Here is a 72,089-nt window from a genome sequence, read left to right on the forward strand (position 1 = left end):
ACATCAATTTTATTAATCTTTTCAAAGAATCAAGCTTTTTTTTAATTTTTAAATTAATTTATTTATTTTATTTGGAAGCTAATTACTTTAATCTTGTAGTGGTTTTTACCATACATTGACATGAATCAGCCATAAGTGTACATGTGTCTCCCATCCTTAACCCCCCTCCCACCTCCCTCCCCATCCCATCCCTCAGGGTCGTCCCAGTGCACCAGCCCTGAGCACCCTGTCTCATGCATTGAACCTGCACTGGTGATCTATTTCATATATGGTAATATACATGTTTCAGTGTTATTCTCTCAAATCATCCCACCGTCACCTTCTCCCACAGAGTCCCAAAGTCTGTTCTTTACATCTGTGTCTCTTTGGCTGTCTTGCATATAGGATCATCGTTACTATCTTTCTAAATTCAATATATATAAGTTAATATACTGTATTGTTATTTTTCTTTATGGCTTACTTCTCTGTATAATAGGTTCCAGTTTCATCCACCTCATTAGAACTGATTCAAATGCATTCTTTTTATTAGCTGAGTAATATTCCATTGTGTATATGTACCACAGTCAAGCTTTAATTTTATTGATTTTTCTCTTCTTTGTGTTCTTCATTGTTTTCCTGCTTATATATATATATATATATATATATATATATATAATTTTTTTGTATACTCTACTTTTAACTTGCTCTTATTTTATAGTTTAAGGTATCAGCTTAGATTGCTGACTTTGCATCTTTATATTAAATGTTTTATAATCCTTTTGTAATAAGTACTTATGTAATATGAGCTTTTTTTTTTTCCCCCTTGAGCATTGCTTCAGTTACTTCATACAAATTTTGATATCATGTATTTGAAAATTCCAAATATTAAAAAAAGTATAGATATGCCCTGTTGTTTTTAATTTAATACCATATTCGTCAAAAAATATACATTTGACTTTAATACTTTGTTTTTATTGTATTTTTTGAGATTTTTGAATAACCTTTTCTATGGTCTAATCAGATGAATCCTTCAGGTGCAACTGAAAAGAATGTATTTTCTATTGGGTGTAGAATAGAAATGTTTGTTATTCACACTCATTGATATTGTTATTCATATCATCAATATCTTCACTGTTACACTTGTTGGCTTCTAATTAATGCCAGCATATCATGCAATATCATTTAAGCCAGACTCCAATTATTTTCTCTCCCATAAAAATTGGTCATAAGAACTTCCAGAAGGCTTGGATATAAGGAAAAAACAGGATCAACTGAAGTGTGAATATTCTGTTTATGCAGTTTCCTTGAGTTCAGGAGATGCTCTGAATAGGTATATATTCCAGGTGAACATTGAATGCTACTGTGTATAATCTATGGTTTGAATTACTCTCATAAAACTCAGCTAATAATGAGTTCTCAGTTCTTAATGTTTCCCAGTAATCAGATGTTGAAGCCAAGAACTGTGTCTCAGAAGGAGAATTACGTTCCCAAAATGGCTTGACTTTCCTACAGAATTCTGAGACTTTGTTGTGACTTTTCCTAACATAACCAGTCACAGTCTCCATAGAGCATTGGATTGTCATTCCATCTGTTGGATCATAGAGGCAAAAATGAATTGCTTACTCCTCTGCCATCTATCTAGAAAAATGATATGCATGAACCTAGTAAAGAACAGACTTGTGGACACAGTGGGGGAAACTGAACTGAGAAAGTAGCACTGACATATATACACCATCATGTGTAAAATAGGGAGTTAGGGGGAAGTGGCTGAATAACACAGGGACCCCAACCTTGCACTCTGTGATGACCTAGGGAGAATGCTAGAGGGAATGTGATGGAGGGAAGGGAGGAAGGCTCAAGAGGGAAGGAATATCTATCTATATACGTATGTATGTGTTAGTTGCTCAGTTGTGTGCAACTCTTTGCAGTCCCAAAGACTGTAGCCTGCCTGGCTTCTCTGTCCATGGAATTCTCCAGGCAAGAGTGGGTTTCCATTCCCTTCTCCAGGGATTCTTCCCAACCCAGGGATCGAACCTGGGTCTCCTGCATTGCAGGCAGATTCTTTGCCATCTGAGCTATCTGGGAAACATATATATATATATATATATATATATATATATATATATATATATGTCTGATTAGTGTTGTTGTATGGCAGAAACCAACACAAAAGAGTAAAGCAATTTTCCACCAATTAAAAAATATTTTTTTAATTGCTTAAATTTCAGCCTGTATCATCTGGAAAGTCTTCTCTTCTAGACTCCAGTAAAAGCTGACAAATCTTTAGCTTATTTAGTAAATATGATACCAAGCTTTGTGGTCTTCAATAAAGTAGAAACTTGTATTTCATTTGATATATTGTAGACCCTTTCACAACCTCCTGCCCCAAACACTTCAATGAGGTGACAGACCTCTGTATTTTCCAGGAATTTATCCTTCATTCTCTATATCTCACTAAAGCATCTAGAATGTTTACACTGCCTTCTTTCCAGGTCCAATTAATATGATGTCACTAGTATAGTGTGATGTCCCTGGAATTGTGAGATGATTCACGTTCTTATTTATTAAATGGTAACAAGGATTCAGAATTGATACAGTTTTGACGTAAAATGCTGCAACATCCTGCTGTTCCTTCCAGGTAAGAGCAAATTGCTTCTAGAGTTCTCCACTTCTTAGTTAAAAGAAAATCATTTGTAAAAGGTGTGAAAGCTCTGATTCTGTACTCCCATAAAGACATCAGCAGTTGGAGTGTGACTGTCTGATTAAGCTCATTACATCCACTGTCATTCTCTGGTACTCATAAGTTTTTCACATTGGCTAAAAGAAACATTAAAGGGAGATATGATAGGAGTTATCTTTTATCATCTCCCCTTTTCTGGGCATTGTAAGGCCTGTGAAGGCAGAGAATTTTATTTTATTCATTGCTGTATTGATTATACTTAGTCTCCTACTTGGCACTTGAACAAATATTTGTTATATTAATTAATATTTATATGTAAATTGAAAGGTCTATGAAGGGATTGCAAGGGGTGCAGTTAAAGATATAAATAAGGGATTTATATCTTTACAAATTGAAGGCATTTTTATGGAGAGGATTTTGGAATTCATGTGTAAGTAGCAGGGAATTATTGAATGAGCTTTAAAGTAATGATTTATATTTTAGAAATATGATTCAAATGTTAAATGGAAGATGGTCTAGAAGGTGAAGTCTGAAGATAGGGAGGCCTAGGGAGTAGGACAAGTTAGAGATAGTCACTAGGTCTTCATGATAGTCTCATCAACCATTGCTTTGTAATGAGTTAGCTTGATACCCATCTAAGATAAAAATTCTTAATAAGAATAGAAATCAATTTTTAACCTTCTTAAAAGTATCTGAAAAAATACAGCAAATATTATACTTAATGATGAAGCATCAAAGTATTTCCATTAAGGGAGGAGCAAATATCTGACAAGGATGCCTACTGAGAAAGCAAAGAAGAAATTCTGACAGCTACCAGCTGTGTACTGACCTGATGCTCATGACAAGGCTACTCTTTTTATTCCTTAATACAAACAACTTCATAGAACATCCACATCTGCCAAGGTCACTCTGTGAATGACTGTAGTAGAGAGGGCAAAACCAAGACTATTACCTAATCATTTCTGAGCTTAGGAAAATAGAAGAACACTGTGCAGATCTCAAAAACAGGCAAGTATCTCCCTCTGCTATTTCTATGGTCATTTAGAGCTTTAACTCCTTCCATCCCAACTACATTCTAGATAAAGATGAAGGTACAAAATCATAGAATCCAGAGCAAAATGCACTTGTCTATTCCTCTTCAAAATGATGTGATAGAAGCCTCAATCCTTTAACAATTCCATCATAATAATCTCTTGCTGAGACACCTCAGTGTTTTCTATGGCATTCCATCTCCCTTGCAACAAGTAAGCCAAAATCTGATTCTGCTATTTCTTTTGGTCTTTGACTGGTAAGCACCTATACTCCTTTATGGCAATTATTAAAAAATGGAGAGAAAAACAGATTCTCTTAAAAGGAGAAGCAATATCCTCAAGGCAGATCTAGGTTTCACTTAAAGGGAGAAGGTTGTATATATGAACCACATCTTTATCCATTCCTCTTTTGACGGACATTCAGGTTGCTTCCATGTCTTGGCTATTGTAAATAGTGCTGCAATGAACATTGGGGTGCATGTATCTTTTTGAATTATGATTTTCTCTAGATATGTATAACTGACTCATTTTGCTGTACACCTAAAACTAACATAAGATTGTAAATCAACTATACTTCAACTTATTAAAAAAAAAACACACCTACTGTTAAATATCCCCATGAATGTTCAATTTTTTTTCCATTGATTTTTCTCAGTTCTAGAATTTCCACTTGATATTTGTAATACTCAATTTTTTCTCATACATATATATATGTATATATATATATATATATATATATTAATCTTTTAGAGCATGTTGAAAATAATTATTGAAGTTTGTGTCCAGTATCTTAAAAAGGGCTGAGGGGGAGAAAGCAAAGGGAACATTTGGAAAAACAGCTGAGGATCCAAGCCACTGCTTACAGCTGTGTTGATTGTATTCTGTCAAAGGGATTATGCATAGCGTGCAGGGGAGTCTAAAATCCAGACTGGGCTCCTCTAGCCAAACTGTGTGCTCTCAGGCTGGCTGGGAGGAGTACCTTTAAAAAAGTGCATGGCTGCATAATGTGACTTGGCTATGACTTTCTTGAGGTCATGTAAGAGTTTGCTGTAGACACAGCATGAGTTCCAGAGGGAGAATGTACAGAATTCTATGAGGATGAGAATCTGGGGGATGAGAGTGTATCTGGACATCTTGGGCTTCATATAGTAAGTGAGCTAATCAGGGATAAAGTACATGAGATTTGTGACATGATCAACCCTGTCTCAAGTAGAATGTAGCAATAAGACTTTGAGATTTGAGGCTGGGGCACCTCCTGCCAGAGGCATGCAGAGCAATGGTGCCCAGTTCACTCCATCTAACAGCAAGGTGGATGCCAGGCAGGGGGCAGTCTTCCCTAGATCTCCTACCTGTGGGTCTCTCTCCTAACTCTGCAACAGGAAACACTCTGTGGTGCCCACTCAATTCTTGCCAACTGAGTCATAGAGGCCAGGAAGGGGCTGTCTCACCTGGAGTACAGGAAGTTCCTCTTTTCTTTGTACAATTTCTTCTGCTGGTAGTGTTGTGGCTGGGGGAAGCTCATAGAAAAGGATGTGTTCTTTCCTGCTTTCACTACATATACTCTTTCTCTTTCTTTCTCCTAGGAATATTCTCCTACCTGGTTGATAAGTAACTGACCTCCTTTCAAACACAATTCAGAAATTAACTCTTTGGTGAAGGCTTCACTGACTCCTGAATTGAACTTGATTCCAGTGGTGTAATGGTGTAAGAAGGACCTCTGTCCTTGCCTGCTTTGAAGAAAGAATTCAGCAAAGAGACCAAGACTATGAAATAGAGACAGCATTTATTAGAAGCAAAGTGTGTGTGGAAGATCACATGGGTGAACTCAGGGTGAGTTGTGTGCAGGAGAGGTGGCTTAAGTTCCTTATATGGGGGCAATTTTCCAGGTTGTCTCCGGCCAATCCTTTCACTTGTGCCTATGCTTAGTCTGTCTCAAAGGGCAGCAGGAAATCAATTACAGCTGTTCAACCGGGAACCTATCTATCTCTTACCTCAAACTGACTTCTCTTTTCAACTCCTACTATTTTTATTACAGCACCACTCTCAAATTAATACCATTTATTTGTTAACCTATTTCTTTCTTTTTAAGCCTACATAATATCTTTTATTCTTTTGTCTCTATCACATAGCACAATTCCTAACACATAAAGGTATTTAATTATACTGAATCAAATACTGAATTGATTTGAAAGTAAACTAATGTGATATAATAGAGTGAATATGGCATCTGAAGGTAGAAACCCCAGCTTCCAGATCCACCTGTGCTGACTACATTTATTTATACAAATTAATACACTATATTCTTAACCTCTGTACCTTTTCATTTCCTAAAGTGTAAACTAAAGGTATTGGTTGAATCTCTAACATCACTTTCAACATCACTACAGTGATTCAGATTGATATTCCTTATGCTTGACCTTTTTAACTGAGTTTTCATCAGTTTATGAAGAGCAGTGAGCATTCCTAGCCACAGAAAGTTAATGTGATCACTGGAAATAAGGCTTTTGCTCAAGCACTAAGAGCTAACTAGGATATCTGGCCTTGAACACTTGAACACTTCCCAAAGGTATCAGATCTCTCACACTGACCTAAAAATAAACAGCAGTGTAATTTATAAAGCTTTTATCTATATAGAATTCATGCAATGAGCTTGGAGTCATTGCATTGTTAGGGCAGTTTGGAACTTGTGATTAACTGGAATGATTTAAAAGCTTATACACATACAATTAAACCATGCCATTAAAGAATAATCTCCTTCCCACATATTGTATAAAAAAACTGACTGCCAGGAACCAGTTATCAAAACAATATGATTTCAGATGAATTACATAAGCAATTCAGTATGTATTGCTACATAAGCAATACAGTAGTTCTAGCATTATGAAGATGATGTTTACAAATTATTGAATTGCCTTTGAACTGTTTCCACAAATAGCTACATTAACTCATAATATGAAGACTCATTATCAAAATTATGCTATTTTCTCCAGCTGTTTTTGTAAAAGATAGCTGAGTTTTTGATGCTAGTAGGTGGATAGTATAATTTAGTGCAAAATAATCTATAAATACAAATAATATTTAGTGTTATCAACCAGTGTGGATTTATCTCTTGTACATCACGGTGGTGAGGGCAAGGAATATGTCATTCCAAGGGGGTGTATGCTGAGTTATGTTGATTATATAGTCTTAGATCATGGTCATTGTATTGGTTAATGTGCTCTGAAGACTGACAAGGGCAGTTCAGGTCATGATCTCCGGTAAGTTATTATTGCAATTCTGTGTGAACATGTATAAAGAATCAAAACATTGTGGAATTTTCCCAGCTGAAAAAAATTGCTATAACTACATTCAAATGACTATCAAGGTTTTTAAAATTACTTTCTGTTAAAAAAAAATAAATTGCCTTTGAGTGAAGAATGTTATTTGTGTCAATACTAGGTCTCAGATATACTCAGTTTGAGATTTGAAAAGTGATTATTATTCTCCATATAACAGAAAACATGTCCACTCTTATTTTTGGTGTAAGGCCAATACAACTGCCAAAACCTTAAAAATATTTTAGTACTGAGATATTTCCAGGAAAGCAGAGGACTCATTCTTAGTGATAGTCTGTTTACCAAGACCATGTTCCTGTATGAAACATGGAAAGCACTTCCCCTTAGTTACAGGAACATTTGTATTACTAGTAGAATACAGCATCAAGTGGTCAACATCACCTCAGGTATTCTTGACTCTGATGCCGTAATGCATTAGTGTCCCACTGCTGCTGTAACAGGTTTCCCAAAATGCAGTGCCTTAAACAACACAAATTCTATTCTTGCAGTTGTGGAAGTCAGAAGCCCAAGATGAGTCTGGCTGAGCAACAGTCAGGCTGTCATCTGGCTGCACTCCTTTTTATTTTTATTTTTTTTTAATTTATTTATTTTAATTAGAGGCTAATTACTTTACAATATTGTATTGGTTTTGCCATACATCAACATGAATCCACCACGGGTGTACACGTGTTCCCAATCCTAAACCTCCCTCCCACCTCCCTCCCCGTACCATTCCTCTGGGTCATCCCAGTGCTCCAGCCCCAAGAATCCTGTTCAGTTCAGTTCAGTTGCTCAGTTGTGTCCGACTCTTTGCGACCCCATGAATCACAGCACGCCAGGCCTCCCTGTCCATCACCAACTCCCGGAGTTCACTCATACTCACATTCATCGAGTCAGCGACGCCATCCAGCCATCTCATCCTCTGTCGTCTGCTTCTCCTCCTGCCCCCAATCCCTCCCAGCATCACAGTCTTTTCCAATGAGTCAACTCTTTGCATGAGGTGGCCAAAGTACTGGAGTTTCAGCTTTAGCATCATTCCTTCCAAAGAAATCTCAGGGCTGATCTCCTTCAGCATCCTGTATCCTGCATCAAACCTGGACTGGATTGCCTGACTTCAGGCTCTACTACAAAGCCACGGTCATCAAGACAGTATGGTACTGGCACAAAGACAGAAATATAGATCAATGGAACAAAATAGAAAGCCCAGAGATAAACCCACACACCTATGGACACCTTATCTTTGACAAAGGAGGCAAGAATATACAATGGAGAAAAGATAAACTCTTTAACAAGTGGTGCTGGGAAAACTGGTCAACTACTTGTAAAAGAATGAAACTGGAACATTTTCTAACACCACACACAAAAATAAACTCAAAGTGGATTAAAGATCTGCACTCCTTTTGAAGGCTCCAGAGAATTGGTTTCATTTGCCTTCTCCACCTCCCAGGGCTTGCCGCATTCCTGGGCTCTGTCTTCAGAGCACATCAATCCAGCCTCTGCCATCAGCATCCCTCCTCCTTTCTCTGATTTTCACACTTACTTTTCTCTTATAAGAACCCTATGGTTATATTTGGCCATTTAGATAATTCTCCAGCATAATCTCCCCACCTCAGTGTCCTTAACCACATTTTCAAAGTCCCTTTTACCATGAGAAGTACTCAATGCAAGGATTCTGGGGATAAGACATGAGATCATTGAGGTGCACTTTTCTTTTATTTCTTTCTTTTTTTTTTTGACACAGAGTTCTTTGTATTCTGTCTGATAAAATCTATGGTTTCCTTCCCAGGATAACATATTTTAAGGGCATAAGGTAAAATTTGTAACTACACAATGGAAAAAATTGTACTAAAATGCAATAATCAAAATATTTAAAAAATAACTGTGTTCTATAGTAATATGTGTTCCTTTTAAGTTATTGCATCATTATTTTAATGTCTAATAATAACTAATACTTTCAAAGTAATAATGGACATAATATTTGCAACCACTGTTGTGTAATATGAAAATATCTGACTTCTATTATACTACTAATAGTGTGGTTATTATTTTTTCCCTGTACACTAATAATTGTAGGAAATATAAAGCTTCAATTGGAAGTTAAGGCAAAAAATGTAATTTTTATTTCTACCCATGATCTTGGGGGGGACTGCAAGTTAAGAACCCCTATACACAAAGGTCCATCTAGTCAAGGCTATGGTTTTTCCAGTGGTCAAGTATGGATGTGAGAGTTGGACTGTGAAGAAAGCTGAGCATCAAAGAATTGATGCTTTTGAACTGTGGTGTTGGAGAAGACTCTTGAGAGTCCCTTGGACTGCAAGGAGATCCAACCAGTCCATCCTAAAGGAGATCAGTCCTAGGTATTCTTTGGAAGGAATGATGCTAAAGCTGAAATTCCAGTACTTTGGCCACCTCATGCGAAGAGTTGACTCATTGCAAAAGACTCTGATGCTGGGAGGGATTGGGGGCAGGAGGAAAAGGGGATGACAGAGGATGAGATGGCTGGATGGCATCACCGACTCAATGGACATGAGTTTCAGTGAACTGCGGGAGTTGGTGATGGACAAGGAGGCCTGGCATGCTGTGATTCATGGCATTGCAAACAGTAGGACATGAATGTGCGACTGAACTGAACTGAACTGAAATATGTATATCTGACTAACTAGGAAAAATTGAAATGTCATTTTAAAATTTTATTTTATTGCTGTCCAGCTGATTTACAATGTTTTATTAATTTCTGTTGTATAGCAATGTGATTCAGTTATATATATGTATATGTATTATGCACAATATTATACACATACACACACACACACATATATATATATATATTCTTTTCTCATATTCCTTTGCATTATGGTTAATATTTCCAGCATTTGCTGTCTCAGAAATTTAAGCCAAAATGTTAAGCCTTATCTTAATATGTGGACATTTGAGAATTGAATTTGTAATGCTTTTAAAAGTTCTTTATAGCCTCACTTTAAAATAATCAGCATGATCCACTTAGTTGTGGAGCCTGCTTGCAATTTCTAATCATGAATTATTTTATAATAATCATGCTTATATTTTGACTATCTAATGAGCACATCTTTCAGGTTAGTAGGAAACTGTAGGCCAAGTGCAGCTGTTTAACCAAGAAAGCAGATTCACAGGCAGAAGAGGTCACACAGGGATGAATTTTGCAGTGTCAAATCCCTCTAGACATTAGTATAGCTTTTGTGTACATGGCAAATGATTTGAGAAAAAGAAATGTTCTGCAGTAGTAATAAGAATAAGAAGTTGCAGCCCTGAAACATTTCATATTAATGTGTAAGTCCATACTTACATGGTCCCCACTTCATTCCTCCAATTATCAGGGAGTCAGCACTTTCATTTTTCATGATTTCAAGTTCTATAATTTTGAGTGTATCTGTTTGTGTTGTGTTGTGTATGTGTGTGCCTGTACAATTTACATAAAACAGAAAATTGTCATGATGGACAAGTTTGAGAACATTTGAAAAATTCTAATAAGATCAGCTATATCAATGTTTTACTTTTTCTTGACTGAAATCTTTTTCTATACATTTTTCTTTTTATTTATTTTTGATGAGTTACAGCTTTAAATTATTGTAGAATAGCTGAGGCATTCAGGATCCCAGCTGCTGTGAAAGTCCTTATGAAACAGGAGATAATATGTTCCTTTGATCAGAGAATGAGATAAATCTGAGTTCCTACAGTCATAAGTGACATTTGCTAAGTGGAATGTTATGGTTAGAATCAAGGAAGTGAGCACAACTTGAGAAATGTCTTTTTATTATTATTATTTGCCACTAAATATTAAAAACTTTGGCAGTGATCTGCCAAAGATATCAAATGTGATTGCATATAATAAAATATAAAATTTGGGTAATATGATTTTGTGAAGGAAGTGGCAACTCACTGCAGTATTCTTGCCTGGAGAATCCCATGGACAAAGGAGCCTGGGAGTCTATGGGGTTGCGTGAGTTGGACACAACTGAGCAACTAAGCACACACACACACAATATGATTTGAAGAGTCAGAAAGTTACAGACCTAAAAAAATTACAGACCTGACAGTATATTTATTATTTGCTGCATTTAGTGTTCATTTTCCAAATATTCATTATGGTGGGCCTAGGTAAGGAAAAGATGAATGCTCCACAATTCTTCTCCAAAATCATAGTTTGGTAAAGAAGGTTGCAAATGAACCAACCAAAACCATGATATCAACCAACCAAAACCATGAAGGGGCAAAATAGATACACATATAAAGTGTTTTGGAAGCAGAGAGTGAAGCACAATTTTAATTTTAAAGTATTTACAAAACCTTTCAAGATAGAATTACATTTCATTGAAGCATATAGCAAGATTGGAATTCTGACTCTATCACTTACTGAGTTCATGAAAGACGCTTGATTTTTTGAATCTCAGATATAATAAGATATCACTTATGTGTGGACAGTGATACAAATGAACTTATTCACAACACAGAAACAGACTCACAGACTTAGAGAGTGAATTTATGGTTACCAAAGGAGAAGTAGGAGAGGGATAAATGAGGAGTTTGGGATTAACAGACACACACTACTACATACAAAATAGATACACAGTGTGGCCCTACTGTATAGTACAAGGAGCTATATTCAATATTTTGTAATAAGCTGTAAGGGAAAATGATCTGAAAAATAATATATACATATATCTATGAATTTAGATTATTTATATCTGAATCACTTTGTTATAAACCTGAAACTAACACAACATTGTAAATCAACTACACTTCAATTAAAAAATGCTTGACTTTTAAAAAAAATTGATTTATAGTCTTTTTTAGGAATTCACCAGTGAACAGGAGATTCAAACAGTGGGTACATTCTTTTCCTTTCAGAAGTTGTGATGGTGAAATAAAATGGTTAGGAAGTTAGGCAGCTTGATTCTGAGTCTTACTTCTTTACTTTAGTGCTGGTTGACCTTGGTCTGTTTATTTAATTTCTCTTGAGTTAAGCTAAACAAAAGTTAAACCAGATGATTATCTGTGTGGCCCCTCTTACATACCATTTTATGATTATAACTCAGCAACAGTTTTAGTAGTTGTGCTTGGGGCCTGCTTCAGATGGAAATTTAAAAAAAGTTTGAGTATTTTCTTTTGACCCAGTTGCTGGAGTTGCTACCAAGAGATTTTCACACTGGGGCAATCACAAAAACCTTGCAAAATGCTATGAGGTCTAATGAAATACTGCTTCCTTTTCTTTAAAGTAGAGTCCTACCTTAAATTGAGATGTTCTATTAAGTCCTGTACTTTTGGTTGGAATTAGGGTATTCTAAATTGTGAAGATAGGATTTGGTTAACTAAAGGTTGTAATAGTTCCTGTCTGGATCAACCAGGCAATCTATTAAACACTCTTAACTTAATGCAGGGGGAGAAAGGAATGCTTGATTTAACTTAGAAACTCTGGGAATGCTTCATCCCACACCCAGTAACACACTAAGAAGGAAATTCTCTTAGAATTAAATTTTAGCCAGAGGTTTACTAAAAAAGTTTCTCAGTCTCTTATGATGTTTAATCAAAGAAGAAGATAGGTGACTTCCATATAAGCTGGGAAAATAGTGCATGCATGTTTGTTCAACTCCTTTACCTGAACTTTAAATGCAAATTAAAAAATCCCACATGTAAATAAAGTAAAACAAAAACTGAACAAAAGTAAACAAAACCAAAAAAAAAAAAAAAAAAAGAAGAAAAAGAAAAGAAAAGACAACTGGAAAATAAACCTTTTCTACACTGAAATTAATGAACAACTGCAATTTCATATGTACATCTTTAAAAAAAAAGTCTGCCTCTATTATATAAATAATAATTATTAATACTTATAGAATTATAATTGTTATTATACAAAATAATAAGGACCAAACTGGAATACAGCTTTGAGATATGACGTAGATCTCTAATTCTGAGTCCAGAGTAACCAGCTGGAAATGAGGAAGTTCAGAAAGAGCTGATTGAGAGGCATACTGGAAGCTATCTGGGTAGTGGGTGTGGGTGTTGCTTGGCAATGGAGAAACTCTGCTTCACCCCTATTTCCTCAGTGTAGAGCAGGGGTGGTTTATGTCATGCAGGAGAGCACTTCACATCTCACCCTTGAGTTGTCTGCCTGTCCTGCTGAAGTCTATGCCAACCACATTTGGGAAATACTCCTCACTAAACCCACCAGCAATGAACTCTAAGCATGTGGCTTTACTAAATCAGTTGGACAATTTCTCATCCATCTGTGGTTTAACTTCATCTTTTTAATGCTGACCCTGCTGCTTGCTATGAACTTTTTGCAGTAAATCATATCTGCCCCACCTTCAATCTCTACTCATAAGCAACTTTCATCATCCTTTCTTGAACCACTGATTTTTAGGACCCTCAAATACTTTTCCCTCCTAAGAAATCTTTTTGAAGCTTTATTCTTTTACGACATCTCATGTTCTCCCTCATGACGCAATTATTTCTGTTTATAATGCAAGTTCCTTAAGATAGAAATCATGCTGGCTTTGTCTTTATTTATTTCCCATATCTCCTAGTACAGTTCTTCTCATAAAGTAATCATTCTCTGAATGCTGGTCAATCTACTTTTTTTTTTTTTTTTTTGAGAATCAGATGAATATGAAAGCCTTTAACTCCTAAAAGATTTTTTTCTTTTTTTCTCAGAACAGAGCAAATCTCAGCTGAGTACAACGTTATCTTTCAAGATCTTGGAATTCATCATTGTGAAGCAAATGAGTTCCCCATTTCTCTTTGACTTTGCCAGACCTCTGACGTGATAAATACCACCCTTAACCTTGAAAATCTGTTTACAGCTCAGGTGGCTTGAAAATTCTCTCTCAAATATTCAATCATCTCACATAAATTGTCTTGCCTTTTCTAAGTATATTCCCTATGTGTCATTACATCATTTGTCCAAGATTATGGGCAGAATTATTCTGTGTTTTCTCTTGCTGAAGTCCGTATTTTTTAGAGAGACTTATTTTTCCTTTAATCTCCTTTCTCATATACTATTTTATGCACACAAGTGTGTGTGTAACATATATGTAATTCAAAAGTGTGGTGATTAGAGGAACAGCCATGAGAACATGCACACTTTACAGATCTCCAAGCCCTTCTCCCCATTTCTCTACCTTGTTCCTATTGGCTAGATTTTGTGTTTCTCATTCTCCAGCTTTTTTGCTTAAATTTTAAATTATGTAAAACTTGTAAGAATAGTGCAAAGAACCCCTATATGCTTATATATACTTATATTTATGTACATATTTACATATATACACATATGTTGTAGAGGAGTAAGTTGCAGATATCATTATCTTCCTTTATCTCTACATATTTCAGTGTGATTCCCTAAGAATAGATATTACTTTTTTGTACAACCATAGGACAGTTTCCAGCTTCAGTAAATGTATCATTGACATAATACTCTTACCTAATTTATTGTTCATATGTTCAAATTCTTATCTTGGTTTGTGAGTCTTTATTCATGTTATTAATAACATATCATATAATTATAGTATACAAAATAATGGATAATAAAAGTTTTCATTATTTTTAGTGTAATCTCCTACTACCTCAGTGATTTCTAAATTGCTTCATGTATATTTGGGACTTTACAAATTGGAAAATAAATGTAGTTTAATGGATGGGACACAGGGCTGAGAGCCACAAGAACCAGTGGCAATCACTCAACTTTCAGAATTTCTTCAGTTATTTTGCGACTGAATGTTCAGTCTGGGTGTTTTCCACTTAAAGCCAGTAAAGAGGGAAGGTTGATGGAAAGGAAAGTTTGCTTTATTTTGGATGCCAGCAACCAAGATGAGGGGAGGGTGGACTCCAGTCCAAAGGCTGACTCCCCCAACACCCGACCCCCTAGCTGACAACCACTGGACAAGAACTTTTATAGACAGAGGGAGGAAGCCGCATGTAGAAACCTCTGACAGTCCTCTGACAGTCACCTTGAAATTTGTCATATGTTGGGCTAACCAGCATCATCTTGATTGTGTTAAGTACAATTATCTTCAGTTCTAGGGTAAGTCTATTCCCATTTCCTTGAGGCCAGTTCTCAGAATTGCAGCATCTTATGTCATGGCTGCAGTCTGGTCACATATAGTTAACTCCCTTCACCTGGTAGAGGTTTCAGTACCTATAAGACAGTCCGCAGGATATGGCTGAGAATATTATCTGTAACCCTAGAGAAGGAAATAAAAGTCCTTAACTATGCTTATTGACTCAGAGAAGGCAATGGCACCCCACTCCAGTACCCTTGCCTGGAAAATTCCATGGACGGAGGAGCCTGTTAGGCTGCAGTCCATGGGGTTGCTAGGAGTTGGACATGACTGAGCGACTTCACTTTCACTTTTCACTTTCATGCATTGGAGAAGGAAATGGCACCCCACTCCAGTGTTCTTGCCTGGAGAATCCCAGGGACGGGGGAGCCTGGTGGGCTGCCGTCTATGGGGTCGCACAGAGTCGGACACGACTGAAGTGATTTAGCAGCAGCAGCAGCATGCTTATTGACTAAGCTATTATTATTTAATCTTGGTAGATTATTTTCCTTTGTTTCTGTATTTTCTCACTTCTCTGATTAAACTTATTTTTTTGGCTATTTTTTTTTTTTTTTTAATAGACAAAAGGCAGGCAGAAAACATGGAGTAAGGGTGTCAAGCGAAGGACCATGAAGTCCTGCTCCATTTCAATTTGCTTTCTTGATTTTCAAGTCTGCTTTGTGAAATAAGGCTTATGATTTAAAATTTTTGGTCCCTGGCTTCCTTTTAAGAACTTTTTTTGTGAACCATAGTTTTCTGGGATTTATACTAGCATAGCAATCTTCTGACTTAAGAATTTTTTCCACATGTGATGAATGAAGAAAAAGAAGGTCAGAGAGGTCTCTCTACATTTCAAGTCATACAGTCCAGAAATATTAGAGCAAGCATCTGAACTCAGATATGCTAACTTTTAAGTGTTGCTTTTGTTTGTTTTTATTGCTTATCACATCTAAACAAGGTGTGTCTTATGAGCACTGAAGCTCCACAGTTTGGTTTTGTGTGATGTTAGTTCTGACCCTGATTATCTCCATTCCTCCCCTCCCACGTTTAATCTTCTCACCTTCCCTACACCTACAATGCTCCTTCCTGCCACAGTGGTTGTACTCAGGATTCCCTACCACACCACTTTATCCACAGTCACATCTCACCTACCTTCACGGTCATCTCTGCCCACTTCTTTCTCTGACTACTTCATGATGTGTTGCTTTCCTAAATTCCTTTCACATCTACTACTTTTATGATTATTTTTGTTCTTTATTATGTTTTCTCCTTAGAGTTTAAAATGTCTCCATTCAGAAAAATGTTTCCTAGCACATCTGCAAGTAATTAAAAAGGCAAGAATTATATCATATATGTCTTTTTATCACACTCTATCATTATTTGATGCTGGACACGAATTGAAAGCTTAGTTTCGACTGACTAAGTTTCTTTTTACAGTTGATCTGCAGATTATTCAAACAGAAACATGACACCAGCATATATTAATATAATTTCCAAATTTTGGCCTTCATTTATTTTTATCCAGTACAATTTTATGCAATAATTTGTTCACTTACAGTTATCTGTCCAAAACTATAGTCATTATTGTTGATAGTCTGCCTGTCTATCTGCTTTCTTTATTCTTGAGAGAGGTCAGCTTCTCTCAAGAATAATGACTGATGCTACCCATTAAGCACCTATAATATGCTAAACATTATTACAATTTAATCTCATAAAATAAATTGGGGTTAATTTATTTGTATACATCATCTCCAATCCCCAAATGACTTATCAAGACAGCCACTATTTATATGGAAGCCAAATATTAAGGCTCTGAAGGATTTGTCAAAAGCTGCCCCAGTGGAGACAAAAGTTACTATTGTAAGCTAGTGGGGTGTGATTTCAAAGACTCTGAAATTTTCTCCATACCATACTTTCTTCATCTTTATTTCATGGAATTTAAAACTATATTATATAATCATATACTGACATATACATTTAATATGTACAAATATATATTAAACAATCAACAGGGTTTTTTTTTTTTTCTGATATAGCATAGAAGAAGTCAGTAGTTGAGGTTCAGTATTTTGCTTCTTTTGCTGTACTGTCTATATTATTTCTATTATACATTTTGATGATGTTTAAAATCAGTGGGAAAATGAGCTAGATAGGAAAGAACATAACACAGGCACTTTGAAAGAAAATCATGTCTGTCATTCATTGAAATAATATTAGCATGCCCAAATTATTGTATTCTTATAATAATAGTTCTTTCATCTAACGCAATATAAAAATCTTGTCATTTTTTTAAAAACAGATACTAATGCCAAAATTTCTCAAATATTAGATGACAGATGATTATTTCATACTGTACATACATATTTATGAATCTAGCTTATTTTGTATTTTGTAACATTAAAAATATTGGTTAACAATCCAGATAGAAGTTGAAGTCAACAGATAAAAAAGTCAAGAAAATATGTACTCTCCATAAAAAGTACCAGAGCCAACAAGCTACAGATAGATTTAATTATTTTTAGGAAACTTCCCAGAAATAATTTATCCTGGGTCATGCTTGTGAGATAATTCATTGATTAAATCAACAAGCCAGGGAGACATGAATCCTGAAAACTGAAGATAAAGTTTAATCTTAGAAAGGCTAACCTGATCATGAAAGAATGTTAAAATGACAAAAATGTTAGTAACTGATAAGGAAGCTCAGAAATGCAATGAAGAGAGTGGAAATTGGACAAGAGAAAGGGGCTGTGATCTTAGACATTTAGCCCTGGTTGGTTGGATATAACCAAAATACAGAAAATCTCTAAAATATAGAAAATCAATTTAGGAGAGAACCAAAGCTTGGAGAAAGTGCCTTTGGAACATCTGTGGGTTATAATAATAAACTCAGTAAACATTTTTATATAACATCTACTTTCCAGAATCATCAGGAAAGGACTGACCTCTTCAGAAAATTGTCTCTGATTATGAGGTCAGGATAATATTAGCTTTCCCTCCATTTGAAATAAGTAAATTGGAATTCGGTATATAAATCATGTTGTGGTCAGAGGATCTGCACACAGTAATATGATTCAGAATCTTGGAGCAAGCACTTAAAATTGACTTTAGACAGAAAGTGCAGGGACAAGACCTGCTTGACATGGGTCCTATCTCACCCTTCCACCAGAGCTATTGTTGTTCAGTCTCTAAGTCATGTCCAACTCTTAGCAACCCTATGGACAGCAGTATGCCAGGTTCCTCTCTCCTCCACTATCTCCTGGTTGTTGTTTTTGTTCAGTTGCTCAGTTGTATCTGACTCTTTGCAACCCCATGGACTGCAGCATGCCAGGCTTTCCTTTCCTTCACCATCTCCTGGAGTTTGCTTAAACGCACATCTGTTGAATCAGTATGCCATTCAATCATCTCATTCTCTGTCATCCCCTGCTCCTCCTGCCTTCAATCTTTCCCAGCATCAGGGTCTTTTCTAAAGATGCAGCTCTTTGCATCAGGTGGCCAAGTATTGGAGCTTTGGCATCAAACATCCAATGAATATTCAGAATTGATTTCTTTTATGATTGAATGGTTTATTCTCCTTGCAGTCCAAGGGACTCTTAAGAGTCTTCTCCAACATCACAGTTCAAAAGCATCAATTCTTTGGTGCTCAGCCTTCTTTATCATCAAACTCTCACATCAATACATGACTACTGGAAAAACCATAGCTTTGGCTACATGGAACTTTGTTGGCAAACTAATGTCTGCTTTTTAATATACTGTCCAGGCCTGTCATAGCTTTTCTTCCAAGGAGCAAGCATCTTTTAATTTCATGGCTGAAGTCATCATCTGCAGTGATCTTAAAGCCCAAGAAAGTAAAATCTGTCACTGTTTCCATTGTTTCCCATCTATTTGCCATGAAATGATTGGGCCAGATGCTGTGATCTTAGGGTTTTTTGAATGTTGAGTTTTAAGCCAGTTTTTTTCACTCTCCTCTTTCACCATCAGCAAAAGGCTTTTTAGTTACTTTTTGCTTTCTTCCATAAAGGTGGTGTCATCTGCATGTGTGAGATTATTGATTTTTCTCCCAGCAATCTTGATTTCAGCTGTGCTTCATCCAGCCTGACATTTCCCTTGATGTACTCTGCATATAAGTTAAATAAGCAGGGTGACAATATACAGTCTTACCGTAATCCTTTCCCAATTTGGAACCAGTCCATTATTCCATGTCTGGTTCTAACTATTGCTTCTTGACCTGCATCCAAATTTCTCAGGAGGCAGGTAAGGTGTTCTGGTATTCCCATCTCTTTAAGAATTTTCCACTATTTGTTGTGATCCACACAGTCAAAGGCTTTGGCATAGTTAATGAATCAAAGTAAATGTTTTTCTGAAACTCTCTTCCTTTTTCTATGATCCAGCAGATTTGGGCAATTTGATCTCTCATTCCTCTTCCTTTTCTAAATCCAGTTTGAACATCTGGAAGTTCTCAGTTCAAGTACTATTAAAGCTTAGCTTGGAGAATTTTGAGCATTATCTTGCTAGCATGTGGGATAAGTGCAATTGTGTGGTAGTTTGAACATTTTTTGGCATTGCCTTTCTTTGAGATTAGAATGAAAACTGACCTTTTCCAGTCCTGTGGCCACTGCTGACTTTTCCAGATTTGCTGGCATATTGAGTGCAGCACTTCCACAGCATCATCTTTTAGGATTTGAAATAACTCAACTGTAATTCTATCAGCTCCACTAGCTCCACTAGTTCATAGTGATATTTCCTAAGGCCCACTTGATTTTGCACTGCAAAATTTTTGGCTCTAGGTAAGTGATCACATCATCATGGTTATCTGGGTCATTAAGACTTTATTTGTATGGTTCTTCTGTGTACTCTTGCTACCTCTTCTTAATATCTTCTGCTTTTATTAGGTCCATATCATTTCTGTCCTTTATTGTGTCCATCTTTGAATGAAACGTTCCCTTGGTATCTCTGATTTCCTTGAAGAGATCTCTAGTCATTCCCATTCTATTGTTTTCCTCTATTTCTTTGCACTGATCACTTAGGAAGGCTTTCTTATCTCTCCTTGCTACTCTTTGAAATTCTGCATTCAGATGGATATATCTGACCTTTTCTCCTTTGCCTTTTGCTTCTCTTCTTTTCTCAGCTTTTTGTAAGGCCTCCTCAGACAACCATTTTGACTTTTTGCATTTCTTTTTCTCAGGGATGGTTTTGATCACTGCCTCCTATACTGTGTTACAAATCTCCATTCATATTTTTCAGATACTCTGTCTATCAGGTCTCATCCCTTAAATCTATTTCTCACTTCCACTGTATAATCGTAAGGGATTTGATTTAGGTCAAACCTGAGTCATTTAGTGGTTTTCCCTACTTTATTCAACTTAAGTCTGAATTTGGCAATAAGGAGTTCATGATCTGAGCCACAGTCAGCTCCCAGTCTTGTTTTTGCTGACTGTATAGAGCTTCTCCATCTTTGGCTGCAAAGAATATAATCAATCTGATTTAGGCATTGACCATCTAGTAATGTCCATGTGTAGAGACTTCTCTTGTGTTTTTGGGAGAGGGTGTTTGCTATGACCAGTGTGTTCTCTTGGCAAAACTCTGTTACCCTTTGCTTTGCTTCATTTTGTACTCCAAGGTCAAGCTTGCCTATTTCTCCAGGTGTCTCTTGACCCCATACTCTTGCACTCCAGTCCCCTATGATGAAAAGGACATTCTTTTTCAGTGTTGGTTCTAGAAGGTCATGTAGGTCTTCATAGAACTGTCCAACTTCAGCTTCTTTGGCATTTGTTGTTAGGGTGTAGACTTGGATTACTATGATAGTGAATGGTTGCCTTGGAAATTAACAGAGATCATTCTGTTGTTCTTGAGATTCCACTCAAGTGCTGCATCTTGGACTCTTCCATTGACTATGAAGGCTACTCCATTTCGTCTATGGGATTCTTGCTCACAGTAGTAGCAACATCTGAATTAAATTCACCCATTCTGGTCAATTTTAGTTCACTGATTCCTAAAATACTGATGTTCAGTCTTGCCATCTTCTGTTTGACCACTTCCAATTTACCTTAATTCATAGACCTAACATTCCAGGTTCCTATGCAATATTGTTATTTACAGCATTGGACTTTGCTTTCACCACCAGACGCATTCACACCTGGGCATTGTTTCTGTTTTAACTCAGCCTCTTCATTCCTTCTGGAGCTATTTCTCTTAAAGCTATTTCTTTTTGGGCACCAACCGACCTGGGGAGTTCATCTTTCAGTGTCATATCTTTTAATGTTTTCAAACTCTTCATGGGGTTCTCAAGGCAAGAATTCTCTTCTCCAGTGGACCATGTTTTGTCAAAATTCTCACCATGACCTGCCCATCTTGGGGTGCCCTACATGGTATGACTCATATTTCCATTGAGTTCGACAAGGCTGTGATCCATGTGGTCAGTTTGATTAGTTTTCTGTGATTGTGGTTTTCATTCTGTCTGCTCTCTGCTTATTTAACTTATATGCAGAGTACATCATGAGAAATGCTGGACTGAATGAATCAGAAGTTGGAATGAAGATTCCCAGGAGAAATATCAATAACTTCAGATATGCAGATGACACCACCCTTATGGCAGAAAGTGAAGAAGAACTAAAAAGCCTCCTGATGAAAGTAAAAGAAGAAAGTGAAAAAGTTGGTTTAAAATTAAACATTCAGAAAACTAAGATCATGGCATCTGGTCCTATCACTTAATGGCAAATAGATGAGGAAACGGTGGAAACAGTGACAGACTTTATTTTTTGGGGCTCCAAAATCACTGCAGTTGGTGACTGCAGCCATGAAATTAAAAGATGCCTGCTCCTTGGAAGTGAAGTTATGACCAACCTAGACAGCATATTAAAAAGCAGAGACACTGGATGCTTGGGGCTGGTGCACTGGGATGACCCAGAGGGATGGTACAGGGAGGGAGGAGGGAGGAGGGTTCAGGATGGGGAACACATGTATACCTGTGGCGGATTCATGTTGATATATGGCAAAACCAATACATTGTAAAGTTAAAAAAATAAAATTAAAAAAAAAGAAAAAAAAAAAAAAAAAGCAGAGACATTACTTTGCAACAAAGGTCAGTCTAGTCAAAGCTATGGATTTTCCAGTAGTCATGTATGAATGTGAGAGTTGGGCTATAAAGAAATGAATCTGTTGGTATATTGAAATGCAGTTGATTTTTGCTTTTTCATTCTGTAGTCATCCAGTTTTGTAAACTCTCTTAATAACCCAAATGTACAGATTTTTATTGAATTTCTATATAAACAACTTTATCATCCTTTGCATTTAAAAAAAGAAAGAAAGCTGAGTGCTAAAGAATTGGCACTTTTGAACAGTGGTTTTGGAGAAGACTCTTGAGAGTCCCTTGGACTACAAGGAGATCCAACCAGTCCATCCTAAAAGAAATCAGTCCTGAATATTCATTGGAAGGACTAATGCTGAAGCTGAAACTCCAATACTTTGATCTCCTGGTGTGGAAAACTGACTCATTTGAAAAGACCCTGATGCTGGGAAAGATTGAAGGCAGGAGGAGAGGGGGACGACAGAGGATGAGATGGTTGGATGGCATCACCGGCATGATGGACATGAGTTTGAGTAAACTCTGGGAGTTGGTGATGGACAGGGAAGCCTGGCGTATTCTAACCCATGGGATTGCAAAGACTTGGACACGACTGAGCAACTGAACTGAACTGAACTGAACTGCCCTCTGATGGATGAGGATATGAGTCTTGTGGAAGCTTCCTGATGGGAGGGACTGCCTGTGGGGTAAACTGGGTCTTGCTCTGGTGGGTGTGGCCATGTTCAGTTCATCTTTAATCCATTTTTCTGCTTATACTTGTGGCTGTGTTCTCTCCCTTTTGTTGGGCCTGAGGTCAAACTGTGGTAGTGGTATAATGGTGATAATGATAATTCCTTCAAAAGGACTTATGCCAGCAAGCTGCATCTCCCAGGACTGTTGTATTCAGTGTCCCTCACTGTCAACCTAGGCCTCTGCCAGAGATGCCTCAACACTCACAGGCAAGTCTGGCCCAGTCTTTTGTGGAGTCACTGCTCATTTCTCCTGGGTCCTGGTGCACACAAGGTTTTGTTTGATCCCTCCAAGAGTCTGTTTCCAAGTCCTGTGCAAGTTCTGTGATGAAATCCCGCTGGCCTTCAAAGTCAAATTCCCTGGGGCTTCTCAGTCCCTTTGCCAGACCCCCAGGTTGGGAAATCTTGTGGGGATCTTTTGCAAAAGTGTGAGAACTTCTTTGGTGTATCTTTGGTATGACTATGTCCTGGAGTTTGCTCAAATTCATGTCCATTGAGTCATTAGATAGCAGTGATCCTATCTAATCATCTCATCCTCTGCTGCCCCCTTTTCCTTTTGCCTTCAATCTTTCCCAGCATCAGGGTCTTTTCCAATAAGCTAGCTCTTCACATCAGGTAGACAAACTTGTGAAGCTTCAGTTTCAGCATCAGTCCTTCCAATGAATATTCAGGATTGTTTCCCTTAGGATTGATTGATCTGATCTCCTGGATTGCAAGGAATTCAAACCAGAGCTGAGATCCACACTAAAGACCTGAGTAACTAAGAGTGGAGTTTTGAGTATGTTTATCTTGTCTGTGACTTGGAAAATTGTCTGACTCTAAAGGAAAATTCATATATATATTTATATATTGTCCCTTTATACAGAAAGTGGAAAGCAAAGCCCTCAAAGTGTATAATTTTATGACTGTAGGAAGAGAAGGAATGATTCTAAATTGATTTCAATGAAATATTATCTAGAAGCATTTAGTATTACTGGTTTAGATCATACAGATACAGGGTAGTTACATAATATATATCATAAAAATGTTTTAAAAATTGTGATGAATGGATATTAAAGCACAGGCAGTTTTGTTCAAACACTCCTTATGATTCACTACAGGAAATTCTAATTTAAATATCCCCTAAAAGATTCTTCACTGACAAAGGAGTAATTTATTGGTGCTAATTTTTACCTTTCTTTGATGAATAGCTTTCTTAAGTTACTCACATTTGCCATTTTCAACTACACATCTTTATGAGAAACTAGCTATGTGTAGGTAACACATTTGGGAGCTTTCATTTGTGTTGAGACATATTTGGCTCATAATGTAGGGACTAAATTTTGCTGGATTTATAGTGATGTTGTTATATTTTGGGGTAAACTGGTGTGAAAGATAATGTTGGTCTCAGCTAAAAATAGAGGAAGATACAGAAGCATCTGCTTGCCAGTTTTAATAGTTATAAATATAAATTGCCTTTGCTCATCAAAAAGAAACAATGATTAGGAAGTCTCCTCTTTAGGGAACTTTTTAGGTTGTTTATAATTGCCTTGAAGTTCTACTTTTTCCATATTTAAATTCACTGTTCCTTATTTTCCCCATATAATTGGTGGAATAACCCAAGAAAAGAGCTACTCAGGTATGAAATCTGTAGCAACAAACTTAGTTAAGAAGTGGTCTGAAAAATAGGGAAATTCATATCGTGTAACTCAATTTCATCTGGTTCTTTTTTTCTTTTTATTTGTTTTTTTTTTAAATTAATTTACTTATTTTAATTGAAAGATAGTTACTTTACAATATTGTGATGGTTTTTTGCCATTATCTGGTTCTTAGTTTGGGAATTCCTGGAAATTCAGGTTTATTTTAAAGTATGATACATCCAAAAGTCCTAAAACAGACTCTGGATTATCCTAAATTCAAGGGAAATACTAGAATAGACCTAGACTTTTCACTAAGTCAGATTCAGAACCAGATTTCTTGACTCCATTAAAAATGAATGGGATCTTCCTGATTTTTCTTCAAGAGAAGTATGTGGAAAAAAGACAAAACCACAGCTTTGGCAGCTGTTAACAATTCCTTATAACCACCATTCATGTTTAAAATCTGATGGACATTTGCTATGTTATTAGAAGTAGTATCAGGATAGACTAATATTTTGAATGAAAATTTAAAAGGATAGACTAATATTTTGAATGAAAATTTAATTTGATGAAATATGTTCCCTGACTGTAAGCATCAAATTAAATCCATGTAAATAAGAGACAAGTGGTTCAAATTTTTTTAAGGAAAAGTTCCTCTTAAGAGATGTTCAGTTTTCCCATGGAATTTCCTCATCACAATAAAGATGTGATTTTCCAGAGGAGATCTAGACTGATGGGGTTAATAGTAGTGCTTAATGGCACAGTCTTTTCTAATCACAGATTTTTTTTAAACCAATGAAGAACAGTATTAGTTCCATGTCTTCACTTCGTGGGTGTTTGAAAAAGTGGAAACCAGAGAGGTTAAGGAACTTGCTTAAGATTATATAGTTTTAAGTATTCTTTTCTGTAGTTTACTGAAAACTTATTATTTAATTTTTTTTTCAATTTTCTTGAGTTTACTCAGAGCAGATATTTTGGTTGGACATGGAAGATCTCCTAATTCTTAATTTGAAAAGATCTCCCAGATTTTAACTTGAAAAGATCTCCCAGATGGATACCTTTTCCTATCCTTAATTCTCTGTTTAACTATACTGTAAAGCCTTAAAGTAAACCTCTTAAATTTTGTCACTTTAGGTTTTTTTTTAGCTTTTCTCTTTTTTAAAAAATTAATTTTATTGTAGTATGATTGGTTTATAGTGTTGTGTTAGTTTCTGCTGTACAGCAAGGTGAATTAGCCATACATATACATATAATCTCCTCTTTTTTGGATTTCCTTCTCATTTAGGTCACCATAGAGCACTGAGTAGAGTTCCATGTACTGCACAGTAGGTTCTCATTAGTCTTCTATTTTGTACATAGTATTAATGTGTATATGTTAATCCAAATCTCTCAATTCATTCCACTCCCTTTTCCCCATTGGTGTCCATATGCTTGTTCTCTAAGTCCGTGTCTCTATTTCTGTTTTACAAATAAGATCAGCTATATCATTTTTCTAGATTCCACATATTTGTGTTAACATGTGATATTTATTTTTCTCTTTATGACTTACTTCACTCTATGACAGTCTCTAGGTTTCTTAGTGATAAAATCAGGATTTCACATAAATTGTGATTCCAGAGCGCATCTTCACAATAAAAAGTTTATTGTGCTCCTTCAAAAAATGAAAATAAAAGGTGATAACTGTTATGCTTCCAGTGATCCTAATATTCAAATTCACTGACTACAATACCTAATTCTCAACATTAATGTACCTGATAAATTAAATAAGATAGGATGAGAGAGTTGGGCTAAAGGATGTGAGTAATCTCAACTGTTTGAGTCTGGACAATTGGTCTTATTCTTCTTTAGAGAATATTTTCTAAAAATGAGTTGAGTACTCATGTCTGTCAAATAAGTCAGAGCATCTGTTGTTCCTACTTCTGGATAAACATTGACAAACACTTATTTGATTGTTCTCATTTTCACTATGGGACAAGGAAATGGCAAACCACTCCAGTATTCTTGCCTGGAGAATCCCAGGGACAGAGGAGCCTGGTGGGCTGCCGTCTATGGGGGGTCACACAGAATCAGAAATGACTGAAGCGACTTAGCAGCAGCAGCATTTTCACTATTCCTTATTAATTTCCCCAAACTTTTGTCATTATAAAATATCGTGATTGTAGAATGTTACGGCTCCCAAGACTGCATCTTTGTGTACATTGTGATGTGATAGTTACTCAGTCATGTTCGACTCTTTGCAGCCACTGGATTGTAGCCCTCCAAGGCTCCTCTGTCCATGGAATTCTCCAGCAAGAATACTGGAGTGGGTTGCCATTCCCTTCTCCAAGGGATCTTCCTGGTCCAGGGATCAAACCCAGGTTTCCCACATCAGAGACGGATTTTTTACTGTCTGAGCCACCACAGAAGTTCTTGTGTACATTAGCTATGTTTTTGGTAGATGGTTCTTCATCACCTCAATAACATAAGTAGAGATTTCTTGGAATCATGATGTAAGTTGGATTTTATTTACCCCCTGTCCACTGGGCATTTCTGTAGTCTCAGATAATTGCCCTTTCATGTTTCAGAATTTATTTTATTTGTTAGAACTAAAGTTCTATATTAATGTATTTATGTGTGATCCATTACTCCCATATTTGTCATGAACAGTCAAAAAAAGGGCAGTATAGCAGATCTTTTGGAAGCACAAAGATGGCTATAAATTTATGGTTCTCACTTAGTTCAAAGGACACTATCTCTTAAATGCGTGGTTGAATTAATAAAGCACTGAACTTTGAGTCAGTTTCTTCTAAACAGATGATCTCTCTGAAAAATAACTTGTATTACAAGCAGTTAGGGCAGGTAGATCCTGTATAAAAATAGTTATAATTCAATATTTTGATAAATGGTGACATACAGTACAAGCTAAGTAATATAGATGCACAAAGTAGTGAGAAAGTAATTCCTTCACTGGAGACAAAATAGGAATGTTTTGTCTAAAAGAAAAAAGAAAATAGAAAATTTCTTTCCCCCATGGAAAGGAAATGCAAAAAAGCAAAATGGCTGTCTGGGGAGGCCTTACAAATAGCCGTGAAAAGAAGAGAAGCAAAAAGAAAAGGAGAAAAGGAAAGATATAAGCATCTGAATGCAATGTTCCAAAGAATAGCAAGAAGAGATAAGAAAGCCTTCCTCAGTGATCAATGCAAAGAAATAGAGGAAAACAACAGAATGGGAAAGACTAGGGATCTCTTCAAGAAAATCAGAGATACCAAGGGAACATCTCATGCAAAGATGGGCTCAATAAAGGACAGAAATGGTATGGACCTAACAGAAGCAGAAGATATTAAGAAGAGGTGGCAAGAATACACAGAAGAACTATACAAAAAAGATCTTCACGACCCAGATAATCACGATGGTGTGATCACTGACCTAGAGCCAGACATCCTGGAATGCGAAGTCAAGTGGGCCTTAGAAAGCATCACTACGAACAAAGCTAGTGGAGGTGATAGAATTCCAGTTGAGCTATTTCAAACCCTGAAATATGATTCTGTGAAAGTGCTTCACTCAATATGCCAGCAAATTTGGAAAACTCAGCAGTGGCCACAGGACTGGAAAAGGTCAGTTTTCATTCCAATCCAAAAGAAAGGCAATGCCAAAGAATGCTTAAAGTACCGCACAATTGCACTCATCTCACACACTAGTAAAGTAATGCTCAAAATTCTCCAAGCCAGGCTTCAGCAATATGTGAACCATGAACTTCCTGATGTTCAAGCTGGTTTTAGAAAAGGCAGAGGAACCAGAGATCAAATTGCCAATATACACTGGATCATGGAAAAAGCAAGAGAGTTCCAGAAAAACATCTATTTCTGCTTTATTGACTATGCCAAAGCCTTTGACTGTGTGGATCACAATAAACTGTGGAAAATTCTGAAAGAGATGGGAATACCAGACCACCTGACCTGCCTCTTGAGAAATCTGTGTGCAGGTCAGGAAGCAACATTTAGAAATGGACATGGAACAACAGACTGGTTCCAAATAGGAAAAAGAGTACGTCAAGGCTGTATATTATCACCCTGCTTATTTAACTTATATGCAGAGTGCATCATTAGAAACGCTGGGCTGGAAGAAACACAAGTTGGAATCAAGATTGCCGGGAGAAATATCAATAACCTCACATATGCAGATGACACCACCCTTATGGCAGATAGTGAAGAGGAACTAAAAAGCCTCTTGATGAAAGTGAAAGAGGAGAGTGAAAAAATTGGCTTAAAGCTCAACATTCAGAAAACGAAGATCATGGCATCTGGTCCTATCACTTCATGGGAAATAGATGGGGCAACAGTGGAAACAGTGTCAAACTTTATTTTTGGGGCTCCAAAATCACTGCAGATGGTGACTGCAGCCATAAAATTAAAAAACGCTTACTCTTTGGAAGGAAATTTATGACCAACCTAGATAGCATATTCAAAAGCAGAGATGTTACTTTGCCAACAAAGGTTCGTCTAGTCAAGGCTATGGTTTTTCCTGTGGTCATGTATGGATGTGAGAGTTGGACTGTGAAGAAGGCTGAGCACCGAAGAATTGATGCTTTTGAACTGTGGTGTTGGAGAAGACTCTTGAGAGTCCCTTGGACTGAAAGAAGATCCAACCAGCCCATTCTGAAGGAGATCAGCCCTGGGATTTCTTTGGAAGGAATGATGCTAAAGCTGAAATTCCAGTACTTTGGCCACCTCATGCGAAGCGTTGACTCATTGGAAAAGACTGTGATGCTGGGAGGGATTGGGGGCAGGAGGAGAAGGGGACGACAGAGAATGAGATGGCTGGATGGCATCAGTGACTCGATGGACGTGAGTCTGAGTGAACTCCGGGAGTTGGTGATGGACAAGGAGGCCTGGCATGCTGCGATTCATGGGGTCGCGAAGAATCGGACACGACTGAGTGACTGAACTGAACTGAACTGAAGGTCAGTCAAGTTCTGCAGGGAATTGTGTGCTATGTTTAATGATCTGTTGAGTTAAACATTTCAATATAAAGTCCAAGGAGAATTGTCTTTTAAATATTTGGAATTATGCTATGAAACCCAAGTTAGAATAAGAAGTTAAGATTGCATTTCAGACTGTTTTTGTATGAATGAAAATGGGTATGGTATCAGATGTGGTATCTGCTGTAGACATAGAAGGCCTAAAGATGTTACTATACAATGCTAACATTTTGAGAGATGTAATTATTTTAGTTCTGAAGACAACTTTTTCCATTGTTTTTAAATTATGTGATTCAGTGCTTGATTCAAAAGAGCTGTTCTATATACAAAACTAGGATTTAAGGACTCGGATCTGGGCTACAATACAGAATTGTCTCTGTGTCTTGCTAGTATATGAACTTCTCTGTAAAACAGTAACACCCAAGGAAAATCAGAAAGTGATTGAACTGAGTACTCTGCTTTTTTTGTTTTTAAGATGGTACAGTGGAGAACAAAAAGCACAAACACTAGCATAAAAAAACTGTGTCCGATCTGGCTTCCAGCAGCTTGTATTTTTCAGTGCTTTGGGAAAGTTATTTAACTCTTTTTGAGTCTCAGCTTTTCATCCATAACATGTAGATAATAATACCAACTGCAAATCTGATTGAAGATTAAATTTATATTACAGTAAATAATGAGAACAATGACAGTTGCTCTTTTTAACAGTCTAATTTTATTGTATTATTATTTATTATTTATTTTTTTGGCTGTACCTTGTGGAATCTTAGTTCCACAATCAGGGATTGAACTTGCACCCTTGCATTGAAAGTGCAGTGTCTTAATCACTAGACCACCAAAGAAGTTCCAACTGTTGTTCTTAACATTATCATTATCACTGTCGTTATTACCTAATGGCAAATGTACTCATTTGGAATTTGTAGTATATTAAAACGTTCTTATTTGAGCCTGTGTGAGATATAGTCATGGTAATCAAATATTGGCCTGTTGACACATTTAATGGATCCATATTAGGAAGAAAACAGAAAACTCCAAATAATGATAAAAACCAGAAATTTCTTAGAAATGTATAGGTACAGCTTAGAGAATGTGTGATTAATTCCTAAAACCTTTCATTTATACCTTTGTTAGATTAGTTTATCCTAAGCAAAACATACAATTATAAGCCACACATTTTGTTATTTCTAATTTTTATGCAAGACTAAATAATTTGTGAAAGTATATCATTTCCTTTTTTTTGGATCTTACATTTTAAGTTCCTATTATTATAATACCGAAAGATGAACTTCCCAGGTTGGTAGGTGCCCACTATGCTACTGGAGAAGAGTGGGGAAGTAACTGTAGAAAGAATGATGAGATGGAGCCAAAGCAAAAACAACACCCAATTTTGGATGTGATGGGTGATGGAAGTAAAGTCTGATGCTGTAAAGAGCAATATTGCGTAGGAACCTGCAATGTTAGGTCCATGAATAAAGGCAAATTGGAAGTGATCAAACAGGAGATGGCAAGAGTGAATATTGACATTTTAGGAATCAGTGAACTAAAATGGACTGGAAAGGGTGAATTTAACTCAGATAACCATTAAATCTACTACACTGGGCAAGAATCCCTTAGAAGAAATGGAGTGGCCCTCATACTGAGAAGGTAACAGGCAGGAAGGCCAGGGGTCTCCAAATGGAGGAAATAGTCTGCAAGTGTCAGACATTTTTATCTCTCTTAAGCAGCAGGAGGAAACAAACTAGCAATATTTTTTTTTCCTTCTCTATACAAATTTAAAAGAAGGTTTCTCTTAAAATACTGTGTTGCCATAATGACACCTGGTTGCACCTAAAGTTTACTATTCTCAAACCTTGAGTTAACCATTGCATTTTTCTTAGGGAAATGTTTGTCTTAAGCTATATTAATGTACTATGCATTTACCCCAGACTCTGTCTTCAAGTCGGTTCTGCCTAATGGCTCGGAACCTACTTGACAAAACATTATGTTATACACAGATATTGTTCCCCTAATATATGTAAACAAAACTATTTGTATGGTAATCTGCCCTTCTACAAGATTCAAGTCAATTGTTTTATGGCCCGGGATGAATCATCTGGTGCCAAGATTATCCCAAAATACATCTTATGGATGAGGGGCCTGTGCCATTCTGAGTTTTAAGACATTTTTTTCTTTCATTAACAAACTGCTAGTGACTATATAACATCCATCTGAAGACTAGCAGGGGGGGTACTCTTTCTGCCCCCTTCTGATGCCCATGTCAGAAGCTTTCTCTATCTCATTTATACTTTAATAAAACTTTATTACACAAAAGCTCTGAGCAATCAAGCCTTGTCTTTGGCCCTGGATTGAATTCTTCTCCTCCAGAGGCCAAGAGTCCCGACGTCTTTTCGTGGGTCAACAACAACCTTTCAATAGTCGACAAAAGAGTCCAAAATGCAGTACTTGGATGCAATCTTAAAAATGACAAAATGGTCTCTGTTCATTTCCAAGGCAAACAATTCAATATCACAGTAATCCAAGTCTATGCCCTGACCAGTAATGCTGAAGAAGCTGAAGTTGAACAGTTCTATGAAGACCTACAAGACCTTCTAGAACTAACACCCAAAAAAGATGTCCTCTTCATTATAGGGGACTGTAATGCAAAAGTAGGAAGTCAAGAGCCTACTGGAGTAACAGCCAAATTTGGCCTTGGAGTACAGAATGAAGCAGGGCAAAGGCTAATAGGATTTTGCCAAGAGAATGCACTGGTCATAGCAAACACCGTCTTCCAACAACACAAGAGAAAACTCTATACATGGACATCACCAGATGGTCAACTGAAATCAGATTGATTATTTTTTTTTGCAGCCAAAGATGGAGAAGCTCTATACAGTCAGCAAAAACAAGACTGGGAGCTGACTGTGGCTCAGATCATGAACTCCTTATTGCCAAATTCAGACTTAAATTGAATAAAGTAGGGAAAACAACTAAATGACTCAGGTTTGACCTAAATCAAATCCCTTACGATTATACAGTGGAAGTGACAAATGGATTCAAGGGATTAGATCTGATTGACAGAGTGCCTGAAGAACTATGGATGGAGGTTTGTGACATTGTACAGGAGGCAGTGATCAAGAGCATCCCCAAGAAAAATAAATGCAAAAAGGAAAAGTGATTGTCTGACGAGGCCTTACAAATAGCTGAGAAAAGAAGAGAAGCTAAAGACAAAGGAGAAAAGGAAATATATACCCATTTGAATGCAGAGTTCCAAAGAATAGCAAGGAGAGATAAGAAAGTCTTCCTAAATAATCAAAGCAAATAGAGGAAAAGAATAGAATGGGAAAGACTAGAGATCTCTTCAAGAAAATTAGAGATATCAAGTGAATTTTCATGAAAAAATGAGCACATTTTTGTAAAGGACATAATAAAGGACAGAAGTGGTATGGACCTAACAGAAGCAGAAGATATTAAGAAGAGGTGACAAGAATACACAAAAAAATTATACAAAAAATATCTTCATGACCCAGATAACCGTGATGGTGTGATCACTCATCTAGAGCCAGATATCCTAGAATGCGAAGTCAAGTGGGTCTTAAGGAAGCATCACTATGAACAGAGCTAGTGGATGTGATAGAATTCCAGTTGAGCTATTTCAAATCCAAAAAGACGATGCTGTGAAAGTGCTGCACTCAATATGCCAGCAAATCTGGAAAACTCAGCAGTGGCCACAGGACTGGAAAAGGTCAGTTTTCATTCCAATCCCAAAGAAAGGCAATGCCATCGAATGATCAAACTACTGCACAATTGCCCTCATCTCACACACTAGTAAAGTAATGCTCAAAATTCTCCAAGCCAGGCTTCAACAGTATGTGAACTATGAACTTCCAGATGTTCATGAGCATCAAAAAAGCTAGAGAGCTCCAGAAAACATCTAGTTTTACGTTGTTGACTATACCAAAGCCTTTCACTGTGTGGGTCGCAACAGACTGTGGAAAATTCTTCAAGAGATGAGAATACCAGACCACCTGAACTGCCTCCTGAGAAATCTGTATGCAGGTCAAGAAGAAACAGTTAGAACTGGACATGGAACAACAGACTGTTTCCAAATAGGGAAAGGAGTACATCAAGGCTGTATATTGTCACCCTGCTTATTTAACTTATATGAAGGGTGCATCATGCAAAATGCCGGGCTGGAGGAAGCACAAACTGGAATCAAGATTTCTGGGAGAAATATCAATAACCTTAAACAAACAGTTGACACCTCCCTTATGGCAGAAAATGAAGAAGAACTAAAGAGCCTCTTGATGAAGTGAAAACTAATATCATGGCATCTAGACCCATCACTTCATGGCAAATAGATGGGGGAAAAATGGAAAGAGTGAGAGAATTTATTTGGGGGGGGGGGCTCTAAAATCACTGCAGATGGTGATTGCAGCCATGAAATTAAAAGACACTTGCTCCTTGGAAAAAAAGCTATAACCAACTTAGACAGCATGTTAAAAAGCAGAGACTTGACTTTACCAACAAAGGTCCGTCAAACTGTAGTTTTTCCAGTAATCATGTATGGATGTGAGTGTTGGACTATAAAGAAAGCTGAGTGCTGAAGAATGATGCCTTTGAACTGTGGTGTTGGAGAAGACCCTTGAGAGTCCCTTGGACTGCAAGGAGATCCAACCAGTCCATCCTAAAATAAGAGTCGTGAGTATTCATTGGAAGGACTGATGCTGAAGCTGAAAACCCAATGCTTTGACTACCTGATGCCAAGAACTGACTCATTGCAAAAGATTCTTATGCTGGGAAAGATTGAAGGTGGGAGGAGAAGGGGATGAAAGAGGATGAGATGGTTGGATGGCATTACCGATGTGATGGATATAAGTTTGAGTAGACTCCAGGAGTTGGTGATGGATAGGGAAGCCTGGTGTGCTGCAATTCATGGGGTCACAAAAAGCTGGGCATGATTGAGTGACTGAACTGAACTGAATCATTATAATCATTAGATTTCTTCCCAATTTGTGATTAGGACTGCATGAGAACCTCATAGACATATTTATTTCACATCAAGTCTGAGGTCAAGATTGGTTAGGATAGACTTGGCTGCAAATAACATATAGTCCCCTAAATTCAGTGGTTTAGAGAATAAGAAGACCAATTACTTTCCTCTCTAACAGTAAATGTTGGTATCAAGGTCATCAGAATGCTTTTTCTTTTATGTGATTATTCACTGACCACCTGAGAGCCTCTCTGCCATTTTTGAAATGTTGCAACCAAGGTCACACAGGGCACTGCCATCCTATCAGTCATGGGGGAAAGAGACATGGCCCACCATATGTGGGAGAATCTATGAGCCCTCTCTGAAAAAGGAATTTGCAACCTCTAATCATATCCCATGGGGTAGAACCCAGCTCACATAGCCAAAGCTGACTGCAGGGAAATGCAGTCTTGTTCTTGCCAAGAGGAGAGGACAGTGATTTTAATGGACCTCCAGCAGCCTCTGCCACATTTTTCAATGTCAAGGCAAATACACTTAGTGAAAATTGTTTCTGTTTTCATTTGCTACTTTTGGGAGATTTGACAGTCATACAATTTTCTCTGCTTCAGTTTTGTAGGCATGTTCAGTTTAGTTCAGTCGCTCAGTCATGTCCGACTCTTTGCGACCCCATGGACTACAGCATGCCAGGCCTCTCTGTCCATCACCAACTCCTGGATTTTACTTAGACCCATGTGCATTGAGTTGGTGATGCCATCCAGCCACCTCATCTTCTGTTGTCGCCTTCTCCTCACGCCTTCAATCTTTCCCAGCATAAGAGTCTTTTCAAATGAGTCAGCTCTTCACATTAGGGTGGCCAAAGTATTGGAGTTTCAGCTTCAGAATCCGTTCTTCCTATTGAATATTCAGGACTTATTTCCTTTCGGATGGACTGGTTGGATCTCCTTGCAGTCCAAGGGACTCTCAAGAGTCTTCTCCAACACCACAGTTCAAAAGCATCAGTTCTTTGGCGCTCAGCTTTCTTCACAGTTCAACTCTCACATCCACACATGACCACTGGAAAAACCATAACCTTGACTAGATAGATCCTTTTTGGAAAAGTAACATCTCTGCTTTTTAATATGCTATCTAGGTTGGTCATAACTTTTCTTTCAAGGAGCAAGCGTCTTTTAATTTCATGGCTGCAATCACCATCTGCAGTGATTTTGGAGCCCAAAAAACTAAAGTGTGACACTGTTTCCACTGTTTTCCCATCTATTTCCCATGAAGTGATGGGACCAGATGCCATGATGTTAGTTTTCTGAATGTTGAATTTTAAGCCAACTTTTTCACTCTCCTCGTTCACCTTCATCAAGAGGTTCTTGAGTTCTTCTTTGCTTTCTGCCATAAGGGTGGTGTCATCTGCATATCTGAGGTTATTGATATTTTCCCAGCAATCTTAATTCCAGGTTGTGCTTCATCCAGCCCGGCATTTCTCATGATGTATTCTGCACAGAAGTTAAATATTCAGGGTCACAATATACAGCCTTGACATACTCATTTTCCTATTTGGAACTAGGCATGTTACCTCCTGATAAAAAATGAGACAATATACACTAAAACTTGATGTTAAGACCATGCATAAATGTTAACAAGAGAAGGGACAAAAAAGAACAGGCATTTGTTAGTCTGAAAATTGACCCCTGAGTGAAATGATTAACCCATGGCAATTTCATGTTCTCTTAGGTCACCATGGTAATGGAAATGAATAAGCTCTTCATGGGACCAAAATCTGTACTTCAAAAGTGCAATTTGTCTTGGGAATAATTTTCTTTGGTTTTCATGTTCATTTCTACTAAATGGAGAGTGAGATGAACTGGGAGAGTCGGACTGACATATAATACACTGTGCTGTGCTATGTGCTTAGTCATTTAGTTGTGTCTGACTCTGCGATCCTATGGGCTGTAGCCCACCAGGCTACATGGGGCTTCTCCAGGCAAGAACACTGGAGTGGGTTCCCATGTACTCCTTCAGGGGATCTTCCCATCCCAGGGATCAACTCAGATCTCCAGCATTGCAGACAGATTCTTTACCATCTGAGCCACCAGGCAAGCCCCATATATACAGTACTATGTGTAAAATACATAGCTAGTGGCAACTCAGTTCAGTGCTCTGTGGTGACCTAGAGGGGTGTCAAGGGGCAGAATGGGAGGGAGGTTCAAGAGGGAGGAAATATATGTGTGTGTATATATATATGTGGCTGATTTGCTTCATTGTATAGCATAAACTAGCACAACTTTGTAAAGCAGTTATATTACTATAAAAAAAAAAATAAAGAACATAGGCAAAACACTCTCTGACATACATCACAGCAGGATCCTCTATGACCCACCTCCCAGATATTGGAAATAAAAGCAAAAATAAACAAATGGGACCTAATTAAGCTTAAAAGCTTCTGCACATCAAAGGAAACTATTAGCAAGGTGAAAAGGCAGCCTTCAGAATGGGAGAAAATAATAGCAAATGAAGCAACTGACAAACAACTAATCTCAAAAATATACAAGCAACTCCTACAGCTCAACTCCAGAAAAATAAATGACCCAATCAAAAAATGGGCCAAAGAACTAAATAGACATTTCTCCAAAGAAGACATACAGATGGCTAACAAACACATGAAAAGATGCTCAACATCACTCATTATCAGAGAAATGCAAATCAAAACCACTATGAGGTACCATTTCACACCAGTCAGAATGGCTGCGATCCAAAAGTCTACAAATAATAAATGCTGGAGAGGGTGTGGAGAAAAGGGAACCCTCTTACACTGTTGGTGGGAATGCAAACTAGTACAGCCACTATGGAGAACAGTGTGGAGATTCCTTAAAAAACTGGAAATAGAACTGCCTTATGATCCAGCAATCCCACTGCTGGGCATACACACTGAGGAAACCAGAAGGGAAAGAGACACGTGTACCCCAATGTTCATCGCAGCACTGTTTATAATAGCCAGGACACGGAAACAACCTAGATGTCCATCAGCAGATGAATGGATAGGAAAGCTGTGGTACATATACACAGTGGAGTATTACTCAGCCATTAAAAAGAATACATTTGAATCAGTTCTATTGAGGTGGATGAAACTGGAGCCTATTATACAGAGTGAAGTAAGCCAGAAAGAAAGATTTGTGTTTTTAACCAGAAGTTTTACACAAGAAGTTAGTGCTAAGAAACTCTTTAGAATTTGCCTTATTATTTTATCAATAATATATTACTTTATAAAACAATATAAGGAGGAGCAAACAAAACTATTGACAGTGATAAAGCATCTAGAGAGGATAAAGGGAGGTATGTAGCAATAACTTGCCCATAATAACTCCACTGTGACATCACACTTTTAAAATTTTATTTGTCTTGTTCACTTTTTAAAAATTAATTAGTTTTTAAAATTGAGGTAGTGTTCATTTATAATTGTAGGGAAAGAGAGAATTAGTCAAGATGTCATGGTCAGGCTTTCTCCCCCAACAGCCTCTTGCTCTTGCCCCATCTTTTGTAAATAATGACTCTGTAACAGCTGAGATCATTTAAAGAGCTGTGCACGCACGTCACAAGGTGCCTGCTTGGTCATGGGTTGTGTGCGGTAGGCATGTATGTGAGCTCCGCCCAGAAAGCAGGGGTATTTTACTGCTGTGTGATGCCTGTGTCCACTGGGTCAACCCCAAGAGGAAGAATACAGCGTGTCTACTGCTAAGGCCACGGCGTCAGCCAGGAGATAGGTTGTGTGTGGCTACGCTGTGTTGTTATGTCTGCTGCTATGGCTGCTGTGTCAGCGAGAAGAGAATAAACGTGTCTGCAGTTCCTATGGCTCCTTATGTCTTCTTCCATCTTCAGCTCGCACCTTGCCTACCCCGGATTCAGCAAACAGCACAGACAGTGTGAACAGTGAAACAACTGGTGTTACAAACAGTTATCAGCAATACAATAATGTTATATAAGTTTCGTGGGTACAACATTGTATTTCTACTTCTGAACACCCTACAACATGCTCACGATCCAAAATTTAGTTTCCATCAGTCACCATATAAATGACCCCCTGAATCCATCCATTTCCTCCTCCCTCCCACCCTGCCCTGCTTTGTAACTCTACTCTGTGCTCTGTATCTATGTGTTTGTTTCTGTATGGTTTAGTTTGCTCATTTTATTTTTTGTTTGGATTTTTAAAACTGTTTATGGGGTTTTCATGGCAAGAAGCTGGAATGGGTTGCCATTTTATCCTCCAGTGGACCACACTTTGTCAGAACTCTCCACTGTGACCGGTACATCCTGAGTGGCCCTGCTTGGCATGCCTCATAGCTTCATTGAATTGTGCAAACCCTTCACCAAGACAAGGCAGCGACCCATGAAAGGGGTTTGGATGTTAGTTTTTTGATATCCCACATATTAGTGAAATCATGTGATATTTGTCTTTCTCCATCTGAGGTTTCACTTAGCACAATACTTTCAAGTTCCTTGCATGTGGTCACAAATGGCAACGTTTTGTCTTTTTTAGATGAGAAGTATTCCACTGTGTATACATACATACATACATATGTATATATGTGTGTGTGTGTGTATATATATATATATATATATATATATATATATATGGAACATACAGAATATAATGGAATATATATAATGAAATATACAACGGAATATTTTATTCATTCATTGATTGATGGGCACTTAGGTTGTTTTCATATCTTGGCTACCAAAAATCATACTGTAATGATTATGTTGCTATTGTTATTGAGTCACTAAGTAGTGTCTGACTCTTTTGTGACCCCATGGACTGTATCCCACCAAGCTCTGCTGTCAATGGGATTTCCCAAGCAAGAATACTGGAGTGGCTTGCCATTTCCTTCTCCAAAGGATGTTCCCACCCCAGGGGTTGAACCTGTGTTTCCTGAACATCTCCTGAATTAGCAGGCCACTTCTTTACCACTGAGCCTCCAGGGAAGCCCTGTAAAGAATATAGGGATGCATATATCTTTTCAGAATTGTGTGTATTTTCTTTGGATTAAATACACAGAAGTGGGATAACTGGGTCATATGGTAGTTCTATTCTTAATTTTTAAAGGACTATCTATGCTATATTCAATAATTACTGCACAAACATACTTTCCCACCAACAATGTATAAGGGTTTCTTTCTCTTCACAGCCTTGACAACATTTGTTTTTTTTTTCTTTTCTTTTTGATAATAGACATTTTGACAGGTGTGAGGTAATATGTCAATGTGGTTTTAATTTGCATTTACCTAAAAATTAAGTACATGATGTTAAGCCTCTTTTCATGTGCCTATTGGCCATGTGTATGTTTCCTTTGGAAAAATACCTATTCAACTCCTTTTCTCAGTTTTAATCAGGTTCTTTGTTTTTATGTTGTTGAGTCATATGAGTTCTTTATATATTCTGGATATTAATCCTTTATTGGATATGTCATTTACAAGTAGCTTCTCCCATTCAGTAGATTTTCTTTTCATTTCATTGATGGTTTTCTTTGCTGTGTAGAAGCTTTTTGGTTTGATGTGGTTCCATTTGTTTATTTTTTCTTTTATTTCCCCTCCCTTAAGAGACATATCTAAAAGATATTGCTAAGGCCAATGGCCAAGAGTGTATTGCCTATGTTTTTTTCTAGGAGTGTTATAGTTTTAAGTCTTATATTTGAGTCTTTAATCCATTTTGAGTTAATTTTTGTGTAAGAGATAAGTGGTCTAGTTTCTTTCTTTCCCCCTCTCTACCTCCCTCCCTCCACTCTTTCTCTCACTTTCTTTCCCTGGGGTTATCCAATTTTTTCAACACCACTTATATTTTCTACATTGTGTGTTCCTTGCTCTTCTATCTTAATTAACGTGTTCAGTTCAGTCACTCAGTCATGTCCAACTCTTTGCGACCCCATCGACTGCAACATGCCAGCCTTCCCTGTCCATCAACATCTCCTGATATTTAACCAAACCCATGCCCATTGAGTTGGTGATGTCATCCAACCATCTCATCCTCTTATTGGATGTGTCATAATCCTCCTGCCCTCAATATTTCCCAGCATCAGGGTCTTTTCAAATGAGTCAGCTCTTCGCATCAGGTGGCCAAAGTGTTGGAGTTTCAGCTTCAATATCAGTCCTTCCAATGAACACCCAGGACTGAACTCCTTTAGTATGGACTAGTTGGATCTTCTTGCAGTCCAAGAAATCTTCTCCAACACCACAGTTCAAAAGCATCAGTTCTTCGGTGCTCAGCTTTCTTTATAGTCCAACTCTCACATCCATACATGACCACTGGAAAAACCATAGCTTTGACTAGACGGACTTTTGTTGACAAAGTAATGTCTCTGCTTTTTAATAAGCTGTCTAGTTGGTCATAACTTTCCTTCCAAGAAGTAAGCGCTTTTTAATTTCATTGATGCAATCACCATCCACAGTGGTTTGGAGCCCAGAAAAATAAAGTCAGCCACTGTTTGCAGTTTCCCCATCTATTTCCCATAAAGTGATGCGACCGGATGCCATGATCTTCGTTTTCTGAATGTTGAGCTTTAGCCAACTTTTTCACTCTCCACTTTCACTTTCATCAAAAGGCTCTTTAGTTCTTCTTCACTTTCTGCCATAAGGGTAGTGTCATCTGCATATCTAAGGTTATTGATATTTCTTCCAGCTTGTGCTTCCTCCAGCCCAGGGTTTCTCATGATGTATTTTTCATAGAAGTTAAATAAGCAGGGTGACAATATACAGCCTTGATGTACTCCCTTTCCTATTTGGAACCAGTCTGTTGTTCCATGTCCAGTTCTAACTGTTGCTTCTTGACCGGCATATAGGTTTCTCAAGAGGCAGGCCAGGTGGTCTGGTATTCCCATCTCTTTCAGAATTTTCCACAGTTCATTGTGATCCATACAGTCCAAGGCTTTGGCATAGTCAATAAAGCAGAAATAGATGTTTTTCTGGAACTCTCTTGCTTTTTCCATGATCCAGCAGATGTTGGCAATTTGATCTCTGGTTCCTCTGCCTTTTTTAAAACCAGCTTGAACATCTGAAAGTTCACTGTTCACATATTGCTGAAGCCTGGCTTGGAGAATTTTAAGCGTTACTTTACTAGTTTGTGAGAGGAGTGCAATTGTGTGGTAGTTTGAGCATTCTTTGGCATTGCCTTTCTTTGGGACTGGAATAAAAACTGGCTTTTCCAATCCTGTGGCCACTGCTGAGTTTTCCAAATTTGCTGGCATATTGAGTGCATCACTTTCACAGCATCGTCTTTCAGGATTTGAAATAGCTCAACTGGAATTCCATCACCTCCACTAGCTTTGTTCATAGTGATGCTTTCTAAGGCCCACTTGACTTCACATTCCAGGATGTCTGACTCTAGGTGAGTGTCACACCGTCGTGATTATCTGGGTCATGAAGATCGTTTTTGTACAGTTCTTCTGTGTATTCTTGCCAACTCTTCTTAATATCTTCTGTTTCTGTTAGGTCTCTACCATTTCTGTCTTTTATTGGGCCCATCTTTGCATGAAATGTTCCCTTGGTATGTCTACTTTTCTTGAAAAGATCTCTAGTCTTTCCCATTCTAGTGTTTTCCTCTATGCATTGATCACTGAGGAAGGCTTTCTTATCTCTCCTTGCTATTCTTTGGAACTCTGCATTCAAATGGGTATATCATTCCTTTTCTCCTTTGCCTTTCACTTCCCTTCTTTTCACAGCTATTTGTAAGGCCTCAGACAACCATTTTGCTTTTTTGCATTTCTTTTTCTTGGGGATGGTCTTGATTCCTGTCTCCTCTACAATGTCACGAACCTCTGTGCATAGTTCATCAGGCACTCTGTCTATCAGATCTAGTCCCTTAAATCTATTTCTCACTTCCACTGTATAGTCATAAGGGATTTGATTTAGGTCATACCTGAATGGTCTAGTGGTTTTCTCCACTTTCTTCAGTTTCAGTCTGGATTTGGCAATAAGTCAGTCTGAGCCACAGTCAGTTCCCAGTCTTGTTTTTGCTGACTGTACAGAGCTTCTCTATCTTTGGCTGCAAAGAATATAATCAATGTGATTTTGGTGTCGACCATCTGGTGATGACCATCTTGTGTAGAGTCTTCTCTTGTGTTGTTGGAAGAGGGTGTTTGCTATGACCAGTGCGTTCTCTTGGCAGAACTGTATTAGCCTTTGCCCTGCTTCATTCTGTACTCCAAGGCCAAATTTGCCTGTTGCTCCAGGTATTTCTTGACTTCCTACTTTTACATTCCAGTCCCCTATAATGAAGAGGACATCTTTTTTGAGTGTTAGTTCTAGAAGGTCTTGTAGGTATTCTTAGAACTGTTCAACATCAGCTTCTTCAGTGTTACTGGTCAGGGCATAGACTTGGATTACTATGATATTGAATTGTTTGCCTTGGAAACGAACAGATATCATTCTGTCATTTTTGAGACTGCATCCAAGTCTGCATTTGGGACTCTTCTGTGACTATGATGGCTACTCCATTTCTTCTAAGGAATTCCTGCCCACAGTAGTAGATACAATGGTCATCTGAGTTCAATTCACCCATTCCACTCCATCTTAGTTCGCTGATTCCTAGAATGTCGATGCTCACTTTTGTCACCTCCTGTTTGACCACTTCCATTTTGCCTTGTTTCATGGATGTAATATTCCAGGTTCCTATGCAATATTTATCTTTACAGCATCTAATCTTGCTTCTATCGCCAGTTCCATCCACAACTGGGTGTCGTTTTTGCTTTGGCTCCATCCCTTCATTCTTTCTGGGGTAATTTCTCCACTGATCTCCAGTAGCATATTAAGCACCTACGGACCCAGGGAGTTCATCTTTCAGTGTCCTATCATTTTGCCTTTTCATACTGTTCATGGGATTCTCAAGGCAAAATACTGAAGTGGTTTGCCATTCCCTTCTCCAGTGGACCACATTCTGTCAGACCTCTTCACCATGACCCGTCCGTGTTGGGGGGTTAACTCTAACTCTAATTAACCTGTAGGTCTTTCAAATCCTTGGTAAACTTTATTACTAGGTATTCTAGTCTTTCTTTTGTGATCATAAATGGGGTTGTATTCATAATTTCTCTTTCTACTAACTTATTGTTAGCATATAGAAAAGCAACAAAGTTTCATATATTGATTTTATTTACTGAAACTTTATTGTATTTGTTTATTATTTCTTACATTTTTTTTTGTGGAATCTTTGGGGTTTCCTATAAATAAAATATGGCCTATGAGTAGTAATAGTTTTACTTCTTCCTTTCCAATTTGAATATCTTTTATTTCTTTGTCTTGCCTAATTTCTGTGGCCATGACTTCCAGTACTATGTTGAATAAGATTGGGCATTCTTGTCTTGTTCTTGATCTTAGAGGGATAATTTTCAATATTTTTAACCATTGATTATGATATTAGTTTTGAGGTGGGACGATTTTAATATAGTGTGCCTTAGAGAAGGTCTTTTTTGCATTGAGGTAAAAAGGTGTTTTCTTAGCTTCATCGATTTGTATATCTGGCTCCTTCCCCAAGTTTGGGAAATTCTCAGCTATTATTTCTTTATAAGCTCTCTGTCCCTTTCTCCCTCTCTTTTCCATTGGGGTACACATTACTCCAATGTTGCCCTTCATAAAAGAGTCAGATACTTCTCTTAGAATTTCCTTTTTACAAATTAAATCCCTTTGTAAGGTATGCCTTCTATTCATTATTTTTAATTAATTTATTTTTGATTGAAGGATAATTGCTTCACAGAATGTTGTTGCTTTCTATCAAACAACATGAATCAGCCATAGGTGTACATATGTCTCTGTTCATTATTTTTATTTCTGAGCTTATTAAACCGCCTTTCTGAATTTTCTTGTCTCATTTAGTTTCTTCATGAAAAAAGAAAGCTATTTTGTATTCTCTATCAGTTAGACAGCAATATTCCATGACTAAGTTTGGATTCTGTAGAATTGTCATTTTCTTTTAGTGGCACAGTGCTAAATGGTTTTTTACTGTACTTGAGTGAGAATAAAGATTCTAAGACAATATCGCTACCTGTTTTAGAGATACAACTCCTTTATTTAATTTTCTAATTTGTGTACCTTGAGTGGTGGTTAAAGAGCTAATTTTGAGAAATATATTTGTGAGTGTGTGTGTGTGTGAGCACATGTATAGAATTGAGAGAAGACTGGACAGGAGAATACAAAGTAATTGAAGTATACTTTGGGTTCTATTCAGAGTGCAGCAGAGAGTGTATGTTAGAGAACAAAAGTGGGAGTAAGGCAGTCATTCAGGATACTCTTACAGAATTCCTGATGAGACATGATGGAGATGCCATGGACTTGGATACTACCCACAGAGACAGGATGAAGCAGATGAATCCAGGTGTCTCCTGAAAGATTATCAGAAATATTCAGGCAAATGGCGGTAAAGTAAAACAGTATCTCTTTCTACAAGGAGGAGGTTATTTTAAATTCATATTTTAATCAACTAACAATTGTCCTATGATTTCTTAAGTGCTAAAGAATACAAGCCATGCATATTTTTATTAATTTCAAGAGTCATGGTTCTAAGTAATTAAAATGGCATTCCAGGCATCTAAAAATAAACTCAGTGGTTCATTGTGATGTATACCATTAGTGCTTAGCTATGCCCAGTTCTCTCCTTCTTGAGCACATGGGAGGGAACCACTTCTCAGTCTCTGCCATTGGTCATGGCATGTGACTAATGCAGGTCAGTAAAATGTGAGAGAAACAAGATGAATTACTCTCAAGCTGAACATCTAAGTGTAATCTTCTGCCTTCTCTCTTCCTCTACAGGAAAGACTTTTGGTGGCAAATGTTAAGATGTCAGAGTTACAAGATAGAAATGATAGGATCTCTCAAAGTCTGCATAATAAGAGTATAAAATAAATATTAATTGTTTTGAACTATTGAGATTTAGATTTGTTGGCTACTGTAGCATAGTCATTCATTAATTATCTTGACTAATACATATTTGTTGTTGTTTCAATTGCAAAGTTATGTCTGACTCTTTGTGACCCCATGGACTGCAGCATGCCAGGTTTCCCTGTCCTTCACCGACTCCCAAAGCTTGCTCAAACTCATGTCCATCAGGTCAGTGATGCCATCCCACCATCTCATCCTCTGTTGTCCCCTTCTCCTCCTGCTGTCAACCTTTCCCAGCATCAGGTCTTTTCTAATGAGCTGGTTTTGTGCATCAGGTGACGAAGGTATTGGAGCTTCAGCTTCAGCATTAGTCCTTCCAATGAATATTCAGAGTTGATTTCCTTTAGGATCTCCAAGGGAATCTCAAGAGTCTTTTCCACCACCACAATTTGAAAGCATTAATTCTTCAGTGCTCAGCCTTCCTATACATATAGATAGTAAAAATAAGCATGATATAAAATTAATATTACATATTGACTTCCCAGGGTAAAAAGTTGTACCAGGATTATTTCAACAGTGTTTGTTCTGTGATTACTATGAAGTGTAACTTCCATATACATAAAGACAACAGACTTTAAGTTAGGTATTACTAATCACTGTTTTTTATAGATGAGAAATCTGGCTTGTAGAGGTGCTAACTGGTTCTTGTTTATGCAGCTCAAAAGGGCCAGAGTCAAACACTGAAGCTAAGTCCACTGTCTTCACTTACAGCAGGTAAGTGTCATTTTATAATAAAAGGAATCATTATATCTATCCTTTACCACTTCCAAAGTTTTTTAGGCAGGTGACTTGGAAATTCTATTTCTTCAGCATTAAGAAACTCCGAATTAATGAATCACTGCTGCTGCTGCTGCTGCTGCTAAGTCACTTCAGTCGTGTCTGACTCCATGCGACCCCATAGATGGCAGCCCACCAGGCTCTGCTGTCCCTGGGATTCCCCAGGCAAGAACATTGGAGTGGGTTGCCATTTCCTTCTCCAATGCATGAAAGTGAAAATTGAAAGTGAAGTCGTTCAGTCGTGTTCGACTCTCAGCGACCCGATGGACTGCAACCCACTAGGCTCCTGCATCCATGGGATTTTCCAGGCAAGACTACTGGAAAATGAATCACTAGTTTTGATAATTCTGTGTATTTAAGAATTCAGATCAGCTTTTAGAGGAATATTTTTATTTCATAGCTCATTTTACCTGCCAATATTTTCCCAGGCTTAAGAATTTCCACCATTCTTCATGTAGTACTTATTCAATTTATTTTTTGCCTACCACAATTTTTCATTTCATGCTATTCTAACATTTTGTGAACCTGTCTACCCAAATTGCACATCACAATTTCCAGCATAACGGCATCTAACACAGAGCTGGTGGCTTTACTTTTACTTTCATGGTTTCTCACCACTTACTGGACATATCATTGAAGCAGTCAGGAGGGTGAAATATAAAATTTAAGAAAACAGCTTCAATGAGGCCAACTTGACATATAATAAACTGTACATATTTAAAGTGAAAGATTTGATAAGTTTTGACATATACAGAGGAGATTGGTGGGCTACATTCCATGGGGTCACAGAGAATCAGAGAGTTGGGCATGACTTAGTGACTATACAACAACAAATATATATAAACCATCACCACAACGAGGAGAATGAGTATATCATGGGAGAGGAACATGGGACACGGTGATGCAACAGTAGAAAATTTCAGTTATAAAATGACTAAGTTATGGAGATCTAATATATAACAATATGATTGTAGTTAACAATACTGTATGGTGCACTTGAAATTGGCTAGGAGGGTAAATCTTAAGTATTCTCAATACACAAAAAATTTTTTGAAAGAAAATGGTGACTTCATGAGGTGATGGATATGTTAATCATCTTGATTGTGGCAATTACTTCACAATGTATATGTATATCAAAACATCAAGCTGTACACCTTAAATATATACAATATTATTTCTCAATTATGTCTCAATAAAAGCAAACAAGAAAAAAGAACAGATAAATCCATTATTTGAAAAAATTCTTTGTGTCTCAGAATTCCTCTCCCAACTTGCTTCCCAAAAGTCAATCAAAAACTGGTCTATTTCCAATTACTATAAATTTATTTTCATTTTCTAGATGTTCATGTAAATGAAATTATACAGTAACTATCTTTCTGCCTTTTTTCTTTCATTTAACATACTTAACTTGACATTCTTCCATGTTGTTGTTTATCAATAGCACATATGTGTTGTTATGTGTATCAAATTGTTTTATAGCTGAGGAGTGTTCTGTTTTATGGATATAATATAATATACTTTGTTTAACCTTTTAATTGTTGATGGATATTTGGATTGTTTCAAGCTCTGGACTATTTGAAATAAAAATATCCTGGATATACATGTACAAATATAAATGTTTATGTAGACAGATTTTACCTTTTCTCTTAAATAGACACATAAAGTGAAGTTGGCAAGATTATATGGAAATGTGTATATGATTTTCTAAGAAGCTGACAACCAGCTTTCTTTTATTTTTTAATGTATTTACTTTTATTGAAGTACAGTTGGTTTACAACATCATATTATGTTAGTTTCAGGTGTACAACTTAATCATTCAACATTTATAGATGATTCTTCATTTAAAATTATTACAAAAATAGTGGCTATATTTTCTTAGGCTGTACCTTATATCCTTATTGCATATTTATTTTATACACTGTAGTTTGTATCTCTTAATCCCCTACCCCATCTCATCCTTCTTCACTTCCCTTTTCATTAACTATTACCTTATTGTTGTTATTGTTCAGTCTGATTCTTTGTGACACTGGGATCACTGTAGGGAAGCCTACAGTACTCTAGGCTTCCCTGTCCATCGCCAGCTCCTGGAGCATGCTCAAACTCATGTCCATTGAGTCAGTGATGTCATCCAAACATCTCATCCTCTGTCACCCATGTCTCCTCTTGCCCTCAATCTTTCCCAGCATCAAGATTTTATCCAATGAGTCGGGTCTTCACATAGGGTGGCCAAGACATTTAAGCTTCAGCTTCAGCTTCAACATCAGTCCTTTCAATGAATATTCAGGTTTATTTCCTTTAGGATTGGCTGATTTGGCCTTGCTGTCCAAGGGAATTTAAAAGTCTTCTCCAGCACCACAGTTTGAAGGCATCAGTTCTTTGGTGCTCAGCCTTCTTTATGGTACAACTTTCACATCCGTACATGACTACTGGCAAAACCATAGCTTTGACTATACAGATCTTGGTGAAATGATGTCTCTGATTTTGTATATATTGTCTAGGTTTGTCATAGATTTTCTTTCAAGGAGCAGGCATCTTTTAATTTCATGGCTGAAGTCACCATCTGCAGTGATTTTGGAGGCCAAGAAAAAAAAGTCTGTCACTCTTTCCACTTTTTTTCCTGTCTATTTGCCATTAAGTGATGGAACCAGATGCCATGATCTTTGGTTTTTGCATGTTCAGTTTTAAGCCAGCTTTTTCACTCTCTTCTTTTATCTTCATCAAGAGGCTCTTTAGTTCTTTGCTTTCTGACATTAAAGTGGTATCATCTGCATATGTGAGGTTGTTGATATTTCTCCCAACTATTTATTAACTAGTAACCACTAGTTTGTTCTCTATACTTGAGTCTGCCTTTCTTTCTTATATTTATTTATTTTGTTTTTCGGATTCCACATATAAGTGATATCATACAACATTTTCTTTTCTCTGTCTGACATTTTACTAAGCATTATACCCTCCAAGTCCATTCATGTTGCTACAAATTACAAGATTTTATTCTTTTTATGACCTTTGTAGTATACCATTGTGTATATTTATCACATCTTCTCTATATGTTCATCTGTTGATGGACTGTTAGGTTGTTTCTGTGTCTTGGCTATTATAAATAATACTACCAAGAACATTTGGGGTGCATTTATCTTGTTGAATTAGGGTTTTCATCTTTTCCAAATATATGCTCAAGAGTGAGATTGCTGGATCATAAGGTAGCTCAATTTTTAGTTTTTTAAAAGGAATCTCCATATTGCTTTCCATAGTGGCTACACCAATTTACATTTCTATCAACAGTGTAGGAGAGTTCCCCTTTCCTCACACCGTGTGCAGCATTTGTTATTGATAGAATTTTGATGATGGCCATTCTAACTGGTGTGAGGAGATAATAGCTCACTGTGGCTTTGACTTGCATTTCTCTAATAATAATTTGATGTTGAGCATCTTTTCATATGTCTGTTGGTCATCTGTATGTTTTCTTAGGAGAAATATCTATTTAAGTCTTCTGCCTGTTTTCCAATTGGGCTGTTTTGTTTTTTTTTTTTGATGTTGAGATATATAAGCTGTTTGTATATTTTGGAAATTAATCCCTTGTTGGTCACATCATTGGCCAACAATCTTCTTCCATTCAATAGGTTGTTTCTTTAATTTGTCAATTATTTCCTTTGCTATGCAAAAGTTTTTAAGCTTGATTAAGTCTCATTTATCGAGCCCATGTTTGCATGAAATGTTACCTTGGTATCTCTAATTTTCTTGAAAAGATCTCTAGTCTTTCCCATTCTGTTGTTTTCTTCTATGTCTTTGCATTGATCGCTGAGGAAGGCTTTCTTATCTCTCCTTGCTATTCTTTGGAACTCTGCATTCATATGGCAATATCTTTCCTTTTCTCCTTTGCTTTTTGCTTCTCTTCTTTTCATAGCTATTTGTAATACTTCCCCAGCCAGCCATTTTGCTTTTTTGCATTTCTTTTCCATGGGGATTGTCTTGATCCCTGTCTCCTGTACAATGTCACAAACCTTCGTCCATAATGCACAAGGTACCCTGTCTATCAGATCTAGTTCCTTAGATCTATTTCCCACTTTCACTGTATAATCATAAGGGATTTGATTTAGGTCATACCTGAATGGTCTAGTGGTTTTCCCCACTTTCTTCAATTTAAGTCTGAATTTGGCAATAAGGAGTTCATGATCTGAGCCACAGTCAGCTCCCAGTCTGTTTTTGCTGACTGTATAGAGCTTCTCCATCTTTGGCTGCAAAGATTATAATCAATCTGATTTTGGTGTTGACTATCTAGTGATGTCCATGTGTAGAGTCTTCTCTTGTGTTGTTGGAAGAGGGTGTTTGCTATGACCAGTGCATTCTCTTGGCAAAACTCTATTAGCCTTTGTCTTGCTTCATTCTGTATTCCAAGGCCGAATTTGCCTGTTACTCCAGGTGTTTCTTGACTTCCTACTTTTGCATTCCAGTCCCCTATAATGAAAAGGACATCTTTTTGTAGGTCTTCATAGAACCATTCAACTTCAGCTTCTTCAGCGTTACTGGTTGGGGCACAGGCTTGGATCACCATGATATTGAATTGTTTGCCTTGGGAACGAACAGAGATAATTCTGTCGTTATTGAGATTGCATCCAAGTACTGCATTTCGGACTCTTTTGTTGACCATGATGACTACTCCATTTCTTCTAAGGGATTCCTGCCCGCAGTAGTAGATATAATGGTCATCTGAGTTAAATTCACCCATTCCAGTCCATTTTAGCTCACTGATTTCTAGAATGTCAACATTCACTCTTGCCATCTCCTGTTTGACCACTTCCAATTTGCCTTGATTCATGGACCAAACATTCCAGGTTCCTATGCAATATTACTCTTTACAGCATCGGACCTTGCTTCTATCACCGGCACATTCACAACTGGGTATTGTTTTTGCTTTGGCTCCCTCCCTTTATTCTTTCTGTAGTTATTTCTCCACTGATCTCCAGTAGCATATTGGGCACCTACTGACCTGGGGAGTTTCTCTTTCAGTATCCTATCATTTTGCCTTTTCATACTGTTCATGGGGTTCTCAAGGCAAGAATACTGAAGTGGTTTGCCATTCCCTTCTCCAGTGGACCACATTCTGTCAGACCTCTCCACCATGACCCGTCGTCTTGGGTGGCGCCACACGGCATGGCTTCATTTCATTGAGTTAGACAGGGCTGTGGTCCGTGTGATCAGATTGGCTAGTTTTCTGTGAGTATGGTTTCAGTGTGTCTGCCCTCTGATTCCCTCTCATAACACCTACCATCTCACTTGGGTTCTCTTACCTTGAACGTAGGGTATCTCTTCACAGTTGCTCCAGCAAAACACAGCCCCTGCTCCTTACCTTGGATGAGGTTACCCCTCCTGATGCTGAAGGTGGAGTAGCTGCTCTTGGCCCTCCTGGGCCCACATAGCCGCTGCTCCTTGGACATGTGGTTGCTCCTCTCAGCCGCCACCTGACCCCGGGTGTTGGGTAGCTCATCTCAGCCGCTGGCCCTGACGTTGGGCATGGGGTACCTCATGTCAGCAGCTGCCCCTGACCTCAGGTGTGAGGTTGCTCCTCTCGGCCCCACCCCTGACCTTGGATGTGGGGTAGCTCCTCTGACCTAAAAGAAGCAGAAGATATTAAGAAGAGGTGGCAAGAATACACAGAAGAACTGTACAAAAAAGATTTTCATGACGCAGGTAATCACAATGGTGTGATCACTCACCTAGAGCCACACATCCTGGAATGTGAAGTGGGCCTTAGAAAGCACCACTACGAACAAAGCTAGTAGATGTGATGGCATTCCAGTTGAGCTATTTCAAATCCTGAAAGATGATGCTGTGAAAGTGCTGCACTCAATATGCCAGCAAATTAGGAAAACTCAGCAGTGGCCACAGGACTGGAAAAGGTCCGTTTTCATTCCAATCCCAAAGAAAGGCAATGCCAAAGAATGCTCAAACTACCGCACAATTTCACTCATCTCACACACTAGTAAAGTACTGCTCAAAATTCTCCAAGCCAGGCTTCAGCAATACGTGAACTGTGAACTTCCAGATGTTCAAGCTGGTTTTAGGAAAGGCAGAGGGAAAAGAGATCAAATTGCCAACATCCGCTGGATCATGGAAAAAGGAAAAGAGTTCCAGAAAAACATCTATTTCTGCTTTATTGACTATGCCAAAGCCTTTGACTGTGTGGATCACAATAAACTGTGGAAAATTCTGAAAGAGATGGGAATACCAGACCACCTGACCTGCCTCTTGAGAAACCTGTATGCAGGCCAGGAAGCAATAGTTAGAACTGGACATGGAACAACAGACTGGTTCCAAATAGGAAAAGGAGTTCAACAAGGCTGTATATTGTCAAGCTGCTTATTTAACTTCTATGCAGAGTACATCATGAGAAACGCTGGGCTGGAAGAAACACAAGCTGGAATCAAGATTGCCAGGAATAATATCAATAACCTCAGATATGCAGATGACACCACCCTTATGGCAAAAAGTGAAGAGGAACTAAAAGGCCTTTGATGAAAGTGAAAGAGGAGAGTGAAAAAGTTGGCTTAAAGCTCAACATTCAGAAAACGAAGTTCATGGCATCTGGTCCCATCACTTCATGGGAAATAGATGGGGAAACTGGAAACAGTGTCAGACTTTATTTTTCTGGGCTCCAAAATCACTGCACATGGTGACTGCAGCCATGAAATTAAAAGACACTTACTCCTTGAAAGGAAAGTTATGATCAACCTAGACAGCATATTAAAAAGTAGAGACATTACTTTGCCAACAAAGGTCCGTCTAGTCAAGGCTATGGTTTTTCCAGTGGTCATGTATGGATGTGAGAGTTGGACTGTAAAGAAAGTTGAGCGCCAAAGCATTGATGCTTTTGAACTGTGGTGTTGGAGAAGGGTCTTGCGAGTCCCTTGGACTGCAAGGAGATCCAGCCAGTCCATCCTAAAGGAGACCAGTCCTGGGTGTTCATTGGAAGGACTGATGATGAGGCTGAAACTCCAGTACTTTGGCCACCTCATGTGAAGAGTTGACTCACTGGAAAAGACCCTGATGCTGGGAGGGACTGGGGGCAGGAGGAGAAGGGGATGACAGAGGATGAGATGGTTGGATGGCATCACCGACTCGGTGTACATGAGTTTATGTGAACTCCAGGAGTTGGTATTGGACAGGGAGGCCTGGTATGCTGTGATTCATGGGGTCACAAAGAGTTGGACACGACTGAGTGTCTGAACTGAACCTAACTGAGGTCCCATTTGCTTATTTTGCTTTTATTTCTTTTGCCTTGAGAGAGTGATATAAGAAAAGATAGGTAGGACTTTTGTCAGAGAATGTTTTGGTCTTCTGGGATTTGTATGGTGTCATGACTCATCTTTAGGTCTTTGATCTTTTTTGAATTTATTTTTGTGTATTGTGTGAGGAAGTGCTTTAATTTCATTGATTTGCAGGAAATGGCAACCCACTCCAGTGTTCTTGCCTGGAGAATCCCAGGGATGGGGGAGCCTGGTGGGCTGATGTCCATGGGGTCGCACAGAGTTGGACACGACTGAAGCGACTTAGCAGCAGCAGTCCAGCTTTCCCAACACCATTTGTGAAAGAGACTATTTTTTTCTCCATATTTTTTGCCTCTTTTGTTAAAGACTAATTGACTATAGGTGTATGGGTTTTTCTCCAGGCTCTTTAAATTTGTTCTGTTGAAGCATATGTCAGTTTTTGTCCCAATAGTACGTTGTTTTTATTATTGTCACTTTGTAGTATTGTTTGAAGTCTGTGAGAGTTGTAGTTTCAGCTTTGTAGTTTTTCCTAGAATTTTCTGACAATTTTTGTGTGTGTGTGTGATTCCATTTAAATTTTAGGATTATTTGTTCTAGTTCTTTGAAAAATGTCATGTGTAATTTCATAGGGATCACATTAAATCTATAGACTGGTTTAGGTAGTTTGGCCATTTTAACAAAATTAATTCTTCCTATCCAAGAATAATGTATATGTTTCCATTTTTTAGAACCACCTTCAGTTTCCTTTATTAATATTTTATATTCTCAGCATTGTAGGAGCATTATAAGAGGTCTTTCACCTCCTTGATTAGGCTTGTCCCCAGGTATTTTTTATGTGATTTTGAACAGCAATTTTTTAAACTTTCTTTTTCTGATATCTCATTATTAGTATAAAGAAATGCAATGGAAGTCTGAGTATTAATCTTATATCCTGCTACAAGCTACATTTATTTATTAGTTCTAATAATTTTTTGTGTGAAGTCTGTAGATTGCTTTGGGTACTCTGGACCTTTCAACAATATTATTTCTTCCATATGCAGGATACAGTTAATATACAGAAATCTGTTGCTTATCTGTACAGAAATGATGAATTATCAAAAAGAGAAATTAATGAAACAATCCCAAATACAACCACATTCAAAATAATAAAATACCTAGAAATAAACTTAAGCAAGGATGTGAAAGACCTATACTCCAAAAACTATAAAACAGTGGTGAAAAAATTTGGAGATGATGATACAAAGAAACGGAAAGATATCAGACTTCTTGGATTGGAAAAATTAATATTGCTGATAATATTATACTTTTGCACAATGCTATGTGTTTGCATGATCTTACATTTTCGTCAGTAGTGTATGAGGATTCCTGTTTCCCCATGTTCTCACTTACACTTGGTATGTTCAATGTTTTTAATTTTAGTCATTTGAATGTGTGCAGTGTTATCTCATTAAAGTTTTCATGTTCATTTCCCTAAATTATGTTTTACATTTTTGATTTGCTTATTTACATTTACATATCTTTTTGATAAAATATTTGCTCGAATCATCTGCTTATTTTAAAATCAAGTCCTTTGTTTTCTTAATATTGAGTTTCTGAGTTCTTTGTGTACTCTCAGTGTATATACTCAGATATATACTTTGGAAGAAAATTGTTTTCCAGTATGGGTCTTACCATTTCATTTTCTTAACAGTATCTTTTGAAGAGCAGGTTTTAAAATCTGATGAAATTGTATTTATTAATTTATTCTTTTATGGATTGTACCAGTTTTAGTTTTGTGGCTAAGAACTATTTGCTTTCTTCATGATCAAGAGATTTTCTTCTAAAAGTTTTAGAACTTTGGGATTTAAATTTATATCTTCAGTCCATTTTTACTTACAAATATGACACTTTAATGTTTAAAATTCAGTCAGCAAAAGATACAGTTATTTTGGAAGTTATTACAGACATTGCAAGCTATCTGTCTTACACCAGGTTTCCCAGGAAACAGATGATGATTAGTGTGTGTAGGAGAGTTCTTGGGAGGTGCTTTCAGGAAAATACCTGTGTGTAAGTGATGACAGTGGGTGAGACCAAAGACAAAGAATTTGAATTGCAAGGCAGTCACTATAAAGGTATTAATAAATCCTGTAGATAGCAATGGTCCTTCAGATTTTGTACCAAGTTGAGGAAAGAGGATAGGGACTTTGACCCCACTTTCCCCATTGTGGAATAAGTGTTGTCCTTGGAAGACAGTATCAACCTGGGTAAAGCAAGAGCAATTCCTGAAGAGGGACTCAGCATTCAACAACTCCATTGATTGAGAAATGAGTGCCTTGGACCTGAAGAGGGGCTATTTAGGGGAGGGTATATAATCATGTCTTCTACAGTGCAGAAATCTTTTGTCCCCAATATGACTGTGAACGAAGTGAGCCACATAACTTGAGCATGTTTCCTAGAGACATTCTTGCTTGTGATGGAGATGAAAGAAGAGCTCATTTTTTGAAAGCTTTGTTAAAAAGGAACTCACCAAAATTTGAGAGGCTTTCAAATTAGTGTAATGAAAATTCATCATGGTAACTTTTAAAAAATCATCCTTTGCTTCTAAGACAGTGATTTATGCTTGACAGAACCAAGTTGTTTTGTTTTTCAAATGAAAATCTGTGCTACTGAGAATTATTAAGCTGCATATTTAATAGGAAAAATGTGTGCTCGTAGCCTTTCAAGACAATCTTTATTTAAGCCTGCTTTATTACTCCAGAGAAGGCTATGGCACCCCACTCCAGTACTCTTGCCTGGAAAATCCCATGGATGGAGGAGCCTGGAAGACTGCAGTCCATGGGGTCGCTGAGGGTCGGACACGACTGAGCAACTTCACTTTCACTTTTCACTTTCATGCACTGGAGAAGGAAATGGCAAACCACTCCAGTGTTCTTGCCTGGAGAATCCCAGGGACGGGGCATCCTGGTGGGCTGCCGTCTATGGGGTCGCACAGAGTCAGACATGACTGAAGTGACTCAGCAGCAGCAGCTTTATCACTCAACATGAATGAGTATGATGAAGGTTACTCGCAGACTGACAATTGATTTCTAGAAGGAATAAATGAATGAGATAAAAAAATTTAAAGAATGACTGAGTTAGTCCAGTTTAATTAAGGAGAGGTTGAAGAAACAAATCTCAATCAATGAACACATACACTGCTAATGATTGAACTTGTGATACTTTTTAAAAATATGAATTTCTTAGTCTTCCATCCCTACCCCCATAGCCCCCACCTTGGGTTGGAACCTAGTAATATACATTTTTAAAAATAATTATTTCCCAAAGTTCCTGATGAAGGCAATTGTAAACAGTGAAATATTGTCAAAAGAATAGTGTTCTCAGATTTACAAACAAACCACTAACTGTAAATAATTATTGATTTCTTAGAGTTGAAATTAATAAATCTTGAAGCTTAGGTAAAACACTTAGCTTAAATCTTAAAAATGTACTTTAGAATTACCTTAAATGTAAATCCCAATAATTACCAAATCTACTACTTTGGTTGCTACAAAATAGAATACCTTCTTTTGAAAGGGCAGTTCTTTCTCTGAAATAGTAATTGAGATGTACACACTGATGGTCACCATCCTCCCCCACCCAGGCACTTTTCCTCAACTCCAGACTGCCTTAACTTGAAGGAAATTTCACAATGAGAACCTGATTTTCAGAGCATTATGAACTGATCTGATTGTTCCCTCCTCAATACAAGCCCTCCAGCTTCCTGTAAATTGTAAGACTGAAATCCTCTTGACTCCAGGTTACTGACTTAACTAGCAATAAAAATATAACTGAAAAACTAACTGGAAGGGTTTCTATCAGTAGAATCAAATTTGAATGACTGTGAGGAAATGTGCTTTGATTCTATGAAACTTGCCTCAGTTCCCTGCTAGGAGCTCATTATGCCCAGTGGAGACCAATCAAGTGTGTGCTGGCAAGACCTTTTTCATATTTAGGTCAAAGTTACTTTCAGAGTATCACAATATTTTGTGGTAAGAGATATCATAGTATCATACTATTTCGTGGTGAGAGAAGGGTGTTGCACAAGCATATGTAAGATTTGATAAAGTGTATAAGCTAAGCATCCCTTGAAGCTTTAATTTTTTTGTTATAAAATGATGATTCCGGCATATTGTAGTATTTAGCAAGTGGCACAGAATACCTTATTGGACTTGTTAACGAAAACAATATAACAATGAAAACGGTAAATGAACAGATACACAGAGAGAGGGTCAATAAAATTATAAGCTTGAAAAATTTAAAAAAGAAAAGGAAAGGAAATATCAGAGCTTACTCAAGATATGAACCTTACAAAGCAGTATTTATAACTGTAGGAAGTCACATGACAGTGTCAAGTTAAAGATGAGTCATTCTTTCTCTATACAATATGATCTGAAAGAGATTTACTTTCTTACATAAAATAGAAAAAAACTTTTTTTTCTTTCAATGATTAAAATCTATGAAATTAGTGAACCAAGGATTTGGCTGTATGTAAAAGATGTCATTAATGTTGACTCAATTTTTTCAAAGATAAATATTGAATGCTGCTGCTGCTGCTAAGTCGCATCAGTCGTATCCAACTCTGTGTGACCCCATAGACAGCAGCCCACCAGGCTCGTCTGTCCCTGGAATTCTCCAGGCAAGAATAGTGGAGTGGGTTGCCATTTCCTTCTCCAAAATATTGAATAGTTAGCTCCTATTTATTTAAAAATACAGAACATAAATATTTATCAAAATGTAATAATTTGTGAAAACCACAGTCACAGAAAATTAACCAATCTGATCACATGGACCACACCCTTGTCTAACTCAATGAAACTGTGAGCCATGCCATGTAAGGCGACCCAAGATGGAAGGGTCATGGTGAAGAGTTCTGACAAAACGTTGTCCACTGGAGAATGGAATGGAAAACTGCTTCAGTATTCTTGCCTTGAGAACCCCATGAACAGTATGAAAAGGCAAAATGATAGGACATTGAAAGATGAACTCCCAGGTCGGTAGGTGCCCAATATGCTACTGCAGATCAGTGGAGAACTAATTCCAGAAGAATGAAGAGACAGAGCCAAAGCAAAAACAAACGCAATTATGGATGTGACTGGTGATGGAAGTAAAGTCTGATGCTATAAAGAACAATATCGCACAGGAACCTGCAATGTTAGGTCCATGAATCAAGGTAAGTTGGAAGTGGTCAAACAGGAGATGGCAAGAGTGAATATCGGCATTTTAGGAATCAGCAAACTAAAATGGACTAGAATGAGTGAATTTAACTCAGATGACCATTATATCTACTACTGTGGGCAAGAATCCCTTAGAAGAAACGAAATAGCTATCATAGTCAACAAAAGAGTCTAAAATGCAGTACTTGGGCGCAGTGTCAAAAACGACAGAACCATCTCTGTTCGTTTCCAAGGCAAATCAATATCACAGTAATCCAAGTCTATGCCCCACCCAATAATGCTGAAGAAGCTGAAGTTGAATGGTTCTATGAAGACCTACAAGACCTTCTAGAACAAACACCCAAAAAAGATGTCCATTTCTTTATAGGAGACTGGAATGAAAAAATAGGAAGTCAAGAAATACCTGGAGTAATAGGCAAATTTGGCCTTGGAGTACAGAATGAAGCGAGCAAAGGCTAACAGTTTTGTCAGGAGAATGCACTGGTCATAGGAAACACCCTCTTCCAAGAACACAAGAGAAGACTCTACACACGGACATCACCAGATGGTCAATACCAAACTCAGACTGATTATGTTCTTTGCAGCCAAAGATGGAGAAGCACTACAGTCAGCAAAAACAAGAGCAGGGGCTGACTGTGGCTCAGACCATGAACTCCTAATTGTCAAATTCATGCTTAAATTGAAGAAAGTAGGGAAAGCCACTAGGCCATTCAGGTGTGACCTAAATCAAATCCCTTATATTATACAGTGGAAGTGACAAATACATTCAAGGGATTAGATCTGATAGAGTACCTGAAGAACTATGGACAGAGGTTCATGACATTGTACAGGAGGCAGTGATCAAGACCAATCCCAAGAAAAAGAAATTCAAAAAGGAAAAATGGTTATCTGAGGAGGACTTGAATGCAGAGTTCCAAAGAATAGCAAGGAGAGATAAGAAAGCCTTCCTCAGTGATCAATGCAAAGAAATAGAAGAAAAGAATAGAATGGGAAGACTAGAGTTCTCTTCAAGAAAATTACAGATACCAAGGGAACATTTCATGCAAAGATGGGCTCGATAAAGGACAGAAATGGTGTGGACCTAACAGAAGCAGAAGATATTAAGAAGAGGTGGTAAGAATAAACAGAAGAACTATACAAAAAATATCTTCACGACCTAGATAATCACAATGGTGTGATTATTCACTTAGAGCCAAACATCCTGGAATGGGAAGTCAAGTGGGCTTTAGGAAGCATCACTATGAACAAAGTTCGTGGTGGTGATGGAATTCCAGTTGAGCTATTCAAAATCTTAAAAGATGATGTTGTGAAAATGTTGCACTCAATATGACAGCAAATTTGGAAAAATCAGCAGTGGCCACAAGACTGGAAAATGTCAATTTTCATTCCAGTCCCAAAGAAAGGCAATACCAAAGAATGCTCAAACTACTGCACAATTGCTCTTATCTCATATGCTAGCAAAGTAATGCTCAAAATTCTCCAAGCCAGGCTTCAACAGTATGTGAACTGTGAACTTCCAGATGTTCAAGTTGAATTTAGAAAAGGCCGAGGAACCATCAAATTGCCAACATCCATTGGATCATCAAAAAAGCAAAAGAGTTCCAGAAAAACATCTATTTCTGCTTTATTGACTATGCCAAAGCCTTTGACTGCGTGAATTGCAATAAACTGGAAAATTCTGAAAGAGATGGGAATACCAGACCACTTGACCTGCCTCCTGAGAAACCTGTATGCAGGTCAAGAAGCAACAGTTAGAACTGGACATGGAAAAACAGACTGGTTCCAAATAGGAAAAGGAGTATGTGAAGGCTGTATATTGTCTCTCTGCTTATTTAACTTATATACAGAATACATCATGTGAAATGCTGGGTTGGATGAAGCATAAGCTGGAATCAAAAATTTTGGGGAAAATACCGATAACCTCAGATATGCAGATGACAACACCCTTCTGGCAGAAAGTGAAGAAGAACTAGAGAGCCTCTTGATGAAAGTGAAAGAGGAGAGTGAAAGAGTTCATTTAAAACTCAACATTCAGAAAACTAAGATCATGACATCTGGTCCCAGCACTTCATGGCAAATAGATGGAGACAGAGTGGAAACAGTGAGAGACTTTATTTCTTTGGGTTCCAAAATCAGTGAAGATGATGACTTCAGCCCTGAAATTAAAAGCACTTGCTCCTTGGAAGAAAAGTTATGACCAACCTAGACAGCTTATTCAAATCAGAGACATTATTTTGCCAACAAAAGTCAATCTAGTCAAGGCCATCGTTCTTCCAGTAGTCAAGTATATATGTGAGAGTTGGTATAAAGATAGCTGAGCACTGAAGAATTGATGCTGAACTGTAGTTTTAAAGAAGACTCTTGAAGTCCCTTGGACTGCAAGAAGATTAACCAGTCCATCCTAAATGATGTCAGTTCTGAATATTCATTGGGAGGACTGATTCTGAAGCTGATACATCAGGTACTTTGGCCACCTGATGCAAAGAACTGACTCATTTGAAAATACTCTGATGCTGGGAAAGATTGAAGGTTGGAGGAGAAGGGGACGACAGAGGATGAGATGGTTGGATGGCATCACAGATTTGATGGACATGAGTTTGAGTAAACTCCAGGAGTTAGTGATAGACAGGGAGGCCTGGCATCCTGAACTTCATGGGGTTGCAAAGAGTTGGACATGAGTGAGCGACTGAACTGAACTGAACTGAATGTAATAATAAATACTTAGGTTATTTTCCAAGATGTACATGATATTAAAAAATAGGTTACATAATTTGCTTTGTTTCATGCATGGTTGAAGATAATCAGATCTGGTCCATACATATCAGGGAAAGATGTGCTTCAGACCATGTTTCAAAAGAATGGCTGGGGCTAACTCTTCTGATGGAGCAAGAATCAAGTATGTATACAAAATTTCTGCCATGGGGACTATATTGACTGGCATTAGAAGAAAATATTCACAATAGCCCTATTAAGAAATACTAAAGAAAAAAATATAGCAAACTAGAAAAACTATGTTTAACCAAATAAAAGTAATAATTGAAGTTATCTAAGTGTCTTTTTGTTTTAGGGTTATTACTGTGTAGCACAATATATTTGGTGTGTGTGATATTCAGCAGAAAACTGTCATGGATTATTTTTATTATAAAGCAATGCAATGCTAAAGTATCCGTTCTTGCTCTTTTATAATTTATGCTAATAATTAACTACTCACATAATGCCATTTGTTGCTATCAACTTTAAATGCCATTGAATTTTGTGCTTCTTTTTCATCTTATCACCACATGAATGGGAAAGAGAAGAAAAAGAATGGGGTAAAAAGTTGAATTTATGGAAATGAAGAACAGAAAATAATAAACAAAGAACAAAGATGCCCTAATTCCTCTCTCAACTGAAATGAAGAGGGTACAAGGCTCAAACACTCCCAATGTAGCAATGGAAAACACCAGGTAAATAACAAAATCATAGTTTAAAAAAAATCTGTCAGAGACTTCAACTTCTGACCATAATGAATAACAGTTTTTGGATTTACCCTACCAGCTGAAATGACTAAAAATATAATACAAATTGAGTTTCCCTGGTGGCTCAGATGGTAAAGAATCCACCTGCACTATGGCAGAGCTGGGCTTGATCCCTGGGTTTGGAAGATCCCCTAAAGGAGGACAAAGCTACCCAATCCAGTAGAGAGGAGCCTGGTGGGTCTCAAAGAGTTAGACATGACTGAGTTACTAAGCACAACACACACAGCATTATACAAATTATACAAAATGATGGTTTTCATGGGCATGAACTACAGTTAAATAAGGACCCTGACCCTAGAGGAAGGAAATAAATGAGGTGGGCCCAATATTGTGCCAGCTTCCTGTCCTGACGATCTCTAGGATGAATTCCTATGAGAGTGAAGCCAGATGCCTTCTGGGAGACCCTCTGAGTTGAGGAGACAAGTTGAGAATCCAGTGACATGAAGGAGACTAGAGCTTTCAGGATAGCATATGGCAGAGAGAGCTGCACATAGAGTGAACTACAGAGCACATAGAGTGAACTCCTCCACCCCCATACTTGAGTATTCAGCTTGGTACTAATCAGTGCATTCATGTGAGGAAGCTATCTGTTGCTGAGCAAAGAACCAGCAGAAGTTTGGAGGACCGATTCTCTGCATTCACATAGAATTAGAAATAGTGACATCAGTCAGCTCGTTGTTCAGTCACTAAGTTGTGTCCAATTCTTTGTGACCACATGGACTGCAGCACAGCTTTCCTGTCCATCACCAACTCCTGGAGCTTGCTCCAACTCGTGTCCATTGAGTCGGTAATGCCATCCACCCATCTCATCCTCTGTCACCCCCTTCTCCTCCTGCCTTCTATCTTTCCCAGCATCAGGGTCTTATCCAATGAGTCAGTTCTTCACATCAGGTGCCCATAGTACTGGACTTCAGCTTCAGCATCAGTCCTTCCAATAAATATTCAGGGTTTATTTCCTTTGGGATTGACTGGTTGGATCTCCTTGCAGTCCAAGGGACTTCAAGAGTCTTCTCCAAAACCACAGTTCAAAAGCATTAATTCTTCAGTGCTCAGCTTTCTTTATGGTCCAACTCTCACATAAACAAACCTGACTACTGGAAAAACCATAGCTTTGACCTTAGGTCCATATATGGACCTTTGTTGGTAAAGTAATGTCTCTGCTTTTTAATATGCTGTCCAGGTTTGTCTTTAGCTTTTCTAAATAGCTTTTCTTCCAATGGAGCAAGAGTCTTTTAATTTCATGGTTGCAGTCACCATCTGCAGTGATTTTAGAGCCCCCAAAAGTAAAAGTCTGTTACTGTTCAATTTGCACAAAAGGGCTCTGAATAATTTTCTAATGTTAGGTATACAATATCCCTCCATTTTGGCTCTTTTTTCAAGTTCTCTGAGGTTAATTATTTTAAAAATAACTAAAACTTTATCTCCATTAAAATATAGAAACATAATGGTTGCCACATATGATAGGGGTTAGCTTTATAATAATTATGTCAAATACTTTTTCTCAACATTAATCCACCCAGCAACTCAATAAATTCTCACCCAGTTTACAAATGAGACTCAATGAAAATAAATAAATCTTACAAATTTTGCTATTGGTTAAGTAGTAGAAAAAGGATTCAAACCTATTTCTATTAATGTTTAATTCTAAAGCATACACTATAATGTGTTTTCAATTTTAAGAGAAATTTAAAATTTCCTTTCTGAATATGAAATTAAATCCCAAACTGTTTCAAATATTCAAGTTTTTGGTAAACTTGTTTCATCTCTAAGCCCATTCTTTTTTGCTATTTTTTTTTATTCAAAGGGAAAAGAATATTGTATTTAGCAGAAAATATATGGCAACAAAACAATTAAATGTCAACATTTTAACAACTGACTATTAGTGTTATATTCATTTCCCCAGCCTTGTTGCTCTGGCTTCTTTAAATAAATTAATTTGCAATGAGGCTCTTATGACAAATATCTCTTTTAGTTTGTGATGTTCATTTATTAATAGTTTTTAGGTTGACTATTAATTGATATTGAGTGATGATTAGGTTGATATTAAATAACTATTAACTGATATTAGAAATAGAAAATTATATAAAGAATAATTCTAAAACAGTAGTCTCAAATCAAATTTGTCAAAATTTACAACAGCCAATTTATCAACCACAGGAAATGGAAAACTTTTTGCAAAGTTTCATTCATTTAGGCAGTTTCCAAGACTCTGATGGAGTTAAATATCAGACTAGAGTCTCTCTTCCTTTTGATTAATCAAGGTCCATTAATGTTTTAATTTACTTCTTTATGCTTTTGTCCTCTTATGTGGACATGGAGAACTGCCATCACCTGGCTATTGTGAATGGAAAAATACAAGAGCCAAAGGTCAAATTCACAGCTGCTGTTCTTTTGGACACCACATGTTGATCTATTTTGCTCCTAGAAGCTAGGTCCCAAAAAGCTTCTCATCTACTCTACTATATATTTATATCTCAAAAAATGTGTTTCTTTCTGAATGAAACCTGAAACATTCTTTCTCTTACTTATTCACATCTGCTTATGGATACTTCTTTTCTACAATACTTTAAATAGCAGCCACAATGTAACTCATTTCCAACACTCCTTAATTAATTAACTTCCATTTGACCTTTCCACTAAGCAGATAAATTGTCTCAACAGTGACCTGAATAAGGCATGTAGTCAGGCTAATTCAATACTCTCTTGAATTAGGATAAATCTGTCTTCAATGAAATTTGATGTAAGAGCAGTGGGAGTCTAGAAGCATTGCTGTAGTCTCCACTTACTTACTGTATAGTAATTTTGGACTCAATAAGTAAATTTAATATTTAATTTGCTGGCTTTATTGTTTTCACTGAATGAAGACATAGAATAAGCTGCCTGAAAACTGACTGTGAATTTCTAGCTTTTACCAAGTTAATATTTCTGTTAGGTAGTTCGAATAGGGAAAAGTGTCCAAAATGGCAGTGGCTAAAAGACAAAGATAGAGAAAGGCCTGTGACAACAGAAAGAAAGAAAATCCATGGACCAGAGTGAGAACTTCTGGTGAAACGAACATACCCCCTTCTTGGCTAGTCCAATTTGCATGGGGCAGGCTCAAGGTGGAGAGGAGACAAACATGTAAAAGAAGGAAGCCAAGACAGATTGAGGCTTCTCCTTTGGGTATGCCTGCCCTCACACCTCGAGGGTGTACTATCCTTTGCCTGCCGAATAAAACCCTGAGCTGTAACCGAGCTGTAACACTGGTCCACTGTTTCAAATCTTTGCTGCAGTGAGACAGAACTGAGAAAAACACATTCCCCTTACATGTCTGGTGCCATGTCTCAGATGTAACGTGGCTGAAACAACCTCAGCTCAGGCCCAGTGAGGCAGAGACCAAACACAGCAGAAGCCCAACTTGGCAGAAGTGCACATGGTAGAAACTGAACACGAAGGAAACCTAGCACAGTGGAAGTGACAAGAAGCCCAGCGTGCTGGTAACAGGGACAACAAAACAAACTTGGCAGAAAGCTCACATGACTCAGTATCAGATTCCAGAAGACCTCCGGTTAAGGTAGGAGGTCCTCACCCCTATGGCTGGAAGGACGTATGGCTAACAAAATCTTAATTTCTTTACAGTCTCTCATTTTTTGTTTCTTTGAACTCCCTGTGAACAGGTGAGCATCAGTGGGTTCAGTTGAGGAACTCTGGCAGGGACTTCTTCCCAGTGTGTCCTGAAGGCTCCACTATCTGCTGTGGCTTAATAGCTGTTGCCCAAGTGAGTGAGGGTTCTTCTGTCCTCAACTTTCTTTGTGCCAAGGATCAGGCCAATGAAAATTGTGGGCACAGGTCAGGCATTTAGCAGTTTTTCTGGCACGTTATTGAAAGGGGATCCTTGGCACGTTTTTCCCAATGCTTTTTCCTCCTGTCCTTCAGCTCCTCTCTCCATCTATGCCACAGTTTACAAAGTATTGGGCAGATCGTCATCTTTCATTTCTGAAAGTTGTGTTTGAAACTGTGTACCTAAGACTGGGACTCAAACCCACATGGCAGGGACTCTGCTATACTTAATCACTCAATCATGTACTGCCAGGACTTGAGCCTGGCCAAAACCCACAGTGCCTGGTTTCAGGACCTAATGAAGCTCAGGTTCTTGATGTCTCATTGCAGAAAGAATTCAGTGAGAGACAAAGTGATAGTTAAGAAGTGGGTTTTCAGAGAGAAGCACACTCCAAGAGTGTGGGCCATCACAGAGGGCAAGTGCCATAGCCATGGAATGTGGTGTGGTTAGTTTTTTATGGGCTGGGTAATTTCATATGCTAAGGAGTGGGAGGATCATTGCAACAATTTGGAAACCACCCAGTCCTTGGTCTTTTGATAGTGCCTTGGAACCCCTCATGATGCCTCTGGGTGTGTCATTTGGCTTGCAGATTAAGGATCAAGGTTTAGTTGGATTTGACTTGTCTACCATCTTGGACCCATTTGTTTTTAATCAGTTTATGTTGTGCCCTTGGGTTATGCCATTCTTTCAAAAGTTGTGCCCTACCTCCTTCTGTCCTGTTTCATTCTCTCTTCCTGAGCCCCATCTGGGCCCACAATGTTGCCTCTACAATCTTGTGGTGAGACAACCAGGAGACAGATGATCCTTGGAAGGGAAATACTGTATAACTTCCAATTCCTCTAGATATCCAGGCCTTCATCTTCCATGTTTCCTACAACATGTGCAACAACATCATCTCTTAGTGAACATGCTAGGGTGGGTGACAGGCACACAGATGTCCATCTGCTAGGAGTCCATCTGTTGGTGGCATCCCTTCAAGGGCAATTGGGCTTCCAGGGACAATGTTTGCCATTTTGGGAGTTAACCCTTCAGGCTGTTTGGGCCCAAACCCTGACCACCCTTCTCCTAAAGTTACAAACGTACCCCCAGATCAAATCTCCACTCCATTTTTATGGAACATCTGGTCTGTTGCCTCTTATCAATTTGTTCTTAAGCCACTTACTAACTCCTACAACCATAATCCTGCCCCAGCTGTAGGCAACATCACTCCACCTAGCTTACTAATAAAATACTCTTAACATCCCTAACAGGACCAGATAACCCACTGTTTTGTAATTACTTCTGTTATTACCTAGAGTGTGTCTATGACAATGAAAAGTTTACCATTGGGAATACCCATAACTACTCTTATGGAAGACTAAGGGAGTAAATCAGTGACTTATATTACCTCAAGAGGATAAGCCTTATGGCTATTTCATCAGGTTCCTAGTCTCTGGGCCTGGGCTAGGAGATTGCTTTACATCATGGTAACTATTCCCATCCTCAGTGAACAAATCACCAATGAGTTAAGATTACAACCCCTTAATCCTACCCAGCACTGGTCCTGCTGGAGACCTTGGGGACACCTAACTCCAGCCTGGGGATCCCAGGATGTCATTCTGCCTTGATCTGTCTGGGGATCTTGTCCCTGGGAGGTTATCATGCCTCAAACTACTTGGGGATCCTCCAGTCTGGGGGTCCCAGGAGGTCAACGTGCTTTGACCTGCCTAGGGACCCAATTCTCAAGAGGCCAACATGCCTCGACCTGCCCAGGGATTCGATCTCTAGGACGTTGTCACACCTCAACTTGCCTGGGGATCTGCACCCTGACTAGGGGATTCCCAGCTCTCAGGTTGCAACAGTACTGGGTAGGATAAGCTTCAGAAAGACTCACCTCTAAAGAAATCCACCTATGGAACTAGAAGGAGGCCTATTAGTTGTGGAACTGTGCCCAGTTTCAGCAACAATTCAGGAGCCCAACAAGAACCCCATTGCCTTTCTAGAAAGGCTAAAAGGGGCTCTCCAAAAGTTTACCAGTCTGGACCTATACTCTTATGAGGGATAGGTGATTTTATTTATCTCTCTTTTAAAATTTATTTATTTTAATAGGAGGCTAATTACTTTACAACATTGTAGTGGTTTTTGTCATACATTGACATGAATCAGCCATGGGTGTACATCTGTTCCCCATCCTGAACCCCCCTCCCACCTCCCTCCCCATCCCTCAGTGTCATCCCAGTGCACTGGCCCTGAGCACCCTGTCTCATGCATGGAACATGGACTGACAATCTATTTCACATATAGTAATATACATGTTTCAATGCTATTCTCTCAAATCATCTGACCCTCACCTTCTCGCATAGTCCAAAAGTCTGTTCTTAAGATCTGTGTCTCTTGTGCTGTCTCACATATAGGGTCACTGTCAGCATCTTTCTAAATTCCATATATATGTGTTAATATACTGTATTGGTGTTTTTCTTTCTGACTTACTTCACTCTGTATAATAGGCTCCAGTTTCACCCACCTCATTAGAACTGATTCAAACACATTCTTTGTAATAGCTGAGTCATATTCCATTGTGTGTATGTACAATAGCTTTCTTATCTATTCAGGACAAGTGATTTTAAAGGACAAGTTCCTGTTCCAATGTGCATCAGACATCAGGATAAAGTTACAACAGCTACGGTAGCAGGACCCTTTTGCCTCTTTAGATGAGATGGTCCAGATAGCCACCAATACCTTTTATAACAGAACAGGAAAGGGACTCCAAGACCCATGAAAGGGAGAAAAGGAAAGAGATAAGGCATGCCCAGATGCTGGCCACCCTCCAGGGAAGCCCTATGGTAAACCCTAAGTCCCTGAAGGACAAGGCACGAGGCAAATGCTTAGTCTGTAGGGAGGCAGGACATTGAGCCAAAGAATGTCCAAATCATGTAAAGTCTCCTAAAATGGCTTGCTACAAATTCCATCAATTGGGACACTGGGTGGCACGCTGCCCTCAGGACCCAAGAGCCTCAAGGTCAAGTGTCAAGCCTTCCCTCACGATGGTTCAACAGGCCTGCTCCAGCCAGCCTGCCTGTCATGGATAACCATCACAGAGCTGGAGCCAATGCTGCAACTGGATATGTCAGGTAAGTCTGAGAATTTCTTGGTTGACACAGGGCTACATACTCTGTCCTGACTTTCTACTTCAGAGTATTCTCCCAAACCTGTACCATTTGGGGTGCAATAGGAAAAACAATTACAAAAAGATTCACCCAAGCACTTCTTTGTTGCTAGGGTGGACACATATTTCCCCAGCAGTTTTTGGTAATCCCTGAATGGCCTACCCCCTTATTAGGAAGAGATCTTTCCCCGCCTTCAAAATCTTGCAGCTATTGCAATCATGATAGAAGATGCTTTAAAACTCTCTCTGGGGCAAACTAACTATTTTCACCAGCCAACAAGTGAAACAACTCTTGAATGAGAGAGGCCATTTATGGATGTCTGATCAAAGGATCCTCAGATATCAAGTAGTGCTGATGGAAAATCCAGGCCTGACTATACCTCCTTGCGAGGTTCTTAACCCAACTACCCTCCTGCCTACTCCCCGATGGCTCTCTCCCCTTTCACTCTTGCCTGGAAACTTTGGATCATTGGACAAAACCTGGAGGGGGATTGTCAGAAGATCCTCTGACCTGTCCTGAGGAAATCTGGTACACTGATGGAAGCAGCTTTGTCTAAGATGGAAAAAGAAGAGCCGGATATGCAGTAGTCTTCAATTTTGAGACCATAGAGGCTAAACCTTTGCCATCAGGTACTTCAGCCCAATTAGCTGAGCTCATAGCCCTGACTTGAGCTTTAGAGCTGGGAAAAGGAAAAACAGTAACCATTTACACTGACTCCAAGTATGCCTTTCTGGTGCTACATGCACATGCTGCTATTTGGAAAGAAAGAGGCCACTTGACCACCTGAGGGTCCCCAATCAAATATGGTGACAAAATCCTTAGGTTCTTGGAGGCAGTCTATCTGCCCATTGAGGTTTCAGTCTCTCACTGTAAAGGACACCAAAAAGGGAGCATGGAAGTGGCACGATGGAACCAAGCAGATGATCAGGCAGCTAAGACAGCAGCATTACAGAACAGTGACTTAATAGGGGTTGCCACCTTAGTTCCACAGATTAATTTGCCAGCAACTCCTTCATATATTGAAGGTGAGACTCAAAGCTAAGAGTGAGGACTTTCAAGAAGATCATATGGGGTGGTTCCACAAGGAGGGACTCCTTTTGCTGCCTGGGAACCTCCAATGGCAGTTGGTTAACTCCTTACATGCCACCACTCATTTAGGGGAAAAAGCCCTCCAAAGATTACTAGAAAGGTCCTTTAGAGGAACAGGCCTCTAAAAGACTATAAGGCATGTGGTCTCCTCTTGTCCCCATTGCCAATTAAAAACCCCCAAGGAGCTCGAAGAACTTGGCTGGCCCAGCCTGTCCAATGATGTGGGGTCTACCCAGGAGAGGACTGGCAGATGGACTTCACCCTGATGCCAGTTTCTCAAGGGTATAAATACCTGCTAGTCATGATAGATGGAGAAGGCAGTGGCACCCTACTCCAGTGCTCTTGCCTGGAGAATCCCATAGGTGGAGGAGCCTGGTAGGCTGCAGTCCATGGGGTCGTGAAAAGTCGGATACTACTTCCCTTTCACTTTTCACTTTCATGCATTGGAGAAGGAAATGGCAACCTACTCCAGTGTTCTTGCCTGAATAATCCCAGGGACGGGGGAGCCTGGTGGGCTGCTGTCTCTGGGGTCACACAGAGTCGGACACAACTGAAGCAACTTAGTAGTAGTAGTAGTAGTAGTCATGATAGATACATTAACAGGGTGGATTGAAGGCTTTCCCACCTGGACTGAGAAGGCTGGGGAGGTAGTAAAAAAAACTGCTCCATGAAATCATTGCAAGATTTGGTCTGCCCAGGTCATTACAAAGTGACAATGGGACATCATTTACTTCTAAGGCCACCCAAGGGGTCTCTAAAGCATTGGGCAGTACTTATTACCTCCATTGCACCTGGAGGCCTCAGTCTTCAGGAAAAGTAGAAAGAGCCAATCAATTCTTAAAATCAGTGATAAAAAAGATAATCCAGGAGACCTCCCTGTGATGGAAGGAAGCTTCACCAATAGCTCTCCTCCACACCCGTATTGCCCCTAAGGAACAGGCTGGTCTTAGTCCTTATGAGATGCTATATGGGAGATCTTTTGTTTATGTCAATGACCTCTTCCTAGATCCAGAGGCTCAGGCCCCTCAGTTTTATATAATAGCCATTGGGAAATTCCAACAAGAAATACGCTTGTGTGGTGTCAACCAGGACCCAAAAGATTCTAAAGAGCCACCACTATATGCTCCAGGGACTCCAGTCCTAACTAAAGTCTGGAAAGATGGGTCCCCAAAGACTCAACTCCAGCACATATAGAAGGTCCCCTACTCTATAATATTTTCCACCCCCATAGCAGTCAAGGTACCAGGGCACAACTCCTGGATTCACTACTCACTAATCAGGCCATGGAAGGAAACAGAAGAAGACACTCGATACACCTGTGAGCCCCTGGTAGATGTCAAATACCTATTCAGGACTACAAATGAGTGCCATCCTAACGAATACTCCCAAAATTAAGTTTCTGGGGATAAGATTTCCCAGGACAGCTCTAAAGAGCCAACACAGCTTGGCAGGAGTTATACTCCAAAACAGACAGGAGATAGATCTCGAGGGACTTGAACCATTTTGAATGAGACGTGTTGTTTCTGGGGAAATACCTCCAACCAAGTTAGAGAAAGTCTCATGGCCCTCAAGAAAAGCATTCAGATCCTATAGGATCTCGAAATGAGCTGGAGTGTTCTTGGGGTGGCTACAGTCTCTTTTGGGGGATCCTTCTCCTGGTGAGAGGGAATTTGGAGTTGGCTAATGCCCCACCAGGAGCTGACTGTGGCTCAGATCATGAACTCCTTATTGCCAAATTCAGACTTAAATTGAAGTAAGTAGGGAAAACCACTAGACCATTCAGGTATGACCTAAATCCCTTATGATTATACAGTGGAAGTGAGAAATAGATTTAAGGGACTAGATCTGATAGTCAGAGTGCCTTATGAACTATGGATGGAGGTTCGTGATATTGTACAGGAGTCAGGGATCAAGACCATTCCCATGGAAAAGAAATGCAAAAAAGCAAAA

General features: G+C 38.3%; 2 long non-coding RNA genes across 2 annotated transcripts; both read left to right on the top strand.

Annotated features, from left to right (window-relative positions):
• Positions 1-2,491: 2,491 nt before the first annotated feature.
• LOC112447025 (uncharacterized) lies at positions 2,492-22,313 on the top strand. Its single transcript, XR_009494810.1, has 3 exons — positions 2,492-2,617; positions 5,274-5,520; positions 21,558-22,313. It is a non-coding gene; the product is annotated as an uncharacterized lncRNA (long non-coding RNA).
• A 22,672-nt stretch (positions 22,314-44,985) lies between these two features.
• On the top strand, positions 44,986-46,046 carry LOC132345572 (uncharacterized). Its single transcript, XR_009495025.1, has 3 exons — positions 44,986-45,285; positions 45,405-45,500; positions 45,990-46,046. It is a non-coding gene; the product is annotated as an uncharacterized lncRNA (long non-coding RNA).
• Positions 46,047-72,089: the final 26,043 nt, after the last annotated feature.

This window comes from Bos taurus, chromosome 6, assembly GCF_002263795.3.
Source record: "Bos taurus isolate L1 Dominette 01449 registration number 42190680 breed Hereford chromosome 6, ARS-UCD2.0, whole genome shotgun sequence".
Classification (NCBI taxonomy): domain Eukaryota; kingdom Metazoa; phylum Chordata; class Mammalia; order Artiodactyla; family Bovidae; genus Bos; species Bos taurus.